At 37.6% G+C, this 60948-nt stretch overlaps 1 protein-coding gene across 5 annotated transcripts; it reads left to right on the top strand.

The window, feature by feature from the left end:
* The first annotated feature begins 1417 nt into the window (after positions 1–1417).
* On the top strand, positions 1418–53252 carry AKAP11 (A-kinase anchoring protein 11). Of its 5 annotated transcripts, XR_009221195.1 has the most exons (13): positions 1418–1497; positions 15395–15504; positions 20994–21110; positions 24083–24130; positions 25612–25746; positions 27343–27607; positions 28517–33020; positions 36673–36828; positions 41865–41948; positions 42722–42768; positions 45761–45921; positions 49271–49480; positions 51863–53252. XR_009221195.1 is itself a non-coding variant. In XM_058548232.1 (12 exons), exons 2-12 carry the CDS (start codon positions 15445–15447, stop codon positions 49409–49411), a joined length of 5718 nt encoding a protein of 1905 aa, XP_058404215.1. In that variant the 5' UTR covers positions 1418–1497; positions 15395–15444; the 3' UTR covers positions 49412–53252. The 5 variants fall into 5 exon arrangements, 4 of the variants coding, with proteins under 4 accessions (XP_058404215.1, XP_058404218.1, XP_058404216.1 ...); XM_058548232.1 differs by having other exon boundaries at positions 49271–53252; XM_058548233.1 differs by lacking the exon at positions 1418–1497 and adding an exon at positions 1995–2048 and having other exon boundaries at positions 49271–53252.
* Positions 53253–60948: the final 7696 nt, after the last annotated feature.

Here is a 60948-nt window from a genome sequence, read left to right as displayed (position 1 = left end):
TTAGTGGACATCTTCATTTTCCAGCCTTCAACCTCTATCTTTTCAAATCTTATCCTTAGGAATAAATTTCTGCATTGAACATCACTTTATGTTGCTTTTTCCTAGAACTGACTTTTAGACAGAAGAGGTGGTTATCTGTGTGGTGTAACTGGAGGGAAAAAAAATCAAAAGACACATTCCTTTTGGGCCATTTGTTTTCCCAAGTAACAAAAAAATTCCCGTTTATTTCTCCTATTGTAATTAAATAGCAGTAACTGAAGACGTATCTAGATGCTCTTAACAAAGGCACAAAACAGCACCAGAGCTCTGACCTAATGGATTTTAGAAGAGGAATGTCCAAGTCGTTGGAAATTAAATCTTTCAGGATTGTCTTTCTCACGGACTACAAGTCTCCTGATATCCCAGCTTCCTCTGTGGCCTTCTTAAGATATTCTTTTCCGGGAAGAGCTTTAAAAAATAAAAAAAAAGTGAATCATAGGTGTCTCTCTCCTATTTAAAACTCTCCAACGCTTTCCATTGCACTTAGAATTCTAATTCTCAATTTCTTTCCTGGCTTACAAAGCCCTACAGGATCTGGCCCATGTTTGTTTACTTCTCCAAGCTTATTTCCTCTTACTTTCTTGTATTTTCCCCCTCAAACCCCATTTAGGGCCTTTGAATTAGCTGTTTCCTTTGCCTGGAATGCTCTTTCCTCTGATATTTGCATGACCGTTATACAAATCACTGCTTAAATATCTCCTCCTCGAAAGGGCCGCCCCTCAAGTAGCCACCCAATCACAATCACCATCACATCATTTATTGTATTTTCTTTGCATACAGCTTAACAATAACAGGTTTTTTCTTTCTTCTCTCTCCCCCTCCCCCATAAGCCCTCTAGAACCTACACTTGTCTTCATCGCTGCTCAATGGACAGCCTCGAGTAGCGCCTAACAAATACAGGAGCTTAATAAAAATTTGTTGAGTGAAGAAATGAACATACGAATGCTCCCTGTTTTTCCTGCCCCTCTCTCCCAAACAGGACAAAACTCATAATGAGGATACACTGAAAAATGTCTTTCTCATCTATCAGGTATTAACACCCTTGAGAAATAGATGTCCTTGAGGAGACTGTGCAACTTGACGGGACTAGCCCTTCCTATTCTAAGTGGAGAAAATCGTATGTTAGCTTTTCATCTAGGGCTGGGTTTCTCCGTGACCCATGCTTTACTTCCGATTCTGATACCGCGTAGAGACGCAACGGTGAGCACTAGGGCCCGGAGATCCCTCGATGCTTTGTTGAGGTTCGGATAGGGCCGCTGGCCTGGTGCGCTGTGAGTGGTCCTCCCTAGAGATGTTGGGGAGAAGGGGCGGAGCCACCCCGAAAGCATGAGCCTTACTTGGGCCGTCAGATCTGCGGGGCTGCCGCTTTGGGGCCCCGGGAATCAGAAGAGAGCAAAGCTCGCCTGTGGCGAAGAAGGAGCCCCGCTGACCCCAGGCGGTAAGACCAAGGGGTCGAAGGTAAGGAGGCAGGGCCTGAAACCAAACCCGCAGAGCAAGCCACGGCTTAGGTATTTTGCCAGGGGAAAGGGTTAAACGGTTTCCAAGGTAACGGACCAGGAAGCGCGCAAGACGTCCGCCGCAAGTTCGTAGGTCAGACTCGAGTTTAAAGCTCCCACGGCTGAGCGGATTCCGGCCAATGGAGAGGCTGCCTCGATATCACGTGACGCACGGGGCCGAGCGGCTAGCTGCCTCGGAGCACGTGGGAACGTTTTTCCTGTTCCTTCTTTGCTTTTTAAAAAGCCCACCCACTTTTGCGCGGGCTTGGTAACGGAGGTCTTCTCGCGAGAGGCGCGCTCCCCTCTCGCGAGAGTGAGTGGGAGGCGTGGGGACTAGGTGGTGTAGCGGGCTGGAGCTGCGGCGGCGGAAGGAGGGGGTGGGCAGGGCGGGGGCGGGGAGGGGGAGGGCTGGGGGCCGGTGCTGGAGGGGGCGTCTGCTTGCTCGGCAGCTCTCGCGACTGGTCGTTGCGGGCCGGTTACGTGCCTGTGAGTTGCGGAGGCTACGGCCCCCAGGTGAGCCGGGCGCGGATCGGCCCGCGGCGTCAGCAGCGCGTTGGCTGGGGTGGCGGCAGGGTGTGGGGCGGCGATTGATGGGGCGGCCCAGCTCGGGCGCCCCAGCCCCTGCGCCTGCCCGCAGTCCCTGCTCTGACTTCGGGGCTGTTCAAAGCTGCGCCTTCGCTCGGCGGTGGGAGGAGGAGCGGGGCGGAGGGAGGAAGCCCAAGGCACTGGGCCGGGGGGAGGGGAGTGTCCTCGGGCCCGAGTGGGGTCTTTCTGGAGTCCGAAGTGTGGCGTTGGGGCTGCAGCCCTTGAATGACAAGCTCAGTTTCTGACCCCAGAGTGGGCTTCAGAGCCGGGTCCTCTCGGTGAGTGGTGGTGTGTGTGCTTAGCTTGTGTTGGTGCTGCGCGCACAGGAGCATATGCAGGAGGAGGAGGGCGTTGCACTTTGTCCCCTAACAGCATCCTTCACTGTCAGAACCCCTGAGCCCTGGAACCGGGCGCACCCCAAATCTTGTGACAGAAACGGAAGACGTCAAGCCCGTCGGAGTATTGATATTGGGATTTGCTGTCAGATTTCCCCCAAGGCTGTTAATGGCTTAAATACAGGCCATGCATATTCCAAGTGCATTGGGTATACCACTTCGATTATTCCGGGCACCTAAGCTGCTTTATAAAAAAAAAAAAAATGTAGATACGACCAAAGTATTTAAAACGTTGGCCAATGACAATGGTAGTAGCATCTAAACCACCACAGTGGGTGTGACTTGGTGACAGTTCTTTACTTCTGCTTTTCGTCTCTAAAACCTTATTAAACTGGAAGTGGTTTAGCTTAAGATGTTAAAGAAATTTCAACGTGAGAAATACTGCTGAGACGTATCTAATGGTCTTAGTGCAAACCACCGTTAAAAATTCCGCTTCTCTTTTCAGCTTTGTAATTATGCAGTCCCTTGCAAAACATGTAAGCTTTCCTTAGCTTCTTCCCACCTTGTTAGGGGTGTTATATTGATTGATACTGTTTTTGATATGTCTGGAAATATCCAGAAAATTCAGAGTACTCGGAAAATATAGGGTACTCAGTCATGCAAAGATGATTTTAATGTCTTGTTTATAATTTTAGGGTAAATGGCAGCTCAATTCTCAGCAGGATTAGTGTCAGTTAAAATAGTGCAATTTAATGAATCTTTTAAAATACCTGGTCAAATAGTATTTGTACAAGTAGTACTATTCAAGTAGTACTGGTTATACTTTTTTATGTTCCTTCTGGCAGAACTGACCCAAGGGTTGAAGATGAATTTCACTGTTAATTGTAGCTGTGAGTAACAGAGCAGTTTATGAGAGATCAGAGAATGTAAGGCAATCAGAACAAATGGGTTCCCAAGCTGACTGGTAACTAGTGATTAGTGTATGTACCCACGTAAGTGAACTATTGTTATGGGACTTGCCCAAGACCCTGAACCACAATGAGGAGTTCCCTAGCTTCCCAGCTGCTGGAGTGAGTCTAGAAGCTGAAGTCCTCCTTTGCTTTTAGAGGCTGGAAGAAGGATAGTACATTTAATGTTGCTGGTTTTTTTTTTTGTTTTTTTAATTTCAGGAACTTACTGTCTGGAAAAGGAAATCAAATCAGATGATACATTATAGGTCATTTTTAGGGAAATTTCCAGTTATAAATAGGCAGAGGAGTTCTGTCTATACTTGGAGAAAATGTGAAAAACTTAAGAAATGTCTTTTTGAGAATGGGCAAAAGGGACCAGTCTAGATTTAAAAAGTTTTGTTCCATTCCATCTTGGCAAACTGATTTTCAGATATAGAAAAATAGCATTTTTTGCTGGTCCTTACGACCTTTTGGCAAGGGTTTCAGGCTTTTAGGATGTAGATATTTGTTTTGTCTTGCTTTTGAAAAGAAATTGAAGTAACTTTGGGTAGGATAATTATTTAGGTAAAATGAATTTATTCTTTTTCTGTGAAGTGGCCTCCATTTTAGTAATAAAATCACCCGCTTGGAGGGAATGAGGGGTGGGGCAGGTCAGGAAAAGATTAAGCTTAGCCTAGGCTTTAGTTAAGGGTGTATAAACTGGTAAAGTAGGGAAAGGAAAGAAAAATACTTTATCTGTTTAAAAACAGACCAAACAGATTCAAATGTCTTCATTCTGCTACTCATCTTTATATATAAAAGTTCATTTTATTTTTCAGTACTTAAGACATTTCAAATGTATAGATTAGAGACTGGACAGGATAAAAGGAGAAAACATTTTTGGATTAATCTGAGAATGTTTCATGGGAAAGAATAAGATAAATGGCATGGTGGCCTGGAACACATTGGGTGTTAACTTGGGTGAAAATGAGGTATAGTGAAAATAGTGAAAAGAGTTCGGGTTTTGGAGTCAGGCAGCTCTGTTAGTTAATATCACTGAGCCCCTTTTTCCTCATGCCTGACATGAGAGTTAAAATACCTCGAAAAGTTATTTTGAAGTACATAGTAGCTGCTTACTCAGTATTTTTTCTTGGACCTCTTTTAATGGCTTGAGGGTGATTTGATTGCAAGGAAGAAAAACTCATTTGAATTAACTTACTTAAAAAAAGCGTTTTTCATACAGTTGGAGGACTACCTCTGAAGTCCATTGCATGAAGTCCAGCTCAGTGTCCTGGGAACCAGAGAATCTTCGGGCGGTTACTCTTCTAGTTTTTCTCTGGGAGCACGTGGTCTTATGTCTCTGCTACTCTGTACTCTGTTATGTCTGTTGTACTTTCTTTCAGATCAGCTCTCTCTTTAAAGCTCTTGGTTTCTGCTTCCCCATAACTTTGGTTTGCTGTGGTGCCAACACCAGACTCACTTTGATTTTGCGGCATGGTCCTCCACAGATATCTCCAGATCTTAATTCTGAATTTCTGGAGAGATGACCCAGGTGGTCGGGTATCTCCTTCCAGTCCAGTTGGCTGAGGCTGGGGGAAGATGGGATGGGAAAATGGATGGGGAAGAGACTTAGGTATGTCTCACAGTTTTTTAAACTGGGTACTGCAAGTTCTTTGATAAATGGGGTGTGGATGGGGAGGAAGTGGTGGGTATCTCTGGGGTACTTGAACATCCTGCAGTTTGAGTTTTTCCCCTAGCACTGCTTTGAACTTGCTCTCAGCAGTGGTCTCTTTCAAAACACGTTCTCCTAGGTGTGTGAGTTAGGGCAAATTGCGTAAATGTTTTGTGCCTCAGTTTCCTTATATGTAAAATGGGTATAACAGCAACTTCTGTTGTGTGAATTCTGTTTGACAGCAATTAAGCAGTGCCTGACTGGCACAATGTAAGGATGTGGTATTATTAGTAGTGAGTGCATAGTACGAGGCAGGTACTGTGATACAGACACCTACAGCATTTAGAGATGAAAATACCCTGGAAGTCTAGTGCTGACCACACCATACTTAAAACTATGTCTTGACTTCAGTGACACTAAATTCTTCTAAATCTCTACCTCGCCTGCTGTTCAGCCTGCTACTTGTTTGTGATTCTTTGTTTACCTTCCTGGGAACTCTTTATAATGGATCAGCTTTCAAGCTCTGTATATGCAGATGTTTCCTAGAGCAACGTCTGTAGCTCTGACCACCTCAACTAAATGTATATTTTTTAGGTGTCTTTTGGATATTATAATGACATAAAACAGTATCTTCTAGTTACCCTGTAATTGGTAAAAGCGCCACTTTTCTTCTAGCTCCCCAAGCTTGAAACCTTAGTTACCCTTCACACTCTTTTTTTTTTTTTTATGCTTTACTTATCCTGTTAGTTAATAGGTTCTGCACAGGCTTACAGGATGCCTCTTATGTGCCAAGTGCTGGACTGTCTGCAGAGCAGATCCATTCATTCATTCCTGCTACTGGCAGCTTAGGGTAGAACCTTATGACTGTTTGCAAGAGCTATTTGCAAATGGCTTCTCGGCAATGTACTCTTCAAGTCATGGAGTCGCAGATGTCACTGATAAAGAGAAATGTGTTCCTGGGTTAACATTCTGAGCATATTTTTGGTTAAAAATAGTCTTGTAGATGGGGTTATGTATAAGATTAAGAACATTATTTCAGCTTCTAGGCAGCATATTCACAGTGACAGCACAGGCTCAAGATTTTAGCTTATTTTTTTTTTCAAGTTGTGTTTATTGTTGGTATACGGGGAGTTTTGGAGTCATAGCAGTTCACACTTAGTACTTTGTCAATTAGGCCCATGTTATTTGAAATATCAGTGACTGGCAAGGTTCAAACATACTTTAGAAGAAGTAGATCCCAACCTGGAATGCAGTAGGAAGACCGGTAACTTTCCTCCATGAACGCTTGAGAAAACAAGGGCAGCAGAACAAATATCCCTGAATTAATTTTTCAAAAAGTCATTGGGTAGGTGGCCCCAACTATTTTCTCTTTAAATCACTCTTTCCTCCAAATGCTCCTCTGAAATTCATGTCCTTGATGAAGTTTCCCTTCCCCTTGCAGCTTGTTCAATTAGATAAATGCATGGTTCTCTATTATGGGTGAGGCCCTTGGGGAATGCAGAGAAGAATAAGGTGTGGCCCTAGAATGGAAGCTCCGTGAGAGCAGGGACTTTTCACTGTTGGATCCCAGTCACTGTTACTTAGATACTTGGTGAGTGTATGCATTGAAGTTCCTTAAGTACTTACAATCCATTGCAGGGCATTGGTTTGTATAAATTTCGCTGTTAGATGGGCACTATGGTCTCAAGTGTTAAAACAGAGCTATGGCAATTTGGACCCAACATCCCGGGGATATTTGGCAATGTTTGGAGACATTTTTAGTGCTACTGGCATCTAGTGGGTAGAGGCTAAGGATGCTGCTAAACGTCCAACAATGCACCACGCAGCCCCCGACAACAGAGACTTAATCTGACCCAAAATATCAATAACGCTGAGATTGAGAAACCCTGTAGAAGTACAGACAAAATGTATTGTGAATGCAGGAATGTGGTTGATTCAGGAAAAAGAAAAAGGGCAAAAATTATAGAGAAGCAAATGATCTTAATAGATAATGAATTAGGTCATACTCCAAACTTTTTTATATGATTAATTATTGTTTTGAAAGACAAAACAAAATAGTAACTGCTAGCTGTGGTATTTTTAGATTGTATGAGTCAAACAGCAGGTCTGTACCCAAGGAAGGAGCTAGCATTTGAGTTCCTGTTGTATTAGGTACTGTTTTTACGTATGTTATTTCCTTGCATTCTTATAGCAATCCTGTGAAGGTGAGCCTTTAGCTTCCTCATCTGCAAAAAAGGGATATAGCATCACCTTCAGGCCACTGTTTGCTTATTAGGTATGATTCTGTTTTATATTTTTGGTGGTTGCTCTGGGGTTTACAAGATAACTTTAACTTATCAATATCACTCCTCTTATAGTGTAGGAAGCGTACGCCAGTATTTTTTCATCTCCCACCCACCGCATCCTTTGTGATAATTCATCATACATTTCACTTCTATGCATGTTGTAAACTCCATAATACACTGTTGTTATTTTTAGTTTAAATGGTTATTTTTAAAAAGGATTTAAAAAAGGAGAAAATATCTTTTATTTTTATCCTAATATTTACCATTTTGGGTACTGTATTCCTTCATTTAATTCCAAATTTCCATCTGGTATTGTTTTTCTTTTGCCTGAAGAATTTCCTTTAGCAGTAATTTTAGTCATGGTCAGCTGGTGATGAATTCTCACAGCATTTTTTAATTTGAATAAACTTATTTTGCCTTAATTTGGAAAGATGTTTTCATTGGGTATGGATATCTGGGTTGACACTTTTTTTTTCCTTTCAGTACTTTAAAGATGTTGCTTCATTGTCTTAGTTTATAGCTTGCATAGTTTCCTCCAAGAAGTCCACTGTCTGTCCTTGTTCCTCTGTATATGATGTGTGCTTTTATCTCTGGTTGCTTTTAAGATTTTCTTCTTTATCACTGGTTTTCAGCAATTTGGTTATGATGTGCCTTGGTGTGGTTTTCCTTATGTTTATTCTTCTTTGGGTTTGTTGATCTTCCTTGGACCTGTTAGTTGATGGTTTTTGTCAAATTTGGGAAATTCTGGGTCATTTTTTCTGCATATGCTACCCCCCACCCACACTTTTTGGAACTCCAATTAGTCACCTTTTAGAGTAAGTCACTGGTGAGGTTTTTTGTTGTTATTGTTTGTTTGTTTTTAAGTTTCTTCTCTCTGTGCTGCATTTTGGATAGTTTCTATTGCTGTGTCTTCAAGTTGATGAACTTTTCTCTTGAAGTGTCTAATCTTCTGTTAATTGTATCCAGTATGTTTTTTTTCAGATGTATTTTATTTTCGTCTCTAGATTTCAGTTTGAGTCTCTTATGTCTTCTGTTGCTCTGCTTACCATGATCATGTTTTCCTGTCTCTTCTTGAATGTATGGAACATATTTATAGTATAGTTTTAACATTTTCTGTTCATTTCATCATCTCTGTCATTTCTGGGTCTATACTTAATGACTTTTTTTCTCCTGGTTATGGGTCATATTTTTCTCCACCTTTGCGTATCTGGTAATTTTTTTATTGTATGCCAGCCACTGAGTTTTATGCTGTTGCGTGCTTGATTTTGTTGTATTCCTTAACACTGTGGGATTTAGTTGGGGTGCACAGTTAGGTTATTTGGAATCTGTTGGATTGTTTTGAGGCTTGCCTTTAAGCTTTGTTAGGGTGAGTCCAGAATGGCCTTTAGTGCTAACTTAGTCCCCCACCTAAGGCAGTTTCCTTCTGAGGAATCCATCCATTGTCTGATATATTACAAGGTTTTTCCAGTCTGGTTGGTGGGCGTGCACACTGTTCCAAGCCTTGTCTGGCTCCAGGTATTGTTGGCTTACTGCTCCTTGGTAGTTATTTCCCCAACCTCAGGATGCTTGGCACAGATCAGTGTTTGGCCAAGGACTCTAGGGGAGCCCATCTGCACGTCTCTGAAGCCCTCACTCTTTCTGAGCTCTCCCTCCAGTACTCTGCCCTGCAAATTCTGGCCACCCTGGCCTTCCCAAACTCTGATCTCTGTCTCTGCAGCTGGGAGGGACTGCCAGACTGTTTGGCTTTCCTCTCCGTGTGTTGGGACCTGGACGTAGCTGGCAGCCAGTGTTTCCCTTCTCTCAGGGATCATAGTCTTGTGTTACCTGTTGTCTAATGTTTGAAAACCAATGTTTCTCATATTTTGGCCCATTTTGTTGTAGCTGTATTCAACAGAATATTAATTTTTAACACTTTACCATTTGGGATTTGGCCAAAATGTATATTTGGAGCATTTATTATAAATATGTTCCCAAATATTATAAAATTAGAAATTATTGGAAAATCTTAATTGTATTTTCACAGATAATTCATTAAATGTAGAAATATCCATTTAAACAAAGGCATACTCTGCTCTATTACTTTATTAATTCAGCAGATGTTTGGATGCCTTCTGTATTAGAGTACAAATACAGTAAAGCACTGTTGTCCTCAAGGAACTCACAATAGGAGCGAAGCACGCAAACATTGGCACCAAAAGAATGAAGGACGAACCACTTTGGGAGCATCAAGGAGGGTGGCTACTGTTTGGGCAAGGAGGGATAAAGGAGATGAGTCAAGTCTTCCTTAAGGAGGGAGATCCTGGAACTGGTGCATGAAGAGTAAGTAAAAGTTCAGCTGATGGAAGAGAGGTTAGAATTGAGGGACGTTTAGGAGGTTGAAGGGTCAGGACTTAGAGATTTTCTAGGTAGGGTAGTTTGTAGGGATTCAGTTTCATACTTGGCCTACTGGTTTACTGGCTCTTACTGAAATAGGGAATATAGGAGGAGATTGTTTAGAGAGAAAATTTTATTCTGTTTTTGGATATACTAATTTTGGAATAACTGGGTTGTTTAGTTAGAAGTATCTAATAGAAAATTAGATATGAGGAACTGAAACTCAGGTGCAAAAACTGAACTGAAGATATACCTTGGGGAGTTATTTGCATAGTTAAAACCAGAGGTAGAAATAAAGTATCCTTGGAAGACTAAATAGAATGAGCACCAAAGAGGACAAGGATGAAGGTTAGAAAATATTAGTATTTGAGTCACAAATTGTGAAAGAATTTAGGGGAAGAGACTAATCTAATGGCTAGACAGATGGACAAGTGTTTCTCAATCAGAAATCACATAGGGGACTTGTTAAAAATACACATTTCTGGGTTCTATGTAGATCTTCTGAATCTGGATCTTCTGGGTGTGTGTGTGTGTGTGTGTTAGAAGTAAGCTGGTCTGTACGTGTACTGAAGTTTGAGAGCCAGTGCAGTAGGAAGAGAGTCAAGATAGGACAATATTGTTGATGGAAGGCTAGGAAGGTGTTTCAGAGACTCCTTGGCTGGGTTAACTCATGCTATAAAAAGGTCGAGAAATAGATGGTGCTGATTGGAACATTTCTTAGGCCAGAGGAGAGGAGCAAAGACTTGGGAAATATTTTTTTTCTTATCATGAAAGAATTTATGCACATCCAGGAAAATAAACACATGTTAATTGCATCTACCCAGATAAAACCAATGTTTATACCCATCTTTTGTATCGCATATATAAATACATACTTGTAATAATATAGATTTTACATAAAATGGTATAATGTGAACATGCTGAAACCTGCCTTATTTTACTTAATAATCTATCATCTTCCCATATTATAGGTATATGACATTTTATAGCATTAAAAAAATCCCAGTTATCATGAGTTTAGTCTATATCCATCATAATATTTCCTAATCATGTACAAACACAAGCATACACGTGTCAGAGTTGTGTGTGTACATAATGTTTTTTTTAATCACTCTTCTGTAACTTGCTTTTCCCCTTAATATTTTGTGGACATGCTGTCATGTCAGTCTGTATTGATCAGCTCTTTCCATCACTTGGGTAATAATCAGTCATATGAAGGTATTATAATTTGTTTGAATTCATGGGCTTCTAGATTATTTTTAGTTAAATTTTATTTTATTTCAGTGAGTATTCTTTCACACACATCTTCGTGAATTTCGTGCAAGTATATATGTAGGATAAATTTTAAGAAGTGAAATCGCAGGATCAAAGGGTAGGTGTGATTTATTCAAAGTGTCCCATATCTCTGTTGTCTGTACTCTTTTTTAATTGTTCCTGTAATTGCTTTCATTTGTTTTCTTTTGAATTCTGTGATATTTCTTAAAACTCCCTTGGTGTTCCAGTGTTTTTAGCTGCATCTATTCTGCTTTTTTGCTGCTTCTGTTGGGATTTCATTTATTTCATGGTATTGTTTGTATTTTCTGTGTCTTTCCTGAGTTCTAGCAGCTTATTGTTCAGTTGTTTGCCTTGTCCACCTGTACTTTCTTGTCTCTGATCTGCTTTTTAAAAAATGATCTAGGTTCACATTAATTTCTTTGACTATAGAGAAACACAGTTATTCCCTGCTTAGGACTCTTGTTTATTCTCCCAGAATAGGGCACAAAGCAAAAAAGCATTAAGTGAAAAGTTTATTATTTGTAACACAAAGATGTCCTAGGGGAAAATACTGTATTTTTGCTCCTCTGTTGAAATCTGTCTAAAACTACGTTCTCTCTAATTACATGGGATGGTGAAGAAACCGTCTCCGTTACCTTTCTCCCCCCGTCTGTCTTTGCATCATTTCCAAAGATGAGTTTTTTTCTTTGCTTTACCAGAAGTACGAGTCACGTCATCTCATGTTGGATTCGCTTTTATGGACCACTGCACAGATATCTCTTACAGATAGTATTTACTTATGTTTTAAGTTAAACACAAAATGATGGACTAGAATAGAGTAAATATGTGTTCTTCTTCAATGAATGAAGCAGAGTGTAAATATGGGATTAAATTTAGTTTCTTTTTTATTAATACTAATTCTGAGGCACTACTCTGAAAATAGATAATGTGAATTTTGGGTGGCATGATTATGTTTGCCTGGATTGTTTTATCTTTCTTTAGTGTATTTCTTCTTATGTGTGTCTGTGTTTTTAATGTTCCTTCATAGGTCCATATTGGATTCCGTTTGCTTTGGTACTCAACTTTGAAAAGAGTGTTCTACCTCGGTCTGCTATTCAGGAATATTGTAGGTAAAGAGAACTGGGGTAGCTATAGGTGTCAAATTGGATGTCTTAGAGCACCCTGGCCTTCCCCCAACCTCCTGTAACTGTTTCTTCTGCCTCAGGGGCATGCCATGTCACACCTTCCCGTGAGCAGCTCATCTAGGTAATTGGTCAGTTTCTCTCCTGGTGAAGCCGTCAATGAGTTAGTGTTTAATCTTTGCTCATATTGACTTTAGTCAACAGCTGCAAAGATAATTGCTGTTTCCCATCTCTTTTCCCAACTCCACTCTTTCAGGAGTCAGAGAAAGTAAAGATACTTTGTGTATCTTTCCTCTGGCCTTTGTCGTTCTTTTTAATGGCTGCCATCATGTCATTGTGGGAATGCACTTTGGGTGATTCAGTCACTCTCCTGTTTCTGGCGTCTAGAGTGCTTCTTATTTCTCTCTGTCATAAAGTGTGATGAACAGCTTTTTAATCCTTTGTATGCTACAGAGGAGGGGTTAAGAGCTTGGGTGCTAGAGTTTGAAGATTGGGATTTCAATCTCAGCTCTACTGCTTACTGTGTGGGCCTGGGCGAATTGCTTCACTTCCCCTTGCCTCAGTTTTTCTCATTGTAAAAGTGGAGTACTACTATGTCAGTACTAAGGATTAAGTGAGATGTTAACATAAAATCTCTTAGCAAAGTGCTCGGTGCTCTATAAGCTCTCATTAGAACCCTGGATGCTCCAGGATCATTGTTTCCTTTGATGAATTCCTGGAAGTAGAATTGTGTCATAGAGTAGGAATATTTTAGGGGTTTAGACATGCATCACAAAATTGCCCTCGAGAAAGGCAGTGCCAGTTTACTTAGGTAGAGCCGAGTTTGAGAGTTCACTTTTCTGGAGCTCTTGTGTTGAGCTCTATATTTTGTGTGTTTTATGTGAAGTTTGAGGCAAGTCCATTTGCCTCTGAGGGTTTCTGGCAGTTGTAGAGAACTTTGGGAAAAAGGAGAGTGAGTTGGCCTGGGACAAATAAAACGATTGTTTTCTTGCTTTGGCCACATATTTATATTTACCTTTATATTTACACCTTGTTTTGAGAATTTTGGTTTTTAAGTAAATAGTTTTTCTTTTACCTGTGTTTTATAGTTTCCAAGGTGCTTCCTATAAATTATTTTCCCTTTGGTTCTTACAATAAACTTGTCTGGTAAGTAGGGTAATCGAGGAAACAGATCCAGAGATATTGCAATTTACCTAGAGGAGGCAAAGCTAATGAGAGAGAATGCAGGGCCACAAATGGTACTCTTCTCAATCTTGGTGTATCGCTCTTTGTCTTGTGCTGTTGGGCCTCCCTTGCCTTGCTCACAATCCTGCTTCAATTCCAGTCATGAATCAAATTTTCTTGTTAAAGAGATCGCTAGGATTTATCTTAGTTCAGAATAGAAATCCATCATAATTATTTGTCTAAAAATTACATTCCAGAAATCTCTAAAGGGAGGTGTGTGTATACATGCACACGCACTTCAGTTGTATCTCTATAGTGAAAGAATATAAAATTAGAACCCCAATAAAATTAAAGGTTTTTTTTGCAGTTCTGATGGGGACTAGGTTGAAGATTGGTTTTGCATGTAAACCCCTTTGTAGTATAAATTTATATTAACCAAATGTCTTGAAAACCTCTACTAAATAATTCGTGACAAGGCCAGTTTGACTGAAACTAACTAACCATTTCTTAAATCTTTATTGATTCAAATTCTTTAGTTATATATTAGAATTCACTTCCCACCCTCACCCTTCATTATAATAAAACATTTTCCCTGCAAGGCTCTGTACCCAAGAGGGTCATATCTACCTTATTCTCCCCTCTATTCGTAGCATCTAGTGCACATAGATTTTGAATGAGTGGATGAGTTACTGTGGTCAAATGTGGATACTGAATGGTTAATGCCCAAGTTGATTTAAGCTCTTAAAAGTATTTTATTAATTTTTTATTCTTATTTTTTTTATTGCAGTAACATTGGTTTATAACATTATATAAATTTTGGGTGTACATCATTATATTTTGATTTCTGTGTAGATTACATCATGTGCACCACTGAAAGACTAATTAGAATCCATCACCATACACATGTGCCTAATCACCCCTTTTGCCTTCCTCCCACCCCCCTTCCCCACTGGTAACCACCAATCCAATCTCTGTCTCTATGTGTTTATTTATTGTTTTTATCTTCTGTTTATGAATGAGATCATATGGTATTTGACTTTCTCCCTCTGACTTATTTCATTTAGTGTAATACCGTCAAGGTGTATCCATGTTGTCACAAATGGTCAGATTGCTTCCTTTTTTATGGCTGAGTAGTATTCCATTATGTATATATACCACATCTACTTTATCCATTTGTCCCCTGATGGGCACCTAGTTTGCTTCCTAGCCTTGGCTATTGTGAATGATGCTGCAGTGAACATAGGGGTGCATATATCTTTACATATTTGTGTTTTCATGTTCTTTGGATAAATACCCAGCAGTGGAATAGCTGGATCATGTGGTAGTTCTATTCTTAATTTTTTGAGGAATCTCCATTGTTTTCCATAGTGGCTACACCAGTTTGCACTCCTACCAGCAGTGTGTGAGAGTTCCCTCAAAGGTATTTTATTAAAGGGTCATTAAAAAATTAAGACTTAGTTTTAGAGTTTCTCCTAAGATAATGTGTGTGTGTGCATGTGTACACATTTGTGTACATGTGTTTTAAGTACTATTAATCATTTAACTTGGATGTTTTTTGGACTCTAGTCATTGGTATTCTGTTAAGATTCCTGTGTAAGGAATTTGATTTTGTTTATCTGATCTAATTCGATATGTACAGATTTCATATTCTCATTCATATATTATCAAACCTTTCTGCCCAAGAAATAAGAATGTCTAGAGTATTCGCTGTTTTGCTATAGGGATAGAGTGACTTTTGGGAGGCAAGAAGGCTGGGATTCTTTTTGTGATATTCTCTATTTTAGATTTTAAAATGTTTTCCAAACATTTCTTGTTGAAGCTTTCAGATATTTTCTTATTTGTAATAAAAAAGGGTAGTGAGATGAATAGATAAACTATAATTTTGAACCTGAAAATAAGATTTTTGTAATAATTTGGTATCTCATTAAGGTACCAATATTCATATATTTTTCAAATATTCATGTTGGATTGCTAAGTAAATTTTTATGGCTCAGAATTTTTGTTTATGTTTTCTTTTTTTTCAAATGATTGAATTTAAACAAAATATTTTAGGACAAAATGCTTGCCTGAATCACTAAGATCAGTAAATTAGTTGTTTTCTTCTAATGTGTTTTCTTTAGGTGTTCTATGGATTAACTCTTCATTGATTATATACAACAGCAATATAGTTATGGCGACTTTCCAGACTTTCAGAAACAGTCACGTGAAGACTAGAGCATCTGTCAGAAAAGTAAGTTCACTATATTAGGTTCCTTTTAGTCATAGTTTTAATAAAAATATTGATCTTTTTTTGGTAAGCAGCTATGATGTTGTTTTTAAGTGAATCTCATTATTGAAGTTAGTAACATTAAAATATACTGCAAAGATTGGCGTGTATGAAAATAGTGATATGAAATCATGAAGACAATGAACCTTATTTCCCAAAGAACACAATTGCCTCCCCAGTTGCTTCTCAGCAGATAGTTTTCCATCTTCTTTTTAGCAATATAAGCATCAGGTATAAATTTTTTTATATACCTGTAGCTTTACCCCAAAACATTACCATTCATTCATTCATTCAGCAAATATAATTTTAAGTGCTTATTATATGCCAGGTCTTATGTTAGGTGTTGGATTATCAGTAGGGAGCAAATGAAATATGAGTCTTGATCCTTTCTTCTTTCTAATCTGAGGAAGAAGCCCTTCTCTTCCTCCCTTAAGACAATTTGGTTACCCTTCTGTTTCTTGAAATTTTTTGTCTTTGCTAAAACTTTGGTGGTGTTACTTAAAGGAAGAAGGAGAGAACGGATGCTGGAGGATCATTAGCAGTCTTTGTTAACCCTTTTCCTAGGCTTCATCTTGTGTATTATATGACACTGTTGAGCAGTCGTCACAGGTTAAGAAGGGCTTTGACTTCTTTCGTTACAGTGTTTTTCTTGCTTTCCTTCTCTCTTATGGTAACTCTTGTCTCCTTTGCTGATCTTCTTTCCAACTACTAATTGTTAGTGTTCTCATAAGCTTCCAGGCCTGGTTTTTCATCTAGTCACTCCTTCCTTCAGAGAGCTAAGAAATGTTTGGGTTTGACTGTTAACTGTAAGGGAATGTTTCTCAAATCTGCAGGTTGCCTGCAAAGTGGGAAAACAGAAAGTAAACTTATTTTTAAACGGTATGGTAATTAGATTTTTAAGTAATATGCTCCATATGTTTTCAGGTAAATTACCTTTGAACTTAATCAGTCCACTTTTTAATTTGAAAAAAGTACAATAAAAGCTATTTTCTCTGTTTCTACTTTTTGTGAACTGTAGTGTAGTATACTTTTTTCAGATTAGCAATTAGACCCATAGCTTTAAATTAATAATTAAATTGTAGTGCTTGCTTTAAATTAATAATTATAACTAGGTAATATATATACAAAATATTAATAGTGAGCTAGTGACCATGTTCTTCAGGAATAATGCTACATATCTGTTTGACTTGAATTTACCAATATATGCCTGAAATTGTGGAATTAGGCTGCATCTGAAATTTCATGCTAGAATCATTTTAATGTCTTTTGTTATTCAGCACATTATCCTTATTAGGCATGCAATAAAGATTTGATGTGAGTTCACTTGAACGCTTGGAAACCCTTGGATAAAAGTATGTGACTCTAAATATTGTATATTGTTTACATGTATGTATTATGCACACACTTACACCACTTTTGATGCCTTTGCTTTGTATAGGTGAATGACAAAAACTTGCCTGTTGGCCTATGTGGAAATTGAAAGGTGTACTTGAATTCTCTAGATTTCACTTCACTTTGCATTAACAGTAGAGATGCACTGAATATTTATTGGGAATCAAATATTGTGAAAATCAGAAAGCTATGCTTTCTACCCTATTTAATTTTTGTAACGTTTCATTATGAAAAATTTCAAGCATATAGAAAAGTAAAAAGCATAGTACACCCGTACATAAACCTGCACACCGACCATCCCTATTCAACAGTTATTAGTATTTTGTCTTATTTGCTGTGTGTATTTACTTTTTGGCAGAACTATTTGAAAGTTTTGGTCTTAATGTCTCTTCACTGCTGAACATTTGCACATGCTTCTACCACGAATAACAACATCCTCCCACATAACAATAATGCCATTATCACATTCGAGAAAATTAAATATAATTCCCTTATATCTAATACCCAGAGACACTCAGATTTCCTTTATTACCCCTAGAATGTCTTTTATAGTCTCCGCCTCACCCCCATTTTGGAGTCAGTCTAGGCTCTGAGGCTGTAAGTTGCATTTGATGGTTATGACTTGTTTACATTTATTTTGGTCTGAAAGAGTTCCTCCTTTTTCTTTTTTTAAAAAAAAACTTCAAGACTGACTTCTTAAACAGCCGAGGCCAGTTTCTTGTACAATGTTCCTCATTCTGGATTTGGTTGTTTTCTCACCGTGCTGTTTAACTTATTCCTTTCTTTTCTATATTTCATATAAACTAGAAGTTAGGTGTAAATGCGTGGATTCAGGTTAAATATTTTTGGCAAGAACACTTTATAGGGTGATGTGAGGACAGAATTTCGGTTTTCCTGTGATCAGTGATGCAAAAATTGATCAATTGATTAAGGTATTAAGTCTCCCAGAGCTGTCCATTTTAAAAATATATTTTCTGTATTTTAATTAGCAAATAATCTGTGGGATGATACTTGGCTGTGTGCAGATATCTTGTTTTCTCCAGCATCCTTTCATGTAATAGTTTTGGTTGATGACCCTTTCCTAAATCTGTTATTTCCTGGAAGTTGCAATGGTGGTTTTCCTAATTTTATCATTCCTTTTGCATTTATTGGTTGGCATTCTTCTTAAAGAAGAACTTTCCCTTATCAACCTTAGATGAACTACAAATCTCCTATAAAGGCAGAGTAAATGCCCTTTACTTACCAATTTTCAGATTAATAATTTTGTGGAATAGTCACCTCCAGTGGTGGCTAGTGAGTTTATTTCCCCTCATTCATTCATTCATTCATTTATTTATTTAAGTTGCTCAAATTGTCCCAAACTTGGTCCCTGGTAACCTCTCTAAGCTGATGCCTGTCTCCTTCTGTCTCAGGCTCATAATTCTTTGATTGCTTCTTACTTCCTAGTACAACAGATTAACCCAGTTTCACCTTCTCTTTTCCCTTCCCCAGACCTGGAATTGGCTATTTCTCCAAAGAACCCTGAGTCGTATTTAGAAACTAAGGTCTGGGTACTAGGAGTGCCCATTGCTCCTTCAGAGTCATGAGTTTATATTGATGGTTCAACTTCAGATTTCATATTTCATATTTTTTCCTTTTTTTGAGTTCACATTTGTATCTTAGCCTGAAAACCTCCACTCATTAATGAAAATAATCTTTTAAAATTTTGAATATTTTCAAGCCCACAGAAAAGTTGGAAAAAAACCTAGTACAATGAACACTACGCTTAGATTCACCCTCCTCTGTTAACATTTTGCCATACTCATTCTATCTCTGTATGTGTATACACATAAACGCACGCACACTCTTCTCTTTTGAAACCATGTGAAAGTAGGCGGCAGACATTATTTTACTTCTCTTCTGAATATGTCAGCATGCATCTCTTAAGAATGTCAGCATCATTACCACCCCTAAGAAAATCATTAATTTAGTAACATCTTCTAACATGCAATCCATATACAAATTTCCCTAATTGTCTCAAATATCCTTGTTACTTTTCCCTTGCCCCTCATCTGGAATTCAGTCAAGGTTCACACTCTACATTTGGGGGTTGTGTCTCTTTGATCTCTCCCAGTCTACTCCATTTCAGTGGTCTATATTCTTTTCTCATGACAGCAAATCTTTGAAAGAGTCAGGACCAGTTGTCTTGTAGAATATCCCCCTATTCTGAGTTCATCTGTTTTTCCCTGTAATTAAGTTCAGCAGGAATACCCCAAAGGTGATGTTATGTTCATTCCACTCTATCATATCAGAAGGTACATATTGTTAATGCCAGACTTGACCAGGTGGTTAAGGTTGTAACCAATAGATATTTCCAATATAAAGGCACATAGTCCCTTTATAATTAATGCAATTGATAAGTAATCTGTAGGATGATGCTGCAAGACAGCATGAGTATCCTGTTCCCCAATAGCTTTTAACCCAGTGGATTAGGATATCTTGATAATCCTTTCCTAAATCAGTAGTTATATTGGGAGTTACAAATGGGATTTTCTGGTTTTGTCATTCTATCCGTATTTGTCAGCTAGCATTCCTATGTAAAGAAGTGTTCTCCTCCCAGTCCCACCCTTTATCTATCTGTTTTAATGGACTTATAGATTTTTTTAAAAATTCAGTTATTAGAATCCATTACTATTTTTATTCTTCTTGATGCCCAAATTGTCCCAGATTTGGCCAGTGGACATTCAAGTTGGCTTCTGTGTTCTTTTGAAATGACCTAGTTAGTCTCTGAGCACTTGGTTGCATTCTGTCACAATAGGATATTCCTGTCGTACTTCATACTTTCTCTGCCTCAGACCTGGAACCAGCCATTTTCCCAAGGAGCTCTAGTTCTTTTTATTGGTGAACGGTATTTAGAAACCAAAATCTGGGTGCTGGGTATGCTCATTCCTACTGAGGGTCATTGCTTCTATGACCTTTCTTTCAATAGAAAAATGTAGCACATATATTTAGAGAATCATGAGTTCATATTGATAGTTCAAGTTCAAATTTAACATTACATTTTTTCCTTAACTACTTTGATTTCATGTTCATATCTCTTCTCTTAGCCCAAAGATTTCCACTAATTTTTAATTTATTAAAATTAACAAACGTATCGAGTTCATATAGTATGTGAGGTACTGAAATCTGGGGAAACAAATGGAGTAAAATACAGTCTCTGACCTCAATAAGTTGGTTTAATGGGTAGGAAAGATAAATATATATATGAATACAATAATGGTAATATGTTGTGATATAGATTAAATGATCTTAATGTACAAGCAATACAGTAGGAACTTTGAGAGAGATTTATTATGACTAAGGGATGGGAAAATAGTCACAGGTCTTGGGATGAGTAGGATTTCTGCAGGGGAAGACTGGGGAGTAAGGGCATTTCTGGTAGAAGTGCAGATCAGTGAATCAGTGGAGGGGAGGAAGGCAGAAGGCGGTTAACGATCTATAATACTCATTATTTTCTTTATGTAACTTTTTCCTCCCTTGGTTCCTTTGCACTCGTGACATTCTACCCTGCCAAATCTGGAATGCCTTCCCTCATTTTCATCATACAGCTGCCTTAAGACCCTGAAAAGCCTTATTTTAGGTTATTATCTCTCTTTTTTTCCATCTCCAACTTTGTTATGAGAGTAATCAGTGTTGTCAGCATGCGTTACTACAGCGTCCACATGATCTCACTCCTTATCTAAAGTGTTGCTTCTGTTCTGCCAATGACTTGGAAATCAGGTATGTAGTCTGCTAAGGTTTTAGTGTAAGGTAAGAGTAAGAAAACCTGGCGTGAGGACCTGGTGGTCTTCCAGTAGGTTGAGTACCTAGGCTGTGGTGTGTGTTCTGAGCATGTGGGACTCTACTTAAGCCTTTGTTCTTTCTTCCTTTCAGCTAAATTGACTTCTGTGTATATCAAAAGGTGCCAAATGAATATTAATTGGGGAGAGTTAATGACTCAAATCCACTTAAAACTAGAATATCTCTGGGATCTTTTACTTTGTCTTAGAATTGAGTAAATTAAGAATGTCTTTTATTTTCAGAGCTTCAGTGAAGACGTGTTCGAGTCTGTAAAGTCTTTATTACAGAGTGAAAAGGAACTGTGCAGTATATCAGCAGAGGACTGCTTAAAGCAGGATGAACATGCCAATTTGACTGAGGTTTGACATATTACTTTCTATACCCTTTTCTAATAAAGCACAATGTGTTTTCACCCATTTTTGTAGAACTGCATGATCTATTTTTAAAATGGCTGAAATCTCTATATATTAATACATGTTTGAGAAGTATCTTTTAAATATCAGCTAACATAATTGTCTTAATGTGTTATATTGAGCACATTTACTTCAGTTAATAGGCATTATTGACCACTCATCAGACATATAGCACTGTATTAGATGATTCCTACTATATTCAGTAATTGATATTTCAATAAAAAATTTTTTTACTCTGAAACAGTAAATATGTGCTTATTTTTTGTATTCATTTTTTGGGTGGTTAGTTTTCTTGATTGTTTAATTCAGTGCTTTGATTCAGAATGAAAAAGCTGTGATATATTTATTTTGAAATTAAGGTACTTACTACTTGAGGATAAGATGTACTACTTGCTCACCTATTTCTCTGCTACATTAGTGTTTCCAGTTTTTGTTTGAATTTTTTTACTGTCAAAAAGAGTAAATTTTCTTTGCAATATAACCATAGTCCTTCAACACATTTATGTTACCAGATGAGAGAGATAGGGTATTAGGTTGTTGGAGCTCAAAACTGAGAAATATGTTAATTAAAAAAATTTTTTTGAATGAAGGTTCTAATAAAAAAATCTTATTCTTATTTTTGGGAATGATTTTCTTTCATATTTCTTGAGAAACTATATTTGAAGTAGGTCCATAGGATGATGAGCACGCCTTTTAGGCCTGGAGTGTTCTCGAGCCTCTCATGTGTCAGCTCAATTTCTGTGGCTCTTGACTATTATCTTCTTTGTTATCCCTTTGTGCTTTATTTTAATAAAGCTGAGCCACTCTTAATCTCCTCAGTTGTTGCCAAGTGTGACAAGTCTCCTGTGTCCTTCTGCCCTCAAACAGTTTCCAGCCCGTATCTCTCCAGCTGCTTACGTGGTGCTTTTCCGAGCCCACGTTCCTTGGTGAGGCCTTCCTTGATCAGTGGGAAATATAAAACTCTGCTGGCATCTTTGGAACCCCATGTCAGCTTATTTTCTCTTTTGTATTCAATAAAAGGAAACTTGAAAGAATAGAAGGATTTCTCTCACTTGAGGGTGTGCGTATCTCAAAGTATCTTTTCGAAGAAAGGAAGGAAATCTGTTGTTTGAGTGTCTCTTTGTTATTGAGGGCCTGTGATGTGCTAGGCACTTTCCTCCATGTTATCTGGTTATCTGATTAACTCTCAAACTGTGGAAGAGGAGTTGTGTTGCCTTAAGTCTTTTAAATGAAGAGACAGGCTCCCAGAGGTTCATAACTTACCTGCACACTTGGAAGTTAACTGTAACACTTTTGTGAAGTGATAACCGTAATTAATTAGAATAAAGATCCTCGGGTAATTTAAGAGTCTCGCTTGCTTCTGAATCAGCAGAAAGAGATCAAAAGTATATTGAGTGTTGCTTTATATTTTAACTATACTGTTTTCCCTTAATTCTTGAGAATTGATTTTCTATATGATATCATTTAGATATTTCATATTTTTAGTCACAGTACTCGCTTAGTAGACAGTTTACTATTCTATCTACAAACGGAAAAAATTTATTCCTATGATGTCAAAGATATAAAGGGAATAAAAATTTTAAAAATAATACTTTTTTCAGATTATAAAAGTAGTACATATTCCATGTAGAAAAATGAGAAATACTAAGAGCATAAAAAAAGAAAATGACACTCATTAATCCTATGAATTAGGGAAAAAAAACCCACAGGGGACAAAAGTAGAAAAGAATAAGATCACCTATAATTCCATCAGCTAGAGTTAATCACTGCTTATAGTTTGGTATATTGCCTTCCAGTATTATTTTCCATGCATATGTTTTTAAAAATAAGGTTGAAATTGTGTGCATACTCTATATCATTTTTCTGTAACTTGTCCTTTTTACTTAATAGTGTAACATTTCTTGTGCCATTAGATATTATTTAGAAATTTAATTTATATAAACTTCTGCAGAGTAATCTCTGTATAAGAGCATTGAAGGAAATAAATGATAGTATCACAGAAAGTCAGTGAGGAGTTAGCCTTGGGGGTCTATTCAGGGAAAGCCTCTCTGAGGAGGTGACATTTAAGTTGGAACTTGAAGAATGAGAAGCTAGGCTTCTAAACATCCAAGAAATTGAGATCCAGGTTGAGGGGATACTACTGTGAAGCCCTTAGGCTAGAACATACCAGGCATGTTCTAGACCCAGAAAGGGGGCCCATCTGTATGAATGAAAGTGAGGGAAAGTTGAAGGCACCAGCTAACCCATTCCTTAGGGCCTCAGTTAGGACTTTGCACTGGGAAGCATGGGAAGGTTTTAACAGGGAAGTGATATGATAATTACTGGGACCAGGTGGGAGACGATTGTAGCAGCGCAGGTGAGAAGTGGTGGCAGGGGGAATGGAGGGGAGTGAATGTGTGTGAGATGTGTTTTGGGAGTAGAATTGATTGAACTTGCTCATGAAGTGGATGTGGGGGAAGTTTAAGAACTGCATTATGGAGCCGAATCTTTGGTGAAAAACATTTGTGATTATCTTTGAAAAAATTAAGCATCCTATCCAAGACAGTCAGCGTTTTAATGTTTTATGTGCTTTTTCCTGTTTCTCAGCTCTGTCAACAATCTAACTGAAACAAGACTTAAAAACTCAAATTAGAGGCCGGCCTGGTGGCGCAGTGGTTAAGTGCTCTCGCTCCGCTTTGCCGGCCCGGGGTTCGCGGGTTCGGATCCCGGGTCTGCACCGACACACTGCTTTTCAAGCTATGCTGTGGTGGCGTCTCATATAAAGTAGAGGAAGATGGGCATGGATGTTAGCCCAGGGCCAATCTTCCTCAGCAAAAAGAGGAGGATTGGCATTGGATGTTAGCTCAGGGCTGATCTTCCTCACACACACACAAAAAAAACCCCTCAAATTAATGACGCTTTATTTCTTTTTTATTCAGGTCACATTTCTAGGTTTTAATGAAGAAACAGATGCTGCTCGTATACAGGTATGGTTGATTTATTGAACTAGAAAGGACGGTGAAAGATTATGTGGAACAAATTTTGAGATCATTTGCCTTATTAACCCAAAATTTGCACCAAAACTCTTCTGGTATCATTCCTGTTTCAAGTTAAAAGATGACATTTTGAGATCAACGTTTAAGTGTGCTTTGGACATTTTCACTGACTATTCTTATTACGCGAAGCAGTTTTAGGTTAGAAGGCCACCAAAGTCATTTATCTGAGAAGGGTGCAAACCACAGGCTAACTTATTCCCATTCTCTGCATAATGTAGAATGAAAGATTTGTTTTTTTATTTTGATGGTTTTTGTAATCTGACTTGAACAGTCAGATTCTTATCTTTTTAATTGAGATTGAAATTTAAAAGGTAAAAATTGTAAAAAGTAATGATTAACCAAGGCAAAAATTTTAGCCTGTTGATTTAGGCAGGGATTTACAGAGGGACTGATATTTGAGATTAGGATTGGCAAATGCAAGCTTCAGAGTTACACAGTGGTTGAAGCCTGTGCAGATGTGGTAGGTGTACTTTTTTTTTTTTTTTAACCCTGTGCTGCTGCTTGAAAATTTGTGATTGCATGTTTCCTTTTGTGGCAGTAAAGTGTCCCCTATTAGAAGAGGAAATAACACTGTTCAGTTCTTTATGAATAATGCATATCGGGTGATATTGAATGAAAACTCTGCTGTGTGTCTTGATTTTGTGCCCTTGCCTGAAGGAAATAGTGTAGACAGAAGGCACAGAGAGGACATACTCCTGAGACCATAAGGCTGAAAAGAGAAGTGTTCCAAAGTATTCCTCTCTTACTCTGCTTCCTTTTTAAGAGTTACTAGTAAAACCATCTTTATAAAGGAAAGTACTCTATAAGTGGTCATAGATGTTAATAATTCTTTAACTGGGTAAAATATTTATGTAAAAAGGGCAAATGAGAAAAAATAAAAGCTATTTTCTTTTCCTTTACATCTTCATAAAATTTTTAAAGTCTAATACAATACCTTGGAGAAGAAGGGCAGAAAATAGGCTTGTATTTTATAAATATACAACTTAAGCTCCAAAGAAGTACATTCTCTGGGCAAAAATCCTGTATGAAAAATTCCGTGGTTAAACCTGAGGACTGCCAGTTGATATTTGCAGCTAAAAACTATTAAATGCATAATTGGCGTAGGTGTATGAGATGCCATGAATATTTTTTGTAGCTTGATATCAATACGTTAAAAGGCTACAGAAATAGCAGGTATTAAAATATTTTAGTACATTTTACTTTTGAGTTTTTAAAAAATTGTGGTTGATAAACTGTTATGTTAACATATTTTAACTGCATAATATATAAGTTAACTACATATGTTAACTATTATGAACCGGAAAATTTATTAACCACTAGACCTTATGATTTTGGGATAGGGCCCACATTATAGGAACCTTAACAAAATGTTAATCCACAGTGTTATTTATTGTATTATTGTTTTAAATTAGGATTTAGCTGCAATTTCTTTGGAACTTCCAGATCTTCTGAATTCACTGCACTTCTGTAGTCTAAATGAAAATGAAATTATTTGTATGAAGGATATAAATAAATCAACAGATATAAACAATGGTCCTCTAAATCAGGTAACTTTTATGTATCATTTCTAATGAGTTTTTCAGGGCAAATTTTACAATGACATTGGATTGAGAGTATTAAACTTTTAAGTGCTTGGATGAAGTTTCTTTTTTTTTAATGCTATTTCCGGGAAATATGATTCATGACAAACCTAACTCACAAAGCTTTGAAATTACTGGAGGATAAAATAATTTCGGTCGTAGCTTTAAATTAGATTTTTCATGTGTGAAGTTCCATAAATGGAATGCGGGTACATATTAATTTTTTTGTGAAACTTCATTGTTTCTGAGTTTCTTGAACATCTTCTACCTTCGTATAAGCTGTGGGAATTTTTTGCCCCTTTATGACCAATTTTAAATTTATATAAATATTGTGTATATGTTTTGGAGAACATACTTTAACTCATTTTCTGGTGTAAAAAATTCATTGTAAAGTGGATATGTAAAGTTTTGTTCTTTATAAACAAAATGTTACCATTTCAGACAGATGGTTAGTTTTATAATCTTCAGCTTTTAATTCTTTATTAAATATTATTTCATTGATAATGCATCAAAGAACAATGCTTTGCTGTTTTACCTCCTAAAAATTAAATTAGTAGGTTGAAAATTTGGATTACTTATTCCAAGTATAAAAGACTACTGAGTTCATTATGAGGTCTGCAGATAAAAGTAGAACTGCTTGCCTCATTTCCTTAATTATATTCTTCATTTGTATTTACTTTGTTTTATTGGCTAGGATACAAGAGATAATTAGCTATTATATTTGGTTTCTAGTTTTTTTGAATAAATCGTTTGTCAATATTTGCATCTTTTAGATAATATGTATGGAAAAAATCTGATGACTTGTATTCTTAATCAAAACTATAAACATTATTGTAAATTGTACTAGGGAGGGCCGGCCCCGTGGCTTAGCGGTTAAGTGCGTGCGCTCTGATGCTGGCGGCCCAGGTTTGGATCCCGGGCTCGCACCGACGCACCGCTTCTCCGGCCATGCTGAGGCCGCGTCCCACATACAGCAACTAGAAGGATGTGCAACTATGACATGCAACTATCTACTGGGGCTTTGGGGGAAAAATTAAAAAAAAAAAAACAATTGTACTAGGGAAATGTAGGTAAAAGGAGAGGATGAGTCTTTCATGATAGGAGAGAAGGTGATATTATGCTGAAGCTACAGACAGGAAAATGGAGTGTAAAGATACAAGAGAACTTGGTTCTTGCCCTCAAGCAGTTTACACTATAATTGGTGAGCTAGGTGACTGATTAAATAAGAAAAACCCCAGAGCTGTTCAGTAATACAGGAGAATAAAATTCCCAAAGGAATGGATAGTAAGTTCTGTAACTTTTAAGGAGATAGAATACGTAGGATTTGAATACTCGGATAAGAGAAAGATGGGAGAAAAAGAGATTGGGAAGTGAGAAATGTTGTAGACAAAGAATGAAGAAAATAATTAAACATTATAAAATCAGGGAGCCTTTCAGGATGCGTGCATTTTTTTTTTTTTCTTTTTCTGACATTGTGTTATTTCTAGGCTTCACTTTCAAGTAATATGTTTTGTATGTATAATATGTTTTGAAATTAAAATTATTTTTATCATCTTTCCAAAGAGTCATCATTCTGGAATGCTTTGTGTCATGAGAGTGTCACCTACATTACCAAGACTCAGAATTGATTTTATCTTTAATCTCCTAAGTAAATATGCTACTGGTATAAGATACACCCTGGACACGTGCTTGCATCAGAAGCATCAACTTGAGACCACTAATGAAGATGATGACGATACTAACCAGTCCGTGTCTTCCATAGAGGATGACTTTGTCACTGCTTTTGAGCACTTAGACGAAGAAGAGACTTCAAAGCCATATAATGATGGTTTGTTCTTTGTTAGACTTTTTCTTGAAAGAGGGGATTAAAGTTTAAATTCAGGTTTTTGTGTGTGTGTGTGTGTGAGGAAGATCAGCCCTGAGCTAACATCCATGCCAGTCCTCCTGTTTTTTGCTGAGGAAGACCGGCCCTGAGCTAACATCTATTGCCAATCCTCCTCCTTTTTTTTTCTCCCTTTTTCTCCCCAAGGCCCCAGTAGATAGTTGTATGTCATAGTTGCACATCCTTCTAGTTGCCATATGTGGGACACCGCCTCAGCATGGCCAGACAAGCGGTGTGTCGGTGCGCGCCTGGGATCCGAACCCGGGCCACCAGTAGTGGAGCGCCCGCACTTAACCGCTAAGCCACGGGGCTGGCCCCTTTAAATTCAGTTTTAAAAGCTTTAAGGCAGATTTGTTCAATTGAAATTTATTTTGGAATTTGATCCAAACTAAACATTTTAACCTTTTTTTCTGATTGAGAAATTAATTTTCTTGTGATTTTTAAGTTCATTGTTATCTGGTTTTTAGTTATGCTATTTCTGTTCTTATTTAGGTAGTACTGTTCAAGTGCTGTTTACCTCTTATCTTAAGTGTTTGGAATATGCCTAGGTTCAAATTTGAGAATAGTTAGCTGGCAGAGTCACCATATTATTGTTTCTAACACATGTGACAGCATGCTAACCATTCCATAGTCCAAGTATTCCCAGATATGTGGCAAAATGTAATTATTTTAGTAAAACGTGTGTTTGCTTTTAAATGTGGCTTGGGATGAATCTGTTAAACAAAATAGTTTAGAAGACACTCCTATTACAAGTAAATATTTCATGCTTAAACTCTACTTACTCCCATTGATTTAAATTAATTTTTTAAAAATTCTGTTCAAGAATAATTTGATCATGTAATTCTTTTCCTATAGGAATAAACATTACTGCGCTAAGGAGCCAGTGTGATGCAGTGTCCCAGACTATTTCTGGTCACCATTTAGAAACCCATGATTTAAGGATTCTGGTTAGCTCTGCTCCACAGAAGTCATTGGCTAAACCTTCAACTTCCTTTATAAATATTCTGGGACATAAAGACCTACCTTCTGTGAAAACTTCAGTTACAACATCAATTTCTGAGCCTTGGATCCAAAGGAGTTTCTATAGGTCATCTAATGCTGCAGACAAAGGTAGTGATACACAGAAAACGTTTTTGTCGTCTTCTCCTGCCTACTCGTCTGAATCAGAATGCTCAAGTCCAAGTCCTGTTATTTTCTTGGATGAAGAGGGATATCAAAAAAGTTTAAAAGCCAAACTTGAGTTACCTAAAATTCCTATGATGAAAGATGATATAGAGGATTCAGACTCAGAAGTAAGTGAATTTTTTGATAGTTTTGATCAGTTTGATGAACTAGAACAAATTTCAGAGACTTCTTGTCCATTTCTGAAAGATCCTGTCATAGAGAAGCCATCGCAAAAGAAAGGGCACAAACATGAGAAATCTTGTTCTGTAACCACTACTATGAATCCTCAAAAATTCAAGTTTGATCGTCCGGCTCTCCCAGCTAATGTTAGAAAGCCGACTCCTCGTAAACCAGAATCCCCTTACAGTAACCTGTGCGATGCTCCAGATTCTCCTCGCCCAGTGAAGGCATCGGGGGAAGAAAGTGACTTGTTTAGCCCTATTCGATCCTCTGCTTTTAGTCCTCTTGGAGGCTGTACTCCTGCTGAATGTTTTTGCCAAACAGATATTGGTGGAGAGAGGATTCATGAAAATCATGGTTCTGTTTATTACACCTTTGAAGATTATGCAGATAGCATTTCATGTGAAGTACTGGGCTCGGTTCTTCATACCCGACATACTAATGCAACATCAAACAGTAATAGTATTAAAAAGGGAGAACATAAAACTATAGCTCTTAAGCATGGAAGCCTTGATCAAAAAAGTAAATCTAAAAATAAATCGTTAATGATTAAAAATAGCATTCAGAAGTTTGCAGCAGATCTTGTGGAAAAAAGTTTTGTCAGCGCATTTAAAGACTTACAGAAAGGAGTCTCTTCATGTACCAATGCATTGTGCCACTTAGCCGTCAAATTAACATCATCCGTTTTTCAGATGGCATTCAATGAACTGAGAAGGCAGCGTGCATTTTCACTGAAAGAACGTGCCGTTAGTGGTCTGGCTAATTTTTTGGTGAGTGAAGCTTTATCAAATGCTTTAAGAGATTTACAGTATGTAAAGAAGCAGATATTTACAAACACCGTTGCTAGGTTTGCTGCAGATCTTGCTGAAGAGCTTGTTTTTGAAGGCATCATGGAAGTATGCCAGTTTTCATGTCCTCCAACACCTGCATCTCCACAGTGTTGGTCATTTGACTATGAAGACAAAGTAGTGAAGTCATATGCAAAAGATTTGTCTGAATCTGTACTACAGGAAGCCTTCATTGAGCTGTCACAAGTTGATGTGACCTTCACAGCAAAGGCGGCAGTTAGTGTTTCCACAGATAACGTAAAGAGTGTGAGTGCAGAAAATATAGTGCCATCAACACAGACCTCCACATTTTCCCCTCCTTGTAACAATCAAACAGTTATGATGACAAAACCAATGCAGGAATATAAAAAGGAGTACACTGTACAGCAGGCCTTGTTTTGTACTTCTGGAATTATTACTTCTATACCAGTGCCCTTGGCAGGAAGTGCCCTTCTCCCATATCATATTTCATCTAATATCTATCAGGCAAAGTCTCATCTGTCGTCTGATAATAGTAATTCAGATGGTGATTCTACCCAAGAACGTGTTACCACAAAAAACAAAGAAGAGGAAGTTGCTTGTCTCAGAAATATTTGTTTACCTTCAGAACACAATCCAAATAACCAGAATGACTTTAAACCAACTGATAATGATATTGAAGTGCAAAGCTCTTCAAAATTAACAAGTGATCCTGTGATGATTAATAATTTTTCTGCAGCAGTGGTGCATATGATAGTAAATGAAACTTTAGAGTCAATGACGTCATTCAAAGTTACAAAAACAGGTGAACACACAGATTATTTAACTAAAGCAGTAAAGGGAAACACCCCTCCTTTTCCCTGTGATCAAGCAACACAGCAACAGAGTGAAGCTAGCAATAAGGACATGTTTGCTGATCGATTATCTAAATCTATTATTAAACAGTCCATAGATAAAAGCAAATCTGTGATCCCAAATGTAGATAAAAATGTGATACACAAGGAAGGCTTACCTGTTCCTGGAGAAGAGTCACAGTTGACCCTGGAAAAGTTCCCCAAATTTCTTGATGCTCAGGATCACTTAACTCATGGTTCTCTTTCAGTGGGAAAGGATTATGTTGCAGAATGTAGAGTTTCTACAGCTCATGGATTTTCTTTAGAGACGCTACCACCTTGTCCAACTATGGCAGGTCAGAAGCCAGATTTGAAGGAAGCTGCTAAGGACAGATCAGTGAAAAAGCATAATTTGAATAATACAGCACTTGAGCCCTTGTCTTTTGGGCAAGAAAACCCTTTTTCCCATTCACATACTTTCTCATCCACAGCGCTTACGTGTGTAGATGGTTTTCACGTGGAAGATAAACAGAAAATCCGAGATGGAAATGTAATACCTGATACTCCTCCATCAACTCCTCTAGTACCATCCCAGGCTGGTTCCAATTGGGATATCAAGAAGTTAACCAAAAAGCTCAAGGGGGAATTAGCAAAGGAATTTGCACCTGCTACACCACCTTCTACACCTCACAACTCATCCATTGGTAGTTTGTCTGAAAATGAACAAAATACTATAGAAAAAGAAGAGTTCATGTTGAAACTCATGCGATCTCTTTCAGAAGAAGTTGAAAGTAGTGAAGGTGAAGAGCATCCAGAAGTGGATGTGAAGCCAGAGCGCTCAGGGAAGAAAGTTCAGTTTGCAGAAGCATTAGCTACACACATCATTTCTCTTGCAACTGAAATGGCAGCTTCCCATTTAGATAATAAAATAATTCAAGAAGCCAAGATTAAAAGCCCTTGCTTAAGTGTGCAAAGCCAAAGAGGTGTATCACCTACTTTTTTCAATTGCTCAGATGAAAATTTACAAATATTATGTAATTTTGCAAGTGATGTGGCAGCAGAAGTCATTACAGAAGCTGAGAAGATAGCAAAAGTTAGAAGTTGTACGTTTTTCAGGCAAAAGAAGAACAGTTATGTTGATGGTGACCGAGATTATAGATCAGAAGAGAAGTTGGATACAGAGGCTGTAGCACACCCAAGAGAAGTAGAACCCTTTATTCTTTCATTACCACCAAGTTCTTGTATGTCGGGTCTGACATATAAGTATCCCAGCTGTGAAAGTGTGACAGATGAATATGCGGGTCACGTTATCCAAATACTAAAGCAGGAAGGTGGTAGTAGTGAGTTAATAATGGATCAGTATGCCAATAGACTTGCTTATCGATCTGTTAAAGCAGGATTACAAGAAGCAGCTAAGACAGCCGGAATGAAGTGCAACTCAAAAACATTTCCCGTGCAAAGCTCACAGGTGAAAACCAACAATGAACTGTTAATGTTCTTGAATAAAGAACACCACCAAGAAGATAAAAAAAGACCAAGTAAAAGAAGTGGAGGTTACTTTTGTAAAAATCAAACTTGCGAATGGACACGAGATACATATAGAAATGAGTGCTCTGAACTGTATAGTTTTTCAGCCTCTCTTGCTCACAGCATAACAAGAGATGTTAAAAAAGAGCTGACAGCAGCTACAGTTGGCTTGCCAAAATCCTTAACAGATTCTTGCCTTTATGAAAAATCTGAATGTGATGAAGATACTGAGTCTTACATTGAGCCAGAATTTCCTAAGTCTCTTCTGCCTTCCTCGCAAAATCACAGATTTTACCACAGTACAGGCAGCGTAAATGGGTATGGTTATGGAGAGAATGTTGTTCAAGCTATAGAACAGTATGCTAAAAAAGTAGTGGATGACACTTTAGAGCTAAGTTTAGGATCCGCAGTTTTCTGTATGTCTGAGACCACAAAAGCAGCAGATAGGATCACATATGCAGAAAAGTTGTCACCTCTCATAAATCAAGCTTGCAGATATTGTGACCGTAATGAACTCCACAACTGCACTGGAAATGCGTCTGAACACTTTCTCAGACAGGATTCACACGCTAGTAGTAAGCCAGTTTCTAATTCAAAATTGAGTAACATCTATCAGAAATCTAGAATTTTTCATCTTGATGTCCCTCAAATTCATGTTGATCTTGATAAGAAGACAGTGCTTGCTGAGAAGATAGTTACTGAAGCTATTACAAAAGCAGAGAGAGAGCTGAGCAATGCCAGTTTGGCAGCTGATAGCGGAATTGGACAAGATGGCATTAGCTTTGCTGAAAGCCTTACCACAGAAATAATGACCTCAGTGACGACCAATGTTGGACCTGTTGTTAGCAGGTAAGTCTCAGATTTCTTGTGGATCTTATGATAAAATAAAAAGTTAAACTCAATCATATATGTCTTAGGTCCTGTTCGGAAGGGTAGGATTATTTTTAACCCTGAATTAACAAAATCCCACAATAGCTCTTTGAGGGGAGGGATCAACCATTTACGGAGCTGTAAGATGAAGCATAGAGAGGGTGACCACCTTGCCCAAGTTCACAAAGCTATGAAGTAGGTAAAGTTGAATCAAAGAAACAGCTGGAGAATTTTATGCAGCAAATGTAGCCTATTATTATGTTAATTTACTACTCAGATTAAATTTTTATATAGCATTTTCTTTTTTCTGTTCACAAAGGTAAGTTTTTTTTATAAAGATCATAATTTAAACAAAGTGCTGTGAGGAAGAAAGCAGAAATTCTCCAAATGCTTCCACCGCTGTCACCAGTCGTCTTGGTAGGCCCACAATCTAAGGGGACAGTTCTTTCTGATAGTCCTACAGTGTCCTGTTCTTCGGCAGCTATGTCTTGTGCTCAGTGATTCTAACACTTGAGTTAAAATTTTCACTTTTTTTTTTTTTGTGAGAAAGATTGGCCCTGAGCTAACGTCTGCCAATCCTCCTCTTTTTGCTGAGGAAGACTGGCCCTGGGCTAACATCCGTGCCCATCTTCCTCCACTTTATATGGGACGCCACCACAGCATGGCTTGACAAGCGGTGTGTCGGTGCGCGCCTGGGATCCAAACCTGTGAACCCCGGGCTGCTGCAGCAGAGCATGCGCACTTAACCGCTTGTGCCACTAGCCTGGCCCCTAAAATTTTCACTTTTAACCTTCTTTCTCCCTGGGAAAACATCAGGACCAATTTGTGTTATTAGTTTGTAGGATTTTATTTGTTAGTCCCGCTGGAAAGAGAAAATGCTTCAAGTCAAGGTGGAATTTAATTGAATCACACGATACCCAGATTTTTTAGTAGCTTTTGTCAAAGCCATGACAAGAACTGCCTCTTTTCTTAGCCTTAAAATAAGGGAGATGCAGTTTGGCCAGGATCCTTGAATCCAGTTGTTCCATAGCATCCTCTTGAGCTGAAAGATGCTGTAGGTTTCTGGTGATTTAGGGGAGGTCTGTATTTGCTATGATCAGTCTGCCTCCTTTTTTCTAGACCAGAGTTTGGCAAACTACAACCCATGGGCCAGATCTGGCCCACTGCTTGTTTTTGTATGGTCTGTGAGCTAAGAATGGTTTTTACATTTTTTAAGTGGTTGAAAAAAAATCAAAAGGAGAATACATACTATTTTGTGACATGAAAATTATATGAAAATCAAATTTCATTGTTCATGAATAAAGTTTTATTGGAACACAGCCATGCTCATTCAGTTATGTGTTGTCTGTGGCTGGTTTTGTGCCCTAATGGCAGAGTTGAGTAGTTGCAACAGAGACTTTATGGCTGGCAATGCCTTAAGTGTTTATTATCTGGCCCTTTATAGAAAAAATTTGCGAACTTTTGTTCTGGACCCATATTTTTTTTTTTGTTCATAACTACATATTAGTTCCTAATATGATGATAGACATATAATAAGTGGTTAATAAGTATACAAACAGATAAGTGGTAGTAAGCTAGGCCTTTCCATAGTTTAAACAACTTTTTTCAAACAAATGTGGCCACAGGCTATTTTACTTGTTCCCTGCCACCCCCCCTTCTACCCTCGACCAACCGCAATCCCTGCCTGATGGGAGGAGACTCGCCTCTAGATAATCCTCTAGATTAGAGTCTCTCTAAGACATCCCTCCTAGGGCCTAGCAAATGCCTCTTTCTGTTGATTCCTCAGTATTTTCACTTTTCCTTTTCAAGTTGGGTCAGTAGAGAGGCCCCTGGAGTTCTTCCTACAAGCCATTGCTGTTTAATTGCAGCTTTTAACCAGGCTGATAGAATATTACTTTGTATTTCTTTTCCTCTTTCTCTTTTTTTCTTAGTAATTGTGCTAGGGTTCTATAAGTGCTGATGATTAAAAGTTGAGTAGTGTGTACAATGTACTGTTTTTTTATTTTCTATTTCTACAGTTAAAATGATTTGTCTTTCAAACTTTAAGAGGGATTCATTCAAATATATTATTTTTAAAGGTATTATTTGGCTTATTTCACTAGTGTCTCTTTGATTCATGAAAATAACCATAAATATCTCACAAAGCTATAATGTGCAGAGGGGTGGCACGTGAGTATCAAATGGAGAATTATATGATAGCACATTTTTGGAAGAGCAAAACTTCTAAACTATATTCTTAGCTATACTTTCTCAGCCAAAATAACCTAGCAGTCATTAAAAACTCTTCTATGGACCCCATCTCATGGGTCATTTCAGCCAAAAACCATTATATTGTGGCACATATCAGGAAAAGTGTTTAAAAAAAAGAACAAAGTAGTGCTCTATTATGGTTCAAAACTATAGTGTGCCTGTCCCTGGAATACCCAATTCTGGTTGCTATATCTTAAATACAAAATGAGAATAGCCCCAAAGAACAGGGCAGTTCAGGACCTGTTCTAGGCACTGGGAATACAGAATTTAAGTGAAACAGGCAAAAATATGTGTTCTCTTGGAGCTTAGGTTAAGAGTGGAATAAGACAGACAGACAAGTAAAGTAGGTAGTATGTCCCGGGTGATGAGTGCCTTGGAGGAAAACTAAAGGAAGGGAGTTAGTGCTGGGGGTGGCGGTGGGCGGCAGCATGGGGGATGGTTTGCAGTTTTGGACAGGTAGCAGTGGAAGCAACTCTGACAAAGTAACATCTGAGCAAAGAGCCAAAGGTGAAGAGAGAACACGTCTCGTGGGAATCAGGGAAGAGGGTTCCAGGCAAAGGGGTGGGACTGTGCCTCTCGGAGAAACAGCAGACAGGCTTATGTGGCTCATGTGAGGGAGCCAGGAAGAGAAGGTGGAGGTTGTGAGAGGTTGTCATACCAAACAGTGTATTATAAGGACTTGGACTCTTATACTGATGGGTGAGAAGCTACTAGAACGTTTTGATCAGAAGGCTAACATTTTCCCTCTTTTTATTTAAAAATGCCACTTAAAACTGCTTTGTTGAGAATAAAATGTAGAGGGGGTAATTACAATAATCCAACAGCGAAAGGGCTTTCTTGTGAAGATGGAATATAAATATAAATGTCTCTTCATTGAAAAAGAAATGAGAAAGGTTGTGATCCATGCTTAAAATCTTGGAGAAATTTGGCTAGTTTGACTGTAGGCTTGATTGACAGTAGTATCATTCCTTGGACTACTTTTTTTGTTCTTAAAGCCAGAAGAAGGATTTTTTTTAGTACAAATAAAAGTACTGTCGTACAAAGCAGATGATAAACTTAGGAACTTGTGTTCCTCCATAGTGGTCCCAGTTGAAAACATGAACGGCTTTAAAGAGGATTTAGATAAATGATGCACTGGGATAATAGATTAACATAGTAAGTTAGGGATGTTGGTGGGTACCTCAGTTAACTCTGAAATCAATATGCTGTCCTACAGAGTCTCTTTATTAGCAGACACAAACAAAGGGTTGGATGGACCACTGGTCTGACTCTGAATATCATTTTTTGTTTTTTTCATTTTTATCTCGAAATGGATAATCTTATAATTTAGAATCTAACACTTTTGGATTGAATCATTTTTCTTTTCCGTTTTTTTTTTTAGTCCAAAAGAAATAGAAGACTTTCAGTCAACTGAGTCTTTTGGTAGCCAGCAGATGAATCTCAGTATTGGTGATGACAGCACTGGTAGCTGGTCCAGTTTGAGTTTTGAAGATGAGCACCAGGATGAAAGCAGCAGTTTTCATCATCTAAGTGAAAGGTAACTAAAATTTTGCATGTGGTTGCAAAATTTGCATTCTGAGTCCTCAGAACTCAGAAGTCAGCTATAAATTTACATTGAGTATTATTTTAAAAATCTGAATTTGAAAATCTACCTTAATTTTTGAAATGTATTTTATTATTCACAATATGTTTCTCACAGTTTTTGACATTTACCAAGTATAGTAATTAATCGAGCTAATTTTCTTTGGATGTGCTAATAGTTGATTTGAAAAATATTGCATACTTTTGATTTTGTACTCTAAGCTTTAGCTGGACTTTTCCATGAGTTTTTGAAGAAACAATTTTTATTTCTCACTTTATTTGTTTATTTATTTTTGTGAGGAAGATCGGCCCTGAGCTAACATCTGCCAATCCTCCTCTTTTTGCTGAGGAAGACTGGCCCTGGGCTAACATCCGTGCCCCTCTTCCTCTACTTTATATGGGACGCTGCCACAGCATGGCTTGACAAGTGGTGCATTGGTGTGCGCCTGAGATCCGAACCGGCGAACCCCAGGCCGCTGCCGCGGAGCGCGCGCACTTAACCGCTTGCGCCACCGGGCCGGCTCTTATTTCTCACTTTAAAGAGGGTACTTTTTTTTTTCTTTTAGAGATAGGAAAAAGGACAGTTATCTGTAAAAAACATCAAAATGGCCCTGTAATTTTCTGGATGTTAAAGTAGTATCTTTTTGGGAAGGATTCCTTACTTGTCCTGCTCTTCAGGAACAGAATGACCTAGAGCATTTATACTTGAATGACTGAAAACACATAAACTCATTATAAAAATGTCGTTTTGTACAGCAGAAGGCACCTACTTCATATATAATTTTTCTTAATTTGTTCATAGTCTTTGAAATATTTTATCAATTACGATATAATTTTCTTATATTCTTAACTCTATAAAGCTATTCCTGACTAACCTGTAAAATTCTATAAAATCTTTATCCACGTTAACTGATAATTGGAAATAATAAATACTGTCCATAGATGAGTGCAGGGAGAGGGAAAGGTTCCCAGCACACAGACTTCCCGTTTCAGGCATATGTGGACAGGACCCTGTGAGGCTTCAGTTGAACAGAGCCATTGGAATTGACTCGCCGGGAGGGGGAGGTAAGAAGACTGTTGGAGGAGAGGATGAGGAGCCATGAGGCATGAGGAAATGGCTTTTCACTTGTTAGAACACATCATCTCAGAGTATTTTGTTTGATGCTTGGATTAACCAATAAGTATTAATGTTTTTATAAAGTATCTATTTTGTCATAGTTTCTTGAAATGAAATGTAAACCACTAATATTTCTTAAAATCTGGATTCAAAAAAGATAGTCTTTACTGGTAGCAGGAAGTGTGGGGGTAACATCGCAAATGATCATTGGGCCTTTTTCCATAACTTTATCTAGTGTGGAATATTAGCACTTAAATTCTTCTCTTGTCTTTGAGAAACCCAGGCTTCTAGAATTTCTCAGAGGGTTGACATTGTTGCTTAGGAAACCCTGGTGTTGAAATGGGAGAAGTAGGGTTAGAGGCTACTTCAGAAAGACCAAATCAGGCTGAGGCTAAAACAGTTATGTTTAAAGGGGGTAAATGCATTTAGGTTCATAAAATTAATTCTTTGATTTCAGAATGGGGAAAGCCTGGCTTGATAGCGTTTTGTCAGAAAAACACCTGTGGTTTTAATTGACCAGTCTTTTTTTTTTTTTTTAATCAATACTGTTTGTTTTTTTGAGGAAGATAGCCCTGAGCTAATATCCACACTAATCCTCCTCTTTTTGCTGAGGAAGACTGGCTCTGAGCTAACATCTATTGCCAATCTTCCTCCTTTTCCCCTTCCCCCCAAAGCCCCAGTAGATAGTTGTATGTCGTAGTTGCACATCCTTTTAGTTGCTGTATGTAGGACACGGCCTCAGCATGGCCGGAGAAGCAGTGCGTCGGTGTGCACCCGGGATCCGAACCCGGGCCACCAGTAGTGGAGTGCACTTAACCGCTAAGCCACTGGGCTGGCCCTGACCACAGTCTTAACAAGAACTATTATGCTATGTGGTGTTAAGGTTCAGGCACAAAGAAAAAGTGGAACTCATCCAGGGTTGGTGGTGTGCTTGTTGAACATACGATTTCCAGGGCCTCACCTCCCATGATTAATATTCATTAGGTCATTGGAGGGTCCCAAGAATCTGCGTGCTTGGTAAGCACCTCAGATGATTTTAACGCAAGTGGTTCAGAAACCACACTTAAGATATGTGGCTTTATGTGTTTCATCTTCTGGTGACGTCTGCTGTTTATTTTCTGGTAAAGAGATCGAAGTAGGAGATAAAAGACTTCAGTGGTTTGGACACACCTTACACTTTCACTCTAGAAAGTTCAGTAGAAGGCAACAAGTAAAAAAGAAATAATTTCAAATTTTTACAAACGTTTGGGAGGAATGTATAATTACTTGATCAGAAGAGAGCTAGTCTGTGTATGTGAATCTGTTAAGTATTTCAGCAGTTTGTGAATTTTTTTTTATTTTTAATTGTTTTGTGAGGAAGATCAGCCCTGAGCTAACATCCAATGCCAATCCTCCTCTTTTTGCCAAGGAAGACTGGCCCTGAGCTAACATCTGTGCCCATCTTCCTCTACTTTATATGGGACGCCACCACAGCATGGCATGACAAGCGGTGCATTGGTGTGCGCCCGGGATCCGAACCTGCAAACCCTGAGGGCGCTGAAGCAGAGCATGCGCACTTAACCGCTACACCACCGGGCTGGCCCCTAGTTTGTGAATTTTTTAAAAGTTATGTAGTAGATTAGGTAAGAGATGGGGCTGGAATTGCAGGATTTTTGAGATAATTTCTATGAGATGTGTCAGAATTGACAGTAGTCTTCATATGGCTGAAAGCCACAATAAAGAATTTTAGTCCTTGACTGCCACTGGTTTAAGGTACACCTATTCTAGACGTAGGAAGTAGTAAAAGAAAATGATGGAAGCAGGTCGATGTTCAGGAATGAACTAGGAAGACTATTAAGTGAAGAGATTAAGTTGTTTTATGTTGGGTTAATGCAGGATGATCATGCCTCCTGGTTTGCTCAGGGCAGTCCTGGTTTACTTCTGCTGCTCTGGTGTAATTATTGATGGTGACTTTTTTTATTTTCAAAAGTGTCCTGGTTAGATGAGAAATTGTATTGTCACTCTAGTTAGAAGTGGCATTTTATAAATCACTGATTTCAAATCTGACCCATTTTTAGGGGCAAAAGAGGAGTGGGGATGAGGTTTTTAGAATTTGAATTTATAGTCTTTACATTTTTTAGCTGTTAATTTCTTTTCATGTTCACTTAATACTTAGGTAATGGATTTTTATTATTTATTTATTTATTATTATAATTTATATATTTTATTTAATTTTATTTTAATTAATAAAAATTAATAATTTATTATTATTAATTAAAAAGAGGAATCATCATTATTAGTAGGATATGGTTAGAAATTTTAATTTTGTAATCTTTTTCTTTTTTTAGATAATCATTCTCTTAGTAGAAGTAAATGCAGTGTTTGAGATCATTAATTTTCTCTTTCTCTTTGGCTCATAGCTGTCCATCCATTCTGTATTTCTATATTTTCTCATTTTTGGTTTGACGACAGACTACATGGGCAAAACTCTGGTTGTTTTAATGGTTTTATAATAGAGCTATATTTGTTTGAACATATGTTGAAAAAATACTGCTCAGTTTTAACTTTTATTCTCTACTACATTATGGTTTGTGACAGTTTGATGGTGCTAGAGTGAATATGGATATATAAATTATTTGAGATTGCTTGAAAACTATTTAGACCTTTTAAATAATCATCCCCTTTTTTGGTAACCTTGACAACATTTACTGACGCACATAAAATGATTTTATGTTAATTCATTTTTTTAGAACCAAAATTTTGGTTTGTGTAAATATTAATTTTTGTAATTGCCTAGCCTAATATGGAGAAATATAGCTGCTTATCGCTGCAGACTAATGTGCTTACTAATTATTTTAATGATTAGAATTTTTAAAAATTGCATGTTTAGGTTTTAATCTGAAAGTTGAACTTAGTTTTGTTTCTGAACACAGTTACTTTTTGTTTTTATTGCTTTGCTGCAGTTTTAGAATGTAATTGCTTTCTTCTTTTGAGTAGATGGTAGTGTAGGAAGTTATCTGTGTGGCATTAGTAACTGGCCGACCAGACAAGTATAATGCTTGATTAAGCCTTAGTTATTCGTATTCTGAGGAAAATGTATGTTATTTGCCACCTGCTGAATTATGCATAATGTATGAAATGAAGGTAATGGACATCATAAGAGTATTTTAAATTCAGAAACATCTTTTCTCCAACTACTTGGAAAAGGTCTCTCTGGGACTATGTTTTGGTGCCTGCCATCCCATCGCCGCCTCCCGCCAAGTCCATCACTGTTTGCACTTTCTAAAGGCCTGTGAGTGTGTTAACCTGTAGATTTTCTTTTTAAAATTTGTTGAGGGCCAGCCCCAGTGGCCTAGTGGTTAAGTTCATCGTGATCTGATTCTGCACAGACCTACACCACTTGTCAGTGGCCATGCTGTGGCAGTGGCTCACATACAAAAAGAGGAAGAGTGGCAACAGATGTTGGCTCAGGGCAAGTCTTCCTCAGCAAAAAAAACAAAAAAAAATTTATCAAATCTGAAGTGTATTGGCTTTTTACAAATTACATTCCAAGACTTGCCATAGACATTAATTTCACTGTGAAACTTCTTACTTCATGCGTTCATTTGCTGTCCTAAAAGTCATTCTGTTGACTTAATCTGTAAAATAAATATAAACTTAGAGTAATTTTCACAAGCCATTGAGGACAAGTAAGAAAACTCCGAAATCTCCGAAGCTGTCAGGTGCCTTTTATGGTAGCAGTGATGGTGTCTGTTTACCTCCGTGGATGCTCCACTCTGTTGTGGCAGCTTCAGAACATCTGCAGTTATCACTGACAGAAGCTGTTCCAAGGAAAACCAAGGTCGTCTTTGCTGTTCATTTTCTAGTTCAGCTCTGTTCTTTTCTTCCTCTGGCAGTAATGGTAACAGCAGTAGCTGGAGCAGTCTTGGTTTAGAAGGAGATTTGTTTGAGGACAATTTATCCTTTCCAACATCAGACAGGTTGGTCCAGTCCAAAAACTTAAAAACTGATGAGTCTTTCACCACTAATGCATGATGTCATTTTCTTAAAAGAACATGGGTTACAGTGCCAATATATATCAACCTGCTTTTCTCCTATACTTTGACATGATTTTGCTTGATGAATTTACATCTAATGAAAAAATTCAACTATGCTGAGATATGACTGACATCTGATTGCAAAATGTGTTACTTTCATGCATGTGTTGCCCTGCTTGCTACTTTTCATTCTACCAATTATTTCATTAAAAAGAGCTTGCTTCCTACAGGATTTCTGTTGTTTTGTTTGTTTGTTTTTTTTGTATGTAGTTTTATTTCATATATAAGAAAAGTGTAGGAAAAATGTGTTTTGACTGTGTTAAAAAATATGTAAATGGCATCAGCAGAAGCATTAATACTTAATTATTCATGGAATTCTCTGATATTCAGATGCTTTGTTATCTAAAACCAACTTAGAATATTTCATCTTTAAATTATTTTAAACTAAATTTTATTGTGAAATTACTTAGTGCTCTATATATCCTGGTCAGGTAGAACTTCTTGGTTGTTGATAACTTATCCAGGCATCGTTTATAATTCAGATTTTAACATGAAATGGTGTGAGAAGCAAAGCTTCCTTTTTTATTGTCCTTTCTCCCCTTTTTAAATGTCATACATCGTATTGTAACATTCATTCTTTACATTTTAAGAATTGATTTTAATACCATTATTAATTAAAGCTTTTTTTAACTGCTTCTGCTCTTTTATTTGGAAAGTGATGGACCAGATGATAAAGATGAAGAGCATGAGGATGATGTAGAAGGTAATTGACAATTTGTTTTTCAAAGCATTGGCATGTTTTTTGTATAAGGTTCCCTAGGAGAGTCTTTAATGATTATATTTGTGCATTTTCATCAGTTAGGCTCCGGGTTATTACAAATCAGGTATTTACATTACAAGTCAGGGTATTCTTGAACTAATTTATCCAGTGTCGGGTCCTTTGTTTGTATTATTTGATTGCTAAACTAATGAAGTACTCATCAGTGTAAAGACTGAACTACTTTAAAAGAATTATTCAATTATTTTACAGGGAAATTTAGGATAATCTCTCTGTGTAATTATCTTTTTCGAAATATAAAATCCTTATTCATAAGATATAATCTATTGTAATTAGGGCATATGTCAATTTTTCTTCCAAACCAGTAACTTCTAGCAATTAGTGTTAGAATTAGTGTTTAATGTCATTCTTACATAAGTCAATAAGTAAAAATAAAAAGATATTTTAAAATCAATTCTTCCCTCTCCTAACTTCAGTCCTATACTCACACATACACATATTGGAAGAAAATATTCAATTCTTCCTTTAATGAACATAGTTCCAAATATGTAAATATTAGATACCATAGGTCACAGAGTTTTGGACCATAATTTGTAATCCTTAATTCAAATATATTAGAATATCTAAGTGAATCTGGAAGTTTTTCAAGTTGAAGCTGAGTTTTTATTGTATTTAGATGGTTGCTGAATTTTTTCCCAAAAATCTTATTTTTCCTTAATTATAAAAATACCAATAATATCTTCTGTAGAGTGGAACATAAAAATATTATTCTGTTTGAGATATTTGTTTTTGAACAAGTGATTTATTTTTATCATTTTTTTAGAAGTGGGCAAACTGAGAAAATTTCCAAAACAAATTTCTTGAAATGTACTTTATAACACCTGAGTTTCCAGTCAGTTCTACAACCAGTTGTACTTTCCTTCTTTAGGGAAGTTATGTACCAATTTTTGAGCTGAAATCCCCAGGCCTAAGATTATTATTATTATTTTCTAGTTCTAATGCCTCTGCTAATTAGACATTCTTCATATAGGGCTTCTAGAATTAAATTTTTCTCATCAGATGTCAAGTAGGGTTAGCGCAGTATATTTAGAGTTGTGGATAGGCTAGGTAATATTTACTTTATTTTTGTTGACTAAAAAGTGTTGACTTTGTCTAGAAAAGTTGTTTACTTTTTCCCAAGTAATACCTATTGAGCAGAGTTGTTCCAAAGCCTGTACGTGGTATAAACGTGTGTGGTGAGTATTTTCTCCTGTGAACTAGTTACTACTTAACTAACTTTATTGAGGAATGGTTAAGAGAAAAGAAGATACAGGTTAATATAAATATGAAATTCATTTAAAAAAATTTTACTTTTGGCACTAGCCAGGCTGTTTAGGATTTCTTTTGTTAGTAGGTAGAAATCAGGAGATTAATTATATGTAGATATGTCATTACTCGGCTTTTGAGATTATAGTCATCTCTCATTATATAGAAAATTGTAGCCAACTTTCAAATTTGTTAAATTGGAAATTGGTAAATTAGGAGATAGATTGATGTGGATTTATAGAAAGATTCAAAATTATGGAACTCCTAAGGCAACAAACCTCATTTTTTTGTTGTTGTTTGTAGTTGCAGGATGTCATTCCCTTCCCTTTTCACTAGTGTTGAGTAACCTCTCTAAAGAGAGAGGTCACTCTGAGGCCAGGCAACCAGGAGCCCTGAAATGAGCAAGTCAGTAGTACAGAGAAGCCTTGGGGTGACTTAGTGTCCAACCCCCTTGACCTCTGCAGGATTTACAGAATGGCCCAGAGACTACGTCTGGTACCATAGTGCACCAGACCCATTTTTTATTGAGAGTCAGTGGGGGGAGAGGAGGGAAAAGACAAGATGTTTATTTTAAGAGAATAGTGTGGACCAGTTTTTTAAATGAAAAATCAGAGGCCAATACAAATCCTAAAAATTATTAGTAGTGGTCTGGAATGCCCTACAAACTATAACAAAGAATCAGGGACATTCACCAACAAATTTTCATTCCGGGTACAAATTGGCAGGATGTCTGCCAGCATGCCCTGCTGCTTACCTCTCGTGTGGGAGGGCCTGGGCCTCAGCACTGTTTTGCTTGGCCATCATTAAGCAGGAGTGTTAAACACATGATATTGGTCCACAGATCATTAGTTTTACAGTCAACAGCGATTCACCTTTATGTTGAAAATATAATTTTCATTAAAAAAGAAACTTGTGAGCAACATTTATTTATAATAGGAGTGTACCAGAAAATTCCCATGTCTGGCTTTTGAGATGTAAGTGGTTACATATGAAATTTTTTTTTCTATTTTGTGTAAAGCATGAAGTGATTAAGAGCATGGAGCGGCACTGCACGTGTTCGTATCCTGGCTCAGCCACTTCCCTGCTGTAAGACTCTAGATCTTTCTGCCCCAGATCCGTCACCTGTAAAATGGAGATGGTAATAGTTTCTACCTCATAGAGTGGTTGTGAGGATTAAAGGAGTTTGTATATCTAAAGAGCTTAGAACAATACTTAAATGATGTAATATGTGCTATAAAGTGTTTACTGCTGTTATTTCTTTTAGCTCAGAAAGCTGTCAAAGTCCATTTAATGTATTTATTTGAGGTTTTTGTGTGTTTCATTTATATTTTGATTGTAATCATAGCTTTATGGTTTTATTTTCTCTCTACCTGTGGATCAAATTTTAATGCAAATTATAACATTTATAGTACTTGAATTCAGTGCCTCAAAATAGAGTTTTGCATTTGTGCTGTCAGTAGGTGATGAAAGTTATTCCTTTGTTTTAGCATTATTTTGCCCTTTCAAGGAAATGTTTTAGTTGATGTTATGGTGTGGGTAAGAAAAGATAGATTTTTTTCCTGCATTCATTGGAATCTTAAGAAATGGAAAATGTTTATATATCCTTGGAAACCAGAGTATTGAGAGTTGAATTGATGAGTTTCACTTTGTACTGTTTAAATTTAAATATTAGGTTTGGAGCAAGATGGAAAGACTCTGCTAATTACAAATATTGACATGGAGCCATGCACAGTAGACCCCCAACTAAGGATTATTCTTCAGTGGCTCGTTGCCTCTGAGGCTGAAGTTGCAGAACTTTATTTTCATGACTCTGCAAAGAAGGAGTTTATACGAGTAAGTACCTGCCTGATAGGGTGGGTGTGAGGATACATTTAACAGTATATGATGTTCTGTGTCACGTGGTTCATCTAATAAGATGCCCATTGATAGCAGAGTGGGTAAATGCTTAGGCAATAGAACCTGATAGTTGGGTTCAGATATCAGCTCTGCCACTCTGTAGCAGTGTAATCTGGGGCAAGTTCACCAGTCTCAGTTTCCTTATCTGTACTATGGAAATGAGTATAGATTTTACCATACAAAGGTTTGTGAGGATTAAATATAATACTGTAAAAAAGTGCTTAATCTAGTGCCTGGCACATCCTAAGTTCTCAAGGTTAGGTGCCATTAATAAACATTTCATGTGTTCATGTGAAAAGATTGAGTTATTCTTTGTATTTAATTGATTCATAATTGTGCCTAGTAATTAGTGTCTCTCTTTCTCTGTTAATCCAGTTTCATTAGTATGAGAAGCTAGCATAATCCAAAGCCAATACAAGTTTAAACATCTAATAAGGGACAGTGGACCAATTTGAGTATTTAATAGACTTCTAATAATAAAACATTCAGATTTGGATATTTTTATCCACACACAATAGGATATTTTTATTGAGAAGTTACTGTGTGCCAAGCACCTTGTTAGTCAAGATTTTCAGTTTACAGTCTTAAGGTTTTTGTCCCTGAATTGTCCTTACCAGAACTTTGCTTTAATCTTACAGGGTATAGAATAGTCTAATGAATAACCAATGTAATTCGCTCAACAATAACAAAAAAGGAACAGTTAGGGGCCGGCCCCATGGCATAGCGGTTAAGTGCGCGCGCTCTGCTGCTGGTGGCCGGGGTTTGGATCCTGGGTGTGCACCAAGACACCGCTTGTCAAGCCATGCTGTGGCGGCATCCCACATAAAGTGGAGGAAGATGGCCACGGATGTTAGCCCAGGGCCAGTCTTCCTCAGCAAAAAGAGGAGGATTGGCATGGATGTTAGCTCAGGGCTGATCTTCCTCACAGAAAAAAAAAAAAAAAGGAACAGTTAGTCTTGATTTGTGGTTCAGAATTTATAAAGATATTGTTGAAAGAAGTACATGAAAAAGATAGTATATAAAAATAATTTTTTTTGTATTGTTTGTTTTTACTTAGACTTTTTGGATTTTTTCAGTTTAGGTTTCTGTTTTTGGGCAGAAGGAGAAAATAAGACAGAAAGGGATATTCAGGAAATGAATTGTAAAGGAGAGAGAATGGGTAGGGAAAGTGTTAGAACTGACCTTAGAGAGGCAGACATTTTTCAAGTCATTTAGTCTTGGATAAGCTGAGGGCTAAGGAAGGCCTTAGGCAGAGCTGAGCATGGTGGCACTTGGGTAAGGGAATCTCATCCACGTGTAACCTAGGAAAACGTTCTGGCAGTTCCTCAAAAAGTTAACATAGCTTTATCATATGACCCAGCAATTCCACTCCTAGGTATATATACCCAAGAGAAATAAAAACATATGTCCACGGCAACATTATTCTTAGTAGGCTGAAAGTGGAAACATCCTGAATGTCCATTAACTGATGAATAGATAAATAAAATGTGGTATATCTGTGCAATGGAATATTATCTGTCAATGAAAAGGAATGAAGTTTAGTCATGTGCTGCATAATGACATTGCGGTCAATGACAGTAGTCCCATAAGATTAGTAGTATATATTAGTACCACATAGCCTAGGTGTGTAGTAGGCTATACCATCTAGGTGTGTGTAAGTACGCTCTATGATGTTCACACAATGATGAAATCGCCTAAGGATGCATTTCTCAGAACGTATCCCCGTCGTTAAGCAACACATAACTGTAGATATGTGCTGCACCATGGAGGAACCTTCCAATCATTATGCTCAGTGAAAGAAGCTGGTCATAAAAGACTGTATATTTTATGATTCCATTTATATAAAATTGCCATAATAGGCAAATCTGTAGAGACTGAAAGTAGATTAGTGATTACTAGAGTTGGGGGGGTTGGGAGAAATGGGGAGTGATTACTAATGGGTAGGGCTTTCCTTTTGGTGTGATAAAAATGTTGTAATGTTGATTGTGGTGATGGTTGTATTCAACTTGGTGACTATATAAAAACCATTGACTGGTACACTTTAAGTGGGTGAATTGTATGATATGTGAATTGTATCTTAATAAAGCTATTTTTAAAAAGGTTGAGCATATTTATATTACAAAAGATTAAAGTAGTTTTTACAGAACTAAATAGAAAAAAATGAATGAAGACATTCTGATTGGAGATGATAGAGTTTATTTAAACCTGCATTTATTTACTTTTTTTAATTGAGGTATAATGGACATAATACATTATATTAGTTTCAGGTATACAACATAATGATTTGATATTCATATATATTGTGAAATGATCACCACAATATTTATTTACTTTTTTGGTTGTTTTTTGTTGAAATATTAACATTTCTTAACTTAGAAAGCCATGTTTCCGTTGAGGCTAGAGTGTGTATTCCAGAAAAAAACCACACTATATGTTGTGGAAGGAAAATCCACATCCTTTTATTAAGCTTGACGTTGTCTTTATTATTTTATGTTCCTAATTGAGGGTGTGGCAGATGTATTTAGTTAAGTTAAGAATTTCCTGTAGAAATGCAGCCTCTGTACTCCTACACAGGCTATCCACGGGGTGAGGTTTGTGGAATTCTGTCTCCAGTAATCCCAAAATGTCATTCTGTGGAGGAGAGTTATTTATAAAGGGCAGGAAGGAAAAATGTTTAATTTGTGTAAAGGGGTGGCGGTTTGGGGGAAAGACCTTGTTAGAACTGGAAAACAATATTTTACTCCAACAGCAGAATTTTTAGTTTCATCTCATGTTGAAAATGAAAACTGTAGGGGCCGGCCCAGTGGCGTAGTGGTTAAGTTTGCGCGCTCTGCTTTGGTGGGCTGGGGTTTGGTGGTTCGGATCCTGGGCCTGGACCTACTCACCGCTCATCCAGCCATGCTGAGGTGGCCTCCCACATAGAAGAACGAGAAGGACCTACAACTATGATATACAACTATGTACTGGGGCTTTGGGGAGAAGAACAACAAAAAAAAGAAAACTTTATTGTTATAAAATTGTTTTCAGTTAACGTTTTTTTTTTTTTTTTTTTTAATTTTTTATTTATTTTTCCCCCAAAGCCCCAGTAGATAGTTGTATGTCATAGTTGCACATCCTTCTAGTTGCTGTATGTGGGACGCAGCCTCAGCATGGCCGGAGAAGCGGTGCGTCGGTGCACGCCCAGGATCCAAACCCAGGCCGCCAGCAGCGGAGCGCGTGCACTTAACCGCTAAGCCACAGGGCCGGCCCTTCAGTTAACGTTTGACTTGTCTGTCTTTCTTACTAGCTTTCAAAACGGTTACAAGAAAAAGGATGGAAGGTGGGAGACCTCCTGCAGGCTGTGCTTAAATACTACGAAGAGATGGAAAAGGCTTCCCGTGAGGAGAGATGCAAGTCACTGTTTGATTGGCTCCTGGAAAATGCATAGAACAAACTCCAAACCAGTATATTTTATTATTTGTTTTGGGAGAGGAAGAAACAGATAAAGATGCATAGGGTAAAATTTGAATAGTGAATATTTACATTTTAAGTGAATTGGGAGGAAAGTAAATATAGCTTTTTAAGCGCATGGTGTCATCACATGGTGTATATAGTTCATACTTTTGTAATCTGTGTCAAATATTATCTTCATTTATTCTTCTGTACACGTGTGAGTGTGTTAAGACCCTAAGAACATGTATTTGAAGGAAGGTCTAACCATAAGGTTTTCAGGGACATTGACTGACGACGTTGTTTTTGCATCCAAATTGTGCTGCTAGAAACTGCACTGAGATGGCTGAGGATAGGTTCCAGGGATGAAGAGTTGTAATTTTGTCCTTCGCAAACAACTAGTATCCTATTAATAACTAATCTGACATCAAAAAATAGTATTGAGGCTAATTTTTTTTTTTCTGATAGAGTTTTTTGTCCTCTTTCTTAAAGTCAATTTTATTTGCATAGCTCAGCTGTTGGTAGCTTTTTGAATCCCCTCAAGCTATTTAATTTCTTAGAAACATTAGTATTTTAGGTTTCTATAAATACCAAAATGATAGTTTCCTCAGCCTTTCATCAAATGACATTATTTGCTAATGTTGCCAATCGTTCTGGCATGAAAGTGAATGTATGTGTGTGCATGCACGCATGCGTGCATGTGTGTGTATGTAAAGGAGAACTTTAACCTTGCTAGTGGTTTGTGCCCTGTTTTATTTTACTGTTTTCTTGGTTAGAAACCCACTGTTAACATTAAAAAGGTGCTTTAAAATAAAATGTCTATAAGATTGTGCAGTAAGAATTTTTATTTCTCCTTTTGACTATTTTGGGTCCCCAGTTTATCCTATAAGTGAAAATAAAGGTGCAAAACATGTTGAAATTTTAAAATCTAATGTTAATATGGAAATGCATTTAGAGAAGCCCAGTAATGATTTTCATTGTTGGATTTTTGAAAAAACTCTCCACTTTAGCAAGGGTAAGCTCTTTCTACAAAAAAATGGGATTCCCCCTGCCATCAGTAAAAATGGGATCCCCCCCTGCACTATTTGTAAAGTCCTCTGACATGATTTTTCTGGGCTCTACATTTCCTACGACTTTGTGTTTAGAAACTACAAGTTGACTTGACTAGAGGACCAAGACTGTGTCTTGGTTTCATATGTGAGGGTATGCGTGTGTGAATTTTTGGTTCTTCATTAGCGGATTTTGTGATCTAGAGTAAATCTTTGGGGGCTTTGTTTTTGCTCCATTAGATTTTCTTTTTTCCTGAGCACTGACTGACTGTTATGGACGCTGCACAAAGTATAGAAGACAGCACCCGCCAGGGGGCAAGGAATAAGGGCACTTACATGAATTTGAATTAATAATTATGGTAGAGAAATGTATTTTATAACGAAAGAGTCAAATTTGCTTTTTAAGAAAAATGCCAGAAGCTATTTAAATATTTTGAGGTTACATTATAGGTTTTTGTTTTTCTCAATTTAAGATAAAGAAATAGAGCGAGCCTTAAAAATAAAGTTTCCTAGAGTTTCTTCAAATATTTTTCAAGGTAGAGAAATGCAGGAGATGTATATAACCAGAATTGCTTCTGTCTTGAGCTTCTCAGAACTTGAGCTGCAGCAGCACTGGACTGAGTTTTTAAACGTTAGGAACCACGTTGTTAATTATAACATGGATTAATTGATTATTTAGATTGGATTTTTACACGTATATAATTATCAAGTTGTGTTTAGTATCTTCGATGTATGTACAGGTTTGATTAACAGCAAAACCGAGTTCTGAATTTCTTTTAAACTAAAGTGACAATATATTAGTTTCGTAAAAACTTTCTGTGCTTGAAAATATTTATTCCTGTTATGGTAATAATCATTTTGAGGAAAGATTTTCCTCATATCCTTGTTTCCTTTGCATTTTTCTGGAGCTGTGCTGGATTCAGAGTTCCCTTATTTAGCCACTACCTAATGATGGACCAGTCATGAAGTATTAGCACACATAGTAATAATCATAATGGAACTCCACACTTGTATCAGTTCAGTGCAGGGGCGTAGAGAAAATTATTAAGTCTTGGCAGATGTGAAAAGAAGCGTGAGTTAAGCTTCCTTATATAGAGAGAAAATGTTTGAGTGTAGAGCAGTATCTTTTAATCAAGTACAGTCTAAACTTACTTTCTTTAAAGGCACTTTGTGATTTTCCCAAAGACATTCTAAATATGTTTGGTTGCTCAATGTTCAGAACAACTCTGTTTGTTGAGAACAACTCTGTCTTATTTTATTACAAATCTACTTAACATATTTATATTATAACATTGTAATATTACCATTCTGTACATTTTGTCCCTTATGAAGTCTCATGTCTTATTCAGAACTGTTAAAGTCATGATGTGCATTGAGCTGAATTCTCTGTTCAATTTCAGAACCATCAAAGGATCTGTGGAAGGAAAGTGAAGGAGGCTTCTGATAGGGAGTATTTAGAACATTATTTCAGACTGAAATGTGGCAATTCTTTCCTATTCTTCTTCTCCCAAGCCAAGTTTAAATTACATTTATATTTTGAGTATTTTTAATGTTGATTTTGAACATATTTCCTGATTTATACAAAAGGAATGATTCATTTATAAATCACAGAAGAAAATTACAATACCTGTTGGATGGTTTGATACAATTTAATGGAATAATAAAACATTTGAGAGTATTCAGTCACGTGAATATAGGGGATAACATCTTTATACTTTGAAAAATGTTCCACTTACCCTTTCAGATATTTGACGTGAATTCATTCAATTCATAATACTTTCATTTTGTTTAAGTAAGGCTTTTATGTTGCCATTAGGAGAATTTACTTACTTATTAAATGCACCATGTGTAAGATGAAAGATAGCTTACCCACGTGACTTGATCAGTACACGTTCCCCAAATGCAGAGTTTAACCTTGACTCATCATCAGAGTCCAAACTCAAGTGTCTTCTTAGTTAATTATTTAGCTAATGTTATTCTTCCACAATTAATATTATTGATTTCCCATCAATATATTGCTTTAAATTTTACGTTTTTCAAAGGAGACTTTCCACAGTTGTTTTAAAAAATAATGCATCCATACTCAGGGTGTAGAGAAAATACTTTCCATTTAAAACCCTGTCCACCTGTCACCAGCACAAGAGAATTTGAGCTTCAGTGGGAATTATAAAATTGTACTAAAGTGAAATGCATTTTTTCTCATTTTTAGCAGAAGACCCTGCACACATTTACTCACTTACTGTATTCCTGCTCTAAAGATGCAGATACGGTGTTAGTCACTCTTGTCACTTTATTTATTTATTTTTTTTACCATCCGTGTACATTCCTTTCACGTAGGTAGAACTGTAGTTTTAGAAGTTCATTGTTTTGTTTTTGTTGTAATGTTTGAATACTGTTTAATGTCGGGTTTTAATATTGCTGGATTTGCTACCTTCGGTTACTTGTGCAGTGTTAAAAGTAATTCACGTTTTTGTTTAAGATACCAGATATATAGCAAAAGCAGCTTTGCATAACTGTAGCTGTTCATTTGACTGTGCTGAATCACTACGTTAAGATCGTGTATAACAGTAACTTTTTTTTTGCTTTTCAGTAATTTAATATGTTCATTTACCAAAATATGAGCTTCATGATGCACTAAAATTTTGTTTTAGCAGTGGCTCAAAATAAATATTTCAGAAATTACTTTTGTAATAATTTGCAATTAATTGTTCTTTTATCTTTTATCAATTGTTGAAGTCTGTGATCTTTCCTCTCCCAACTAAGAATTCTCCAATAAACTTATGAGATGCCCGGCCTTGGTTTTCATTCTATAATACCTTGTTAACTACTCTGTACTGAACTAAAGCAAAGGCACATAAGTGGAACTGCTACGATAGAAGACACATCCGAATGATCTCAGTGCTTCTCACATGGTTTTCGAGAATAAGAGAAGTTAAGAATATTTTTAATTGGACACTGGATTCTAACTACTTATTTGGGTGCCTCTGAGTGCTGACATAAGTGACTCGAAAGGCTGTTTACCCAATCTGTTTTGGATTTTAATGCAAAGCCGAATATTATGGTTGCCTTGAATATGAGCGTGTTATGAAATTCCTCTGGCCTGAGTTGAGCCCTCCTCCATAGGATACAAAGGTCACACCTCCGTCAGGCCATGGAGCATCGGGCATTTAAAAGTTAGGTGCTGGTTGTTTATTACTAATGGCATTTGACTTTGTCTTAAGTATTTTAAGCCCAGAAATTAGGGAAGGATTTTCTAGCTTTTCATGAATGTTTCAAAATGCTGGGAAATAATCATAGCAAACAATGGCTTGGGTGTGAGTACATCCCAGTCACCAAGAAAACCATTCAAAATGCTGAGAAAAAGTAAGCAAGATTCCTCGGCCTGTAATTCCAAAAAGGAAAAAGGGCTCCAAAGGAATGAGAAGTTGTGACAGATGACATTTGAATGATTTTGCACATTGGCATCATTTGTGATCTGTGTCTTAGCTGGGGGAGAGAGGAGGGTGAGGGACAGGGCTTGAAGAATTACCTCAGATTTGTAAAAGAGTGAACGACGGAGCGAAGTCACATATCCAAGGGTGAATATACTCTTGGTGCTCTTATGCAGAAAGGGTCAGAGTGACAGTAAAGGAGCTTTTGCAGCATCGTGTTTACAGCAGGGACAACAGTGTGGGAAGGTTACTCCTTGGGAGTGATCATTGCTCACTCCCAAGTGTTGAGTTTCTCCATCCTTTGTAGTTTTGTAATCGCCTCACTCTCATTTTACTCTTGTGCTCTAGGGCAAGGAGGGTAATATTTTAGATTGGAAAGAGATAAAAAGAAACATTTTCCAGAGAGGATTGAAGTCCCAAATTTGACTTTTTAGCTCCTCCCTCCCCCACCCCCCATCTCTTCTTCGAAACAGATACCTAAATAGATTTCTTAGCTTAGAGCAAGGGATTAAAACTGGACTCCTGGGTGCTGAATTCTGCCCACTGCTATGCTGTGGCCCAATGTGAGATCTTTTTAAAATAGTTACCAACACTTAAAAATAAGATTTTCACATTTGAATATGTTTTGTATTTCAGCTTTTCTTGAAAAATCGGAAGCTCTGGAACACTGATTGGACTCCTATGTGGCAGCAGTTTGGCGGGAGCTGAATGATGATTGCCCCTTTAGTCTGGTCTTACGTTTCTTTCTGCCTCTGGCATGACCTGCTCCACTTCACCCATTTCTGTTGCCCCCTCTGACCCTATAGGTGTTTTGAAATGTAACCTCTGACTTAAAGCAGATGAGATGATTAATGTGCTTAGAAAAATCTGAATGATGTCCTCACAACTCTTTCTCTAGGATTGCTCAAAGAGGGCAGGACGATTCTAGAAATTATAGACTTGGTGAGTTTATTGCTCCTGAGCAGAAAGTAAGTCATAATGATTAAAAGCATAGTTTTTAAGTGTGTAGAGAAGAAAGAAGGGGGAGCCAGCATAGGTTTACCAAGAGCAGATTCTGTCAGATTTATATTTCCTTTTTCGATAGAATTATTCTACTGGCATGTTAGAATACCAGAGACATAGTATCTGTAGTTTAATGAGGCATTTTATATGGAGAAAAGGAATGAATAATTGCGGCTTCCTAACTTGTTGAGAATGTGGTTCCCAAAGACTTGGAGTTAATAGATCCGTACCCACCTGGAAGGTCAGCACTATGATGTGCCATAGGCCATTTCATGTATAGCCTTTTTATACTGCCTTGGGTGAAGACTGTGTTCCAATATGCTGGTTGGGGTGTTGAAGAGTGTTACTGAGCATTCCAAGGTAACCATATCAAAGTATAATCAGAGTTGAAATAAACTAGGGGAGCAGACAAGGGACCTTTGAGTCTGTCTTCTCCCTTTGTCCTTGTGACTGAACTGGGATTTGACATTTTCCTCCAAAGGTGGGAAGGTTCTGTGTTTACACACTGCCCTTTTACAACCATGGGCTTGAATATTTTCCTCCAAATACTCTTATTTTTATGGCTTTCTTGATATAAGCTTAGGTCTCTGTCTTGATACATAAATTCTGTGAACGTAGGAATTGACGCTTAGAGATCTCATAAGGGCTTCAAATGCTGTGGACTTCTAAAGAGTTAAGAACAAGGCTGTCAGAAAAAGGAGATGCTGCCAGAATTACTGATATGTGAAATCAACCTCATCTCTTTTCTGTTTATAGCAGGATGTGGGTTGTTGGGCAGGAGGGCATGGATTCTGGGGAGATCGTAGTGTTACGATAGCTTTTCCAACCTGTAAGTCTATGTCTTTGAGTCAACTTTAGAAGCTTATGGCAATGTTGGGAGGTCACCTAAGTTGCTAAGTTTGGGCAAGCTAGTTGACCTCTTCGCTGCCCTTGAACCCTAAGAAGCCATGGCTTCCAGAAGGAAGGGTCCCTGGTTGAGTGGCAGAGTCTGCACTTGATACAGACCTGGTGAGATACAGTCAATATGTCAGATGACAGTCAGATCCCATGAGGCTTCAGTAGGCCCAGATGGCTAAGAGCTCTAATCAGGTGGAAGGCAAATATTGGTCCTGCGTAAGTACTGGGTAATGGGAGATGAGAAACTCTCAAGGCTTGTGTCAGGGTCCCAAGAGGCGGCAAAGAGAGAAAGCATGCCAGTGCCAGTGCCCTGTTGAGAGTGGAAACATGTTTGAATGGGGAAAAAAAGCACTACAATATTTATTAACACCCACCACTAGTCCTTGCCTTTATGGAGCTTATTGTTTAGTGACGAAGAGTCATTAAATGAGTAATTATATAAATAATTTTTTAACCACCGTTTTAAGAGTGGTGGGAGCCTAAGACAGAGGAACCTAACTTAGGGCTTCTCTGAAGATGTGATGCTGAGGCTTAAGCTAGATTTGAGCTCAATAGAATCAAACAGGCCTTCGGAAGGGGGTTGAGGGTGGTCAGGGGAGGGGCAGAGCTTTTCCAGTGGAGCAAACAAAGGCCCTGAGGCGAGAATGCTCATGACTGATTTGAAGAACCAAAGACCAGCCTAGCTATAGCATGAAGAGTTATGACATCTTGAAAACCCTTAGACATCTTAGATAGCTCTCACTCAGAGGCTTAAAGAAAGTGTAGTTTTCTATAGTACAGTAGAATGCAGTTTTTTATACTGTGGGAATTGGTTTTAAGTCCAGCCATGGTAGGTGACAGTCTTGCTTGACCCTGTGCTTTTCAGACCATGCCTGGAGTATTGTGTCTAGTACCGGATACCGTCTTACAAAGGACAGAGGTAAAGTGAACCAAACACATCCATGACTGTCTAATGTGAAGGAGCTAAAAATGTATCAATTGAGTTTTCCCTGAAAGACAAAGGGCTACTTGGCCTTGAGAAGGAAAGGTGGGGGAGTGACCTCAAGACCTCTAAATAGATGAAGGGTTTTCAGTGGAGACAGACTGAAACTTGGGACCCTAGAGGACCAGATAAGGACCAGTGGGTAGAAATTAGAGAGCGACAGATTTCAGCTTGCTCTCCAAAAAATGGAGCTGTGCAAAAGGAAGATAAACAGATACAGAGAACAGATTGGTGGTTACCAGAGGGGAAAGGAGTAGGGGGAGGTGGAAAGGGGCAAAGGGGGACATGTGTACAGTAACAGATGTCAACTAGACTTGGTAGTGAACACGACGATGTAGTCTATATAGAAGTCGAAATATAATACACCTGAAATTTATATGTTATAAACCAAAAAACCAAAAAAAAAAACCTGATCATCTTAAAAACAGCCAGAGAGAACAGATGGATTACCTGTGAAACAATAGTTTGATTCATAGCAATCCACCCAACAGTTATGATAGAAGTCAAAAGATAGTAGGATATCTTCAAAGTAGTAGGTTAAAAAAAATCAAATTTAAAAATTCATATCCTTCTAAACTGTTTTTCAAGAGTGAACATAAAATTAGAGTAATTTCTAATAGACCGAAAGAGACAGTTAACTTATCTGTGCTGAGAAGGAAAATGACCAAAGCATATATTACTTTTAGAAGAAGGAAATGGAGCTCTAAGGAAATAGTGAAGGAGCAATGTTTAAAATGGTAAAGTAGAACATGAAAGAGAGAAGGAGCAACCACCCAAATGCAGAACATGTTCATGTGTTCCTGTTTACTATTTATGGCAAACACTTCATATCACTGAATCCAGATATCAACCTTGTCATTATTTTTCCTATTTTTCATATAGGAAAACTCAGGCTCCAAGAGGTTCGGTTTCTTACGCAATGGGCATAGCGATAATGCCCAGATCTGTCAGGCTCTGAAGCCCAAGTTCTCATTACATTACACTGTGTCACCATATTTAAACACCGAAATACAAAAAGATGACAGTTAAAATCACCTGTTATAACACCTAGAGACGACAACTATTTACATGTTGGTGTATTTCCTTCCAGTTTTTTTTCCCATACATACATTTTATACAATCGGGATTTCCTTTATTTCATAAATATTTGTCAAAGACGTTTTTAAAAACGCCACACTCACCTTTAGGCTTTTCAAGTTTGGTAGTCAATGAATCTTGCCACTCTCTTGGCTGGAAATACCTTGGCCAGAGCTCTTTGGTCTAACTAATAATTAATTGTATTTTCTTTGCGTTTCTATTATGTGGTGTTGCTTTGAGCCAAAGTTGGTACAGCTGACAATCTTTACAATGTAAGTATTTTAAGTAGATGTTTTGAGAAGGACAATATGTAAACAGGGTCTCTGGTGGCTTCCAGAAGCCAGGCAAGAGTATTTATCTTAGATTGACTATTTGATTTTCCTCTTTCCCTGTCTTCAATCTTATTCTGCCTGTCAGAGCTGACAGCAATAGAGGCTATTTCGTGCATGGTTTCCGTGTCCCTCAGAACATGACAAGAAAAAGGCTACAGAAAGAACAAAGGTCCTTTCCAAGATCTAGGCCCCTTTTTTCTAATTGTCTGGTGGCTTTCCCTTTGCCCTCCCGTCATTTCTAATCCAGTCTATCTAAAATTGAGCTCATCTTGCCCCAGCAAACAGGCACCTCCTCCTGTGCACTCTACCATACCTTGATCTAGCCATTCAGGTCGAACACCTTTGGGTAATCTCTTAGTCACCTTTGACCTCTTCTCCACCCTGACTCTTCTCTCCAAGAGGAAGGAGTAATGGTAGATGCCAGGGAAAACAAATAGTCCTCCACGCAAGGGAACGGGGAAAGAAAGTGAAACGTTAGAAGATGTCTAGGAAAGTTTGCAATGTGATGTGATGTAATCCCACACTCCATAGCCAACGGAGACATTCAGTACAGATTTTCCTTGCTCCTCAATGATTTTGAATCAGATATGTGTAGTTATAATCATTACTATTATTATTTATTTGACACTATATACTGAGTCTGGCAAAAGGAAGATGACTCTGTAATATCAGAGGATAGTAGTCACCAAGAGATGAGCCACATTTCATGATTAAATAGTCTATAAATTAAGTTAAAGAAAAGCACAATAAATCAGCTTATTTATTGACTTCCATTTTGGCTGGTATGGCAGATGACTAACCCTTCCTCTGAAAACAAACATTCTGGATAAAATATTAAAAATTTTCCTAAATGCACTGATAGGCTGGCATGAAGGTAAGGGATATATGGGCCAAAAACCTAGTGAAGATAGAAAGGTAGAGCTGTAAGCAGGCAGTAAAGTCAACTTTGGCTTTGAAAGCATTTGCTGAACCCAGGGAAGTTGAGTGTGTTTGTGTATATATACATTGCATTTGTTTATATATCTATATTGCATTATATATATCTATATCTATCTATATATCTTTCTATCTATTGAGAAAGATTTATTTTAAAGAATTGGCTTACATGGTTGTAAAGGCTGGCAAGTCCAAAATCTACAGAACAGGCAGCAGGCTGGAGACCGTGGGAAGAGCTGATGTTGCAGCTTGAGTCCAAAAGCAGTCTGCTGGAAGAATTCCCTCTTTCTCAGGGAACCTCCGTTTATTTTCTCTTAAGGCCTTCAACTGATTGGATGAGGCCCACCCACATTATGGAGGGTAATCTGCTTTACTCAAAGTCTACTGATTTAAATGTTAATCTCATCTAAAAAATACCTTCATAGCAACATCCAGATGTGTTTGAGGAAATATCTGGTACTGTGGCCTAGCCAAGTTGACACATAAAATTAACCATCTCACTGAGCTTTTGGGTCTGGCCAAAGTGAAGACCCCAAAGAACTATGCCCACAGTATAAAAGTGAAGTTGAGAGGGGAGAAAAAAACCAACCCTCTCACCCTGAAGATTGGAAGAGAAGTTTCCTGTCCAAAACTTTGGCAGTGGATCAAGGGGGAAAAAATCTTTGCTGAGAATTGATAAGCAAACTCTCATGAGAGCTTATGCGGTCTAAATTCACCCTACCTGGCTGGGCTACAAAACCTTAAGCTGAGAATTTAGTTTAACATTTATCTGTTAATGCTTCTAAGCACCTGTCAGAGACAAACAAATCCTCTTGAAGAGCCCATGTTCATCCTGGGCTTCAATTATTCCCGAAGATAAAGTTCCAAGAAAAATGAGAAGCTTAGATTTAAAAAAAATATTACAAAGTCATGAACATGAACCAGTAGGAATGAGAGAATGTAGAACAGCTCAAAGACTTCATATGTTAGTATTGTCAGACACAGATGATAAAGGGAAGCTTAACATCCACTAGGATGGCTAAAATAAAAAAGATGGGTAAAAACAAGTGTTAGCAAGGATGTGAAGAAATTGGGACCCTCATACATTGCTGGTGAGAATTTAAAATGATGCACTCACTGAAAACAGTTTGACAGTTCTTCAAAAAGTAAAACATAGAGTTACCATATGATCCAACAATTCCACTCCTAGGGATATATTCAAGAGAAACGAAAACCTATGTCTCCACAAAAACTTGTACATGAATGTTCATAGCATTATTCATAATCGTCTCAAAGTGGAAACAACCCAAATGTCAACACTGATGAACAGATAAACAAAATGTGGTTCATCCATACAATGGAATATTATTCAGCCATTAAAAGGAATGAAGTAGGGCCAGCCCCATAGCTTAGCGGTTAAGTGCGCGCGCTCTGCTGCTGGCGGCCCGGGGTTCAGATCTGGGCGCGCACCGACGCACCGCTTCTCCCACCATGCTGAGGCCGCATCCCACATACAGCAGCTAGAAGGATGTGCAACTATGACATACAACTATCTACTGGGGCTTTGGTCGGGGGGAGGAAAAGGAGGAGGATTGGCAATGGATGTTAGCTCAGAGCCGGTCTTCCTCATCAAAAAGAGGAGGATTAGCATGGATGTTAGCTCAGGGCTGATCTTCCTCAAAAAAAAAAAAAAAAAAAGGAAGTAGTGATACATGCTACAACATGGATGAACCTTGAAAATATTATGCTAAATGTAAGAAGGCAGACACAAGAGGACACATATTGTATGATGCAATTTGTATATAATGTTCACAATAAGCAAATCTATAGTGACAGAAAGTAGGTTAGTG

Source organism: Diceros bicornis, chromosome 9 (assembly GCF_020826845.1).
Source record: "Diceros bicornis minor isolate mBicDic1 chromosome 9, mDicBic1.mat.cur, whole genome shotgun sequence".
In the NCBI taxonomy this organism is placed as follows: Eukaryota; Metazoa; Chordata; class Mammalia; order Perissodactyla; family Rhinocerotidae; genus Diceros; species Diceros bicornis.
This window is presented reverse-complemented; position numbering and strand designations above follow the sequence as displayed.

What these genes read in the sequence shown, in the direction of transcription:
- AKAP11 (XM_058548232.1), top strand. Translation starts at nt 15,445, where the DNA reads ATGGCGACTTTCCAGACTTTCAGAAACAGTCACGTGAAGACTAGAGCA. An exon ending in TCCTTTCCAACATCAGACAG is followed by an intron (nt 41,949 to 42,721) that starts GTTGGTCCAGTC and finishes TTATTTGGAAAG; the next exon opens with TGATGGACCAGATGATAAAG. An exon ending in GCATGAGGATGATGTAGAAG is followed by an intron (nt 42,769 to 45,760) that starts GTAATTGACAAT and finishes TTTAAATATTAG; the next exon opens with GTTTGGAGCAAGATGGAAAG.